Genomic DNA, 72,089 nt, shown 5'->3' with positions numbered 1-72,089 from the left:
TGTATGTGTATTGTTATTATTATATACATTTTTTAAAATTGAATATTAAAGCATACAATCTACTTGCAGTGAAGAAGCTCAACATTTACATTACATTCAGTCATCTAACAGACTCCCATCCAGAGTGACCCACAGAAGCAATCAGGGTCAACGCCCTAAAGCCTTGCTCAAGGGCACGTCGACAGATCTCCCACAAGGTCAAAAACGGGGACCCTAACCAGCGACCTATCAGCCACCAGCCCTCCAAGATCCCCCACAACAGTTCCCCTCGAGCTGCCCTCCCGTCCATCCGAGTCCCCCCCCGCCCGAGAATAAAATAATTCCATTCCTCAACCCCAAGCCCCCCCCAAGCCCCAATACACCAACAATGAACAAAATGAACATAAGAGAAAAAAGAGAAAGGATAACAGAAAACAACAATGCAAAAAACAAAAGAGATCAAGGAAAACAAAAATCATTACAGCAAGGCCAAATGAATACATTTGATTGCATGAATGGCACTATTTTCATGTGTGTATCCGTTTATGTGCACGTGTGTGTGTTTGAATGCGAGTGTGTGTATATGCATATGTACACACATACAAACAGCTTTGCAGGATCAGTCTCAGGCAAACAGGCATTAGATGTAACAACGTTGCCCCTCAGTGTCATTCAAACATGCTTTTTGGGGGGTCTTTATCTTTGAATTACACATCAATTTGCAAGCCAGCATAATGTGACTTGCAGGCCTGATGTGGCCTGTAAACCAAGAGTTTCCTAACACCACTGTGTAAGAGTAAACCTAGGCCGTCAAAGACCTTAGGATATGCTTTATGTATTGCAGTCCATAGCATCCATCTAGATACTCACTTGGTGAAAGCCACAGGCCTTTAAAAGGAAAAAAGTCAATAACCATGTGTAACTACAATTCAATCGAAATGAAAAGGCACCCTGGGAAATATGCAAATATGGCCTTACACCATGCAGTGTTAAAACACTTCTGGTTTCTGATGAAACCATGCCTAAACTCTTTGGCCTGAGTGCCAAGTTTGGAGGAAACCTGGCACCATCCCTGCAGTGAAGCGTGGTGGTGGCAGTATCATGCTGTGGGGATGTTTTTCAGCGGTAGGGACTGGGAGACGAGTCAAGATTGAGGAAAAGATGAACGAAGCAAAGTACAGAGAGTTCCTTGATGAAAACCTGCTCCAGAGTTCTCAGGACCGCTTGGGGTTTGCCAAAAGGCACCTAAGACTCTCAGACCATGAGAAACAAGATTCTCTAGTCTGATGAAACCAAGACTGAACTCTTTGGCCTGAATACCAAGTGTCATGTCTGGTAGGAAACCTAGCACCATCCCTACGGTGAAGCATGGTGGCTCAGTATCATTCTGAGGGGATGTTCAGACTGGGGCGAAGGTTCACCTTCCAATAGGACAATGACCTTAAGCACACAGCCAAGATAACACAGGAGTGGCTTCGGGACAAGTCTCTGAATGTCCTGTGGCCGAGCCAGAGCCTGGACTTGAACCCGATTGAACATCTCTGGGGAGACCTGAAAATATCTGTGCAGCGACACTCCCCTTCCTACCTGACAGGACTTGACAGGATCTGCAGAGAAGAATGGGAGAAACTCCCCAAGTACAGGTGTGCCAAGCTTGTATTGTCATACCCAAGAAGACTCGAGACTGTAATCGCTGCCAAAGGTGCTTCAACAAAGTACTGAGTAAAGGGTCTGAATACTTACGTAAATGTGTAAGGGCGTTCGTCTGTAGGAGGAAGAGAAGCGGACCAAAGCGCAGCGTGGTGGTTATTCATATTTTAATAAATCACTACACAAACTAACGAAAACAAGAAAAGTGAGAACGCAAAACAGTCCTATCCTGTGACGACAAACACAGTGACAGGAACAATCACCCACAAACACAGTGAAACCCAGGCTACCTAAGTATGATTCTCAATCAGAGACAACTAATGACACCTGCCTCTGATTGAGAACCATACTAGGCCGAAAACATAGAAATGCCCCAAAACATAGAAAAACAAACATAGACTGCCCACCCAACTCACGCCCTGACCATACTAAATAAATACAAAACAACAGAAATCGAGGTCAGAACATGACAGTACCCCCCCCCCCCCAAAGGTGCGGACTCCGGCCGCAAAACCTTGACCTATAGGGGAGGGTCTGGGTGGGCGTCTGTCCGCGGTGGCGGCTCTGGCGCGGGACGCGGACCCCACTTCACCATTGTCTTAGTCCGCCTTATTGTCCGCCTCCCTGGCTTACTCACCATGGCCACCCCTCTCAATGACCCCACTGGACAGAGGGGCTGCTCGGGACAGAGGGGCAGCTCGGGACAGAGGTGAAGCAGCTGCTCGGGACAGAGGGGCAACTGCTCGGGACAGAGGGGCGATAGCAGCTCGGGACAGAGGGGCGATAGCAGCTCGGGACAGAGGGGCGGCGGCTGCTCGGGACAGAGGGGCGGCGGCAGCTCGGGACAGAGGGGCGGCGGCAGCTCGGGACAGAGGGGCGGCGGCAGCTCGGGACAGAGGGGCGGCGGCAGCTCGGGACAGGGCGGCGGCAGCTCGGGACAGAGGGGCGGCAGCTCGGGACAGAGGGGCGGCAGCTCGGGACAGAGGGACAGCTGCTCGGGACAGAGGGACAGCTGCTCGGGACAGAGGGACAGCTGCTCGGGACAGAGCGACAGCTGCTCGGGACAGAGGGGCGACAGCTCGGGACAGAGGGGCGGCAGCTGCTCGGGACAGAGGGGCAGCTGCTCGGGACAGAGGGGCAGCTGCTCGGGACAGAGGGGCAGCTGCTCGGGACAGAGGGACAGCTGCTCGGGACAGAGGGACAGCTGCTCGGGACAGAGGGACAGCTGCTCGGGACAGAGGGACAGCTGCTCGGGACAGAGGGACAGCTGCTCGGGACAGAGGGACAGCTGCTCGGGACAGAGGGACAGCTGCTCGGGACAGAGGGACAGCTGCTCGGGACAGAGGGGCGGCAGCAGCTTGGGACAGAGGGGCGACAGCTGCTCTGGACAGAGGGGCAGCTGCTCTGGCTTACTGGCGGCCCCTGGCTGACTGGCGGCACTGGCGGCCCCTGGCTTACTGGCGGCCCCTGGCTTACTGGCGGCACTGGCGGCCCCTGGCTGACTGGCGGCACTGGCGGCCCCTGGCTGACTGGCGGCACTGGCGGCCCCTGGCTGACTGGCGGCACTGGCGGCCCCTGGCTGACGGGCGGCACTGGCGGCCCCTGGCTGACGGGCGGCACTGGCGGCCCCTGGCTGACGGGCGGCACTGGCGGCCCCTGGCTGACGGGCGGCACTGGCGGCCCCTGGCTGACGGGCGGCACTGGCGGCCCCTGGCTGACGGGCGGCACTGGCGGCCCCTGGCAGACGGGCGGCACTGGCGGCCCCTGGCAGACGGGCGGCACTGGCGGCCCCTGGCAGACGGGCGGCACTGGCGGCTCCTGGCAGACGGGCGGCACTGGCGGCTCCTGGCAGACGGGCGGCACTGGCGGCTCCTGGCAGACGGGCGGCACTGGCGGCTCCTGGCAGACGGGCAGCGCTGGGCAGACGGGCAGCACTGGCGGCGCTGGGCAGACGGGCAGCACTGGCGGCGCTGGGCAGACGGGCAGCACTGGCGGCGCTGGGCAGACGGGCAGCACTGGCGGCGCTGGGCAGACGGGCAGCACTGGCGGCGCTGGGCAGACGGGCAGCACTGGCGGCGCTGGGCAGACGGGCAGCACTGGCGGCGCTGGGCAGACGGGCGGCGCTGGGCAGACGGGCGGCACTGGCGGCGCTGGGCAGACGGGCGGCACTGGCGGCGCTGGGCAGACAGGCGGCACTGGCGGCGCTGGGCAGACAGGCGGCACTGGCGGCGCTGGGCAGACAGGCGGCACTGGCGGCGCTGGGCAGACAGGCGGCACTGGCGGTGCTGGAGAGGAGGAAGGCTCTGGAACCGCCGGACTGACGGGCGGCACTGGCGGCGCTGGGCAGACGGGCGACGTTGGCGGCGCTGGGCTGACGAGCGGCACTGGCGGCGCTGGAGAGGAGGAAGGCTCTGGAAGCGCCGGACTGAGTAGCTCTCGTAGCGCCGAACAGGCGGGAGACTCCGGCAGCGCTGGAGAGGAGGAAGGCTCTGGTAGCGCCGGAGAGGCGGGAGACTCCGGCAGCGCTGGAGAGGAGAGAGCCCCTGCAAGGATGGGCCGGAGAGACAGCCTGGTACGGGGAGCTGCCACCGGAGGGCTGGTGCGTGGAGGTGGTGACGGATAGACCGGGCCGTGCAGGCGCACTGGAGCTCTTGAGCACCGAGCCTGCCCAACCTTACCCGGTTGAATGGTCCCGGTCGCCCTGCCAGTGCGGCGAGGTGGAATAGCCCGCACTGGGCTATGCAGGCGAACCGGGGACACCGTGCGCAAGGCAGGTGCCATGTAAGCCGGCCCAAGGAGACGCACTGGAGACCAGATGCGTAGAGCCGGCTTCATGGCACTTGGCTCGATGCCCACTCTAGCCCGGCCGATACGCGGAGCTGGAATGTACCGCACCGGGCTGTGCACCCGCACTGGGGACACCGTGCGCTCCACAGCATAACACGGTGCCTGCCCGGTCTCTCTAGCCCCCCGGTAACCACAGGAAGTTGGCTCAGGTCTCCTACCTGGCGTAGCCATACTCCCTGTTAGCCCCCCCCCCAAGAAATTGTTGGGGCTGACTCCCGGGCTTCCTTGCCAACCGTGTTCCCTCATATCGCCGGCTCCTCTCTCCGGCTGCCTCTGCTCTCCTCGCTGCCTCCACCTGTTCCCATGGAAGGCGATCCTTTCCCGCCAGGATCTCCTCCCATGTGTAGCAACCCTTGCCGTCCAACACATCATCCCAAGTCCATTCCTCCTTGTGCCGCTGTTGCCCGTTACCACGCCGCTTGGTCCTGTTGCGGTGGGTGATTATGTAAGGGCGTTCGTCTGTAGGAGGAAGAGAAGCGGACCAAAGCGCAGCGTGGTGGTTATTCATATTTTAATAAATCACTACACATGAACAAACTAACGAAAACAAGAAAAGTGAGAACGCAAACCAGTCCTATCCTGTGACGACAAACACAGTGACAGGAACAATCACCCACAAACACAGTGAAACCCAGGCTACCTAAGTATGATTCTCAATCAGAGACAACTAATGACACCTGCCTCTGATTGAGAACCATACTAGGCCGAAAACATAGAAATGCCCCAAAAACAAACATAGACTGCCCACCCAACTCACGCCCTGACCATACTAAATAAATACAAAACAACAGAAATCGAGGTCAGAACGTGACAAAATGTGATTCTTACGTTTTTTAAACCTCTTTTTGCTTTGTCATTATAGGGTATTGTGCATAGATTGATTAGAAGAAAAAAAATATATTTAATCCGTTTTAGAATAAGGCTGTAACGTAACAAAATGTGGAAAAGTCAAGGGGTCTCAATACTTTCCAAATACACTGTATTACCATAAGTATAATACCATAAGTATTTATAGATTCCTACTACCAGTCCCATTATATGTTTAAACCTACCCAAACCACTCCAGTACTCCTGCACATTGAATAAGGCATTGACCTGTATCATTATTTAATAGTTTATTACATTTTCTGTTATTATCTATATTATTATTATTAATACTGCATTGTTGGGAAAGAGCTCGAGGTAATAATTTCATTGTACTGATTTACACCTGGTGTATTCTGTACACGTGGCCAATAAACTTTGAAACTAGACAGATAATCTCATTATTTTGGATGGAAATACGATTGGCATGTGATTACATCTGCGTTATGAAACAAATAAAGGGATAATCTGTGCGTGTCACTGTCAGATTATTTGTATTATTAACAGCTCCACCACCTCCACACCAGGAGACAGAGATGTATTTTACCTGTCCCTGGGAAATGGCTTATTGATACAGAAAATGCCAGAAGTCACTGCTCCAAAAGCTCCTGCTAAAGCCAATGACATTTGACATCACTGCTTATTTTTTTTAAAATTATTTTTGTAAGAAAGGACACCATCCCTGAACAGGGGAAAGGGTTAGAGGAGTTCTGCTGTAAAGGAGGAGTGCACTAAAGGCAGAGAGAGGAGAGAGAGGTAGACAGATAGCCTGGCTTTATTAATAGGTAAAGCCAGGCGTTTGGTGAACAAGACGATATTGGCTATGGTAGCAACAGTGCTTCTTGCTTCTTAATGGTTTTACAATGCAGATGTAACCACATCTTATTTACATTCAAAATAATGAACGATCGATCTCGTATGTGTAGTTTCAAAGCTTATTGACGACGTGTACAGGATACACCAGGTGTAAAACAGAACAATGAAACTCTTACTCTCGAGAGCTCTTTCCCAACAATGCAGAGATAGTTGAATGATGTATTGGAAATAGAAATCAAAACTGAATGGTGTTCAGAGATAGATGGGAGGGTTTGAGTGGAACTGAAGAATGGGACTAAAAACAAACAAAAGATAACTATGGTGTCTGTAAAATGTACAGTGCCTTTCGGAAAGTATTCAGATCCCTTGACTTTTTCCACATTTTGTTAAGTTACAGCCTTATTTTAAAATGTATATAATGCATTTCTTCCTCATCAATCTAAACACAGTACCCCATAATGACAAAGCAAAAACTGCTTTTTTAGAAATGTTTAGAAATGTATTAAAATCAAACACAAGAATTCAGACCCTTTACTCAGTACTTTGTTGAAGCAAAATTCAGAGTATGACATTTAGAGACTCGTCCCGAAGCCACTCCTACATTGTCTTGGCTCTGTGCTTAGGGACATTGTCCTTTTGGATGGTGAACCTTCGGCGCAGTCTGAGGTCCTGAGTGCTCTGGTGCAGGTTTTCATCAAGGATCTCGCAATACCATTTGCTCCATTTATCTTTCCTTCGATCCTGATTAGTCTCCCAGTCCCTGCCACTGAAAAACATCCCCTCAGCATGATGCCGCCACCACCACGCTTCACCATATGGATGGTGCCAGGTTTCCTCCACACGTGACACTTGGCATTCAGGCCAAAGAGTTCAGTCTTGGTTTCATCAGACCCGAGAATCTTGTTTCTCATGGTCTGAGAGTCTTTAGGTGCCTTTTGGCAAAAAACCAAGTGGGCTGCCATGTATCTTTTACTGAGGAGTGGCTTCCGTCTGGACGCTCTACCATTAAGGCCTGATTGGTGGAGTGCTTCAGAGATAGTTGTCCTTCTGGAAGTTTCTCCCATCTCCACAGAGGAACTGTGGAGCTCTGTCAAAGTGACCATCGGGTTCTTGGTCACCTCTTTGACCAAGGCCCTTTTCCCCCGATTGCTCAGTTTGTCTGGGCGGCCAGCTCTAAGAAGAGGCTTGGTGGTTCCAAACTTCTGCCATTAAAGAATGATGTAGACCACTGTGTTCTTGAGGACCTTCAATGCTGCAGACATTTATTGGTACCCTTCCTCAGATCTGTGCGTCGACACAATCCTGTCTCGGAGCTCTACAGACAATTCCTTCGACCTCATGGCTTTGTTTTCGCTCTAACATGAACTGTCAACTGTGGGACCTTAAATAAACAGGTGTGTGCCTTTCCAAATCATGTCCAATCAATTGAATTTACCACAGGTGGACTCCAAAAAATTTGAAGCAACATCTCAAGGATGATCAATGGAAACAGGATGTACCTGAGCTCAATTTCGAGTCTCATAGTAAAGGGTCTGAATACTTTTTTTTTTTAATACATTGGCAAAAAATGTCTACAAAACCTGTTTTTACTTTTTCATTATGGGGTATTGTGTTTAGATTGATGTTTATTTTTTCGCATATAATCCATTTTAGAATAAGGCTGTATCGTAACAAAATGTGGAAAAAGTCAGTGGGTGTGAATACTTTCCGAATGCACTGTATATAGTATGTATATGCTGGAAGTAGAAGCCTAAGCGTTGTTGTCCATTAATTTACTCTAATTGGGGAGGGGTGGTAGGGTTAGGGGAAAATAATAAAGTAGAATATATATTAAAATATATATGTTTTATATATTCACCCCAAAAATATATGGGGGATTGGAAATGATGCAGACAATTACATTGATGGAAGCTACAATCTATCTGCAATATTATAGCTGATCTACCCCCTAAAAAAACACACTGGAGTGGTGAAGGTAGGTCTATACATATAAAGGGACTGGTAGTAGAAATATATAAATACTCATGTTGTTATATTAATGTTAATATATACATGTAACCTGGAGTCATAGTGACTAGTAGCAAGATAAATAGATAGATATTAATGGTTATGTCAATCAATAATCACTGAACAGCAGATGTCACGCCCTGACCATAGAGAGCCCTTGGTTCTCTATGGTGTTTAGGTCAGAGCGTGACTAGTGTGTGTTCTAGTCTTTTTATTTCTATGTTGGTGCTCTTAGTATGGTTCCCAGTTAGAGGCAGCTGATGTTCGTTGTCTCTAATTGGGGATCATACTTCAGGGTTCCCTGTTCCCACCTGCTTTGTGGGATATTGTTTTGTGTATGTGGACGTAGCACCACGGATGTCACGTTTCGTTGTTTTGTTTATTGGTTTGTTTAAAAGTTTCACTTTATTAAAATATGTGGAACTCAACACATGCTGCACCTTGGTCCGTCTTTCCTCACGAACGTGACAGAATATCCCACCAAACAAGGACCAAGCAGCGTGCAATGGTGGGAAAAGTGAGTTGGACCTGGGAAGAGATCATGGGAGGACATGAGACCCTTCCTTGGCGGGAGTCGCAGAGGACGCAGGAAGGACAGCGACGACGCTGGGGACCGCGGCCACAGAAACCCCAAGATTTTGGGGGGGGGGCACGAGGGGTGGTCGACTGAGCAAGGGGGAGTGCCAGAGTCCGCCTGGGAGTCGATGGAACAGTGTGAGGAAGGATCCAGGAGAATAGGGTTAGCTAGGAGTATGCGGCAACGCAGGCATTTGGAGGAGCGTGTCATCAGTCCGGTGAAACCTGCGCTGGCTTCACGCATCTGGACTCCAGTGCGCCTCCCCAGTCTGTTACGTCCTGTGCCAGATTCCCACACTCATCCCAAAGAGCCAAGACCGTCAGGGAGGCAATGGAGAAGTTGGGGGAGAGAGAGAGAGATGAGAGAGATGTTGGTCAGGTATGTTCTGCACAACATTAGACCTGAAGATCCTGTCAGCAGTCTGGTATGTCCTGTGCCGGCTCCACGCACCAGGCCTCCAGTGCGCCTCCCCAGCCCTGTACATCCTGTGCCAGCTCCACGCAATAGGCCTCCAGTGCACCTCTAAAGCCCGGAACCTCCAGCGACGGTTCACAGTCCGGAGCTTCCAGCGACGGTCAACGGTCCGGAGCTTCCAGCGACGGTCAACGGTCCGGAGCCTCCAGCGACGGTCAACGGTCCGGAGCCTCCAGCGACGGTCAACGGTCCGGAGCTTCCAGCGACGGTCAACGGTCCGGAGCTTCCAGCGACGGTCAACGGTCCGGAGCTTCCAGTGACGGTCAACGGTCCGGAGCCTCCAGCGGCGGTCAACGGTCCGGAGCCTCCAGCGGCGGTCAACGGTCCGGAGCCTCCAGCGGCGGTCAACGGTCCGGAGCCTCCAGCGACGGTCAACGGTCCGGAGAGTCCAGGCACGGTGTCCAGTCCCGCAGTCCCAGTCTCTGCACCGGTGCCCAGTCCAGGTACAATGTCCAGTCCGCTCCAAGGCCGGAGCCTTCCTCTGCGCCGGTGCCCAATCCAGGCACGGCATCCAGTACTGCTACAAGGCCGGAGCCTTCCTCTGTGCCGATGCTCAGGCACGGCGTTCAGCCCGGCACCATGGCCGGATTCGGGGTCTGGTCGGGGGCTACGACCCGCACCGGAGCCGACACCAACACTAGGCCCCCCCCCCACTTGCATTTCTGTACTGTGAAGTAACAAGGACGAGATCTTAGGGGGCTAACTCTGTACAATAAGAACAGTCTCATATATCAAGTCTCAACTTGTGATCGATTCCATACATCTGTTGTTTGCCATGAACATTTAGGAGGATGTACTTTAATGATGAGCAAATATATTTCTGAAAGCATGACACAATTCATCCCAGAAATCCCACAAACTGAAATGTTACCGCATCCATGTGTTGGCGGTTAGAATATGCATGTACTGTATCGTTGCTGGGCTGTTAATAAACTAATAAATGTTATGCACCAGTGTTTCTCTACCCCCAGTCTGTTGGATGCTGCTAGCCAGCCAGTCTATCAGCTATTTAGCTGGCATTTATTTAATACAATTTCAAGAGCCAGTCTTGACTCATAGAAAAACGCTCAGTGGCAGTTCCTAGTCCATAAAGTATTAAAAAACCCAGGGCCGGATTAATAAATCATAGGCCTTGGGGCTTTTTTATATTTTTTATATGCAATTTGATGAAAAGAAAGATAAAGACCCTTTATAATAAAGCCATAATAACATTTGTTACAGTATGTGGCATGTGCTACAGTTGAGCAGAGGCATTTTAAGGATTTCCACACACAGGGAACATTCGTTAGCAGAGTCAGAATTTTTATTAAAAAAATGTTTTGGAATTTCATTCAATTCTACATTTACACAATGAAAGAAGACATTAGCTGACTCTTTTTTTAAAGTGTTGGGGGAAACGCTTTTTATTAAAAGTGTCTGTATCTCCGGCAGTTCGTTTGGGTCACTCACAGGCTTTGATGAAAGGAAATGCCCTTTACCCTCTCTAAAGAATTACCATGAAAACCTTTAGCACACCTGTGGGCAGTAGAATCTGCAGTCAAGAAAACCTTTTTCTAGGCCCTTTACCCCGATACATGGTTATAGGTTTGGTTGATCACGCCTCTAATACGGGCAGCTTAGATAAAAACCCATTTATTTTTCAACACTTCAATGCAGAGTATGTAGCTCTCTGTCAGGACGGACGTCAGGTCCCTGCTAAGGCTTTCCAACCACAATTTAATAACAACATATCTGTGCGAGAATTTTACAATCTATTCCTGGTTACAGGGCAGCATCTAAAAGAGCTCTCTTTACCTATTGACAGAAATGATTTTGCAGAGGGTTACACATTGAATGCTTTCAATTTATCACCTGATGATGACACCTCAGGAAATCTGTCGGTGGTGTCCCAAGGTAACCTCAGGCTGGAAATGCGTTTCCGTACACCTTTAGCCTGTACAGTTAGCATGATTGTTTATGCATGCTCTGATTCAATCTTGGAAGTGAATGCCCGAAGACAGGTCTTAGTGGATAATTATTAAGGATCATTGAGCAAAGACATGAATACCCAAGAGTTGGAAGGCCAATTTTGTGAAGTGTTGGCTTGTGATGAATTACCTATTGAGAAATGGCCGGAGCGGCCAGCCATGTTTATTGTCAATACCCATCCTAAACACATGCCGGGGGAACATTGGCTAGCTGTGACATTAGAAGACGAAGGAGGAAGAAAAATCTCAACTTTTTTTTATTCCTACGGCTTTCCCCCCCGATTTTTCACATTTCCCCAAATCTATTAAAGAGTTTTTGACCAAAAACGGATCAAATATATACTACAACATCAAACAAGTGCAAGATAACCTTTCCACTACATGTGGTCAACACTGTGTATTCTACCTATGCCAAAGAGCCCGGGGAGTTTCTTTTGAAGATGTTATGTATCTTTATAATGATGATTTAAGAAGTAATCATAACGTTATAGCTTGTTTTGTTTGAAAGAAAAAAAAATCAAATGTGTCCTTTAAGACCATGTAATCAAGGCGTATGCTCACGTCAAATGTTTAAAGAATGCCACAAATGTTAAACTGCTTATTTTTTCAAATAAAATGTACTGAATTTAATCATGGTCAGTCAAAAGTCTAACCACCCTGAGAGATCGGGATTAGGAAAAGGTCCGGAGACGTTCGGGGGGGTAACTGAGTTATCATCATCCCTTTCATAGAGGGGCGGGGTTGTTGGGGCATCTTTAAGGGTGATTTATCTCATTGAAGGTTTTTGTTTTAAAGCTTGAATCTGTTGATGAAGCTTATAGTTGGGTACCCCCGAGAGGGGAATGTTGAGGATTGCCAGGGCCTTAAGAAACTGACGCCACGTCTTCCGTCATCAGCAACCTTGTGGGCAGCCGTGGTACTTTTAAGCAAGTCAAGCATATGTGAACCCTTGACAACAGCGCCCTGAAGGATAAACTCTCCTTTGTCATTCCAAGTAGCGGTACACTTTGAGTCTTTTATCTTGTTCATAATGTATCTAAAAAAAAAAACTGTTATGTGCCGGAACATGTGTTAACATGTCATGCATAACTTTATCTTCAACAGGCATTTGATCTTCAGACGGTAAGATCGCAGGTACAGGCATTACAGGGGCTTGGCTCTCGCTAGGCTCATCATCTTTTAAAGGGTCAGGTATGGAAACCGTTAAATGGTTGGTCTCTCTCTCACCTTGTTTTACCAAGGCCAAATACCTTTGCAAGAGGTTTGTGTATTTATGAACCTTATCATAGGGGTTCAATCCTTTTTGGTTCAAAATATCCTTCATGGTCGTATCCAAATCATTTCCCGCTGTTTGTCTGATATTTTCAGGACCCTGCATTTGTTTTTTTAAGTCTATCCAACTCTTGTTGACGCACCAAGTACATTTTATTGGCCATCACACTCTGTGTTCAACCCCCATGTCTGGCAGCAATTAGGCTGGTGATGAATGGCATGGCTATACTTAGTAAAGGTAGAAGAAAACCCCCAGACTGTTGTATGCTATGTCTTTTCTTTTGAAGACTGGCCCTTTTATTGGCAAAGAGTTTGATAGCGGTCTTTTGTGTCTTTAATTTTTTTAATTGGGTTAGGGTGAGTGGAATGCGTCCTTTGAGAAGATTCAAAGCAATCTCACATAGGGATAATATGAGATCTGAAGAACAGTGACCCAAAATGGCCTTCCTTTCTTTAGCTGTAGCCCCAACTAGGCTTCTCAAGAGGGGCAGGTTTCTTTTTAAACGCAGAGACATAGCGGTTACTTTTTAGGAATGTACGCAGCCGGCCACTCCCATGGGAACAGATTGGTTCGTAGCCACAGGTGTTCTGGAGTATTTGCTTTTAAATCCACGATTAAATAAGAAAATGGCGCTTTGGTAGCGTCCTCATAGCTCTCCATAAAGTAGGATTTCCTTCCCGGGTACATCTGCTGAGCTAGAGTGTTAATTTGTAGTTTGCCTCTAGGGTTTTTGAACAAAACCACGTAATTGGCGTTCAAACTAATGGTACGCCTATTTTTACCTTGGTGAAACACATTCTGCACCAAGTAAAGCACGGACAGGTTTCTATGATGAGTATATTGAGTTAAAGCTTGTGCAATTTTGAGATGTTCGCTACCTGCAAATAGCATATCGTCCAAAACCAGCAGATTGTTTTTATGAGGAGGGAGAAGTTCATCATCAGACAGGGATTCAGGTATTCCTTCAACAAACTTGATTTTTATTGTCTTCAACAATTCATCATACAGAGGTTGATAACATGAATAACACCACACAATATTGTCAGGCTTTTGAGAACACATGTTCAGAATTCTCTAAAATACTTTTTACAAAACAAGTTTTACCATAATTGGATGGGCCTGCGATTAAGGCCGAAAATGGTAGTTGCAACCGGGGGTCAAAACCTTCTACAGCAGTCATTATATCTTAAACTTTAAGACACACTGGGTGGGGCGTGTAGCATAAGTCAGTAGCCAAAGGGCGATGTGGTCCCATCAGGTAAAAGCAGTCTCTTGTCATAAACTACCCTGATTAATTTAGTAAGTGGGGCATTCCTTAGGTGGAAGCCCTTTTTATCCCAAACAATTTTTTTGTAGGAGCTCAAAATCTCCAAGTCACTATTCCGGTCATTATGAACCCCTCGACCAAGCGTGTGATTGATTCCAAGTTTACACGCTAGGCATTTCCATAGTTTTGAGTTACGCCTTTGGCTTTCAACACCACGTGATTGTCTTTAGTCCTAAAAGCATAGCTGTGCCACCAGAGACTCTGGGTTTGCGCCCAGGCTCTGTCGCAGCCGGCCGCGACCGAGAGGTCCGTGGGGCGACGCACAATTGGCCTAGCGTCGTCCGGGTTAGGGAGGGTTTGGCCGGTAGGGATATCCTTGTCTCATCGCGCACCAGCGACTCCTGTGGCGGGCCGAGCACAGTGCACGCTAACCAGGTCGCCAGGTGCACGGTGTTTCCTCCGACACATTGGTGTGGCTGGCTTCCGGGTTGGATGCGCGCTGTGTTAAGAAGCAGTGCGGCTTGGTTGGGTTGTGTTTTGGAGGACGCATGGCTTTCGACCTTCGTCTCTCCCGAGCCCGTACGGGATTGTAGCGATGAGACAAGATAGTAACTACTAACAATTGGATACCACAAAATTGGGGAGAAAAGGGGGTAAAATGAAAAAATCTATAGATTTTTTAAAAAGCATGGCTTTTGGGACCACAGGAGGACCATTCTGTGATATGGTCACCATCTTCGAGTTCACTCGTTAAACCACCCAGGTAGTTGTTAAGTGGGGGGATCCAATCACCCTGTTTGTTTACATAGACCACAGAGTCTGTGTCATGGTAAAGAACCCGCCTCTGAAGCTGCTCCATGAGGGTGTACAGTTCAAGTCTGCCATAGGCCGTGGTAAATGCTACAAGAAACACATTTACATTACCAGTGGGTAGAACCCACTTCTTGTTACGCCTCCATTGCACCAGGGCAATGTCTTGACTCACGAATGAAAAATGTGAAATTTTGTATTGGTCCGAAAAAACAAATTCCAAACATTCTTCGGGGTATTTAATGATCGACGTTGTTAGCATATTGCATCTCTGCGAAAGCTTGCCCCAAAGCGAGTTCAATTACAATTTTGACACATTTATTTTGGTTTTGTTGACCTCTATTCTAACAGGGTCAAAAAGTATGCCTTCTCTGCCATGATAGTCTTGAAGCCATTTGCTTGCAGCTCAAAAAGGTCTTGATGTACTCTTTTTAAAAAGAGTGTCTGATTTCCTGGAAAAGTTCCACACTTCAAAGATTTTGGTCACACGATACCCCATCTCTAGAGCCTTAGAGAATTCAACTGTGACCCATACACCTGTCAGGGCTCTTTCTTGATCTGAGTGATCACAAGGGTTTTCCTGGTTGTTGTTTTCACTGCAGGTGCGACAAAGGGGAAAGAAAAGTTTTCCTTGAGGTCCCTTGTAAGGCAACACTGGTATAAACAATCCCCTAGGAGGGTAGACAGTTGTTTTGATCAGACCAAAATAGTTTTGGGGTAAGTCAAAGTCGCGGTGAATAATTTCAGGATGCCCCATAGGATAGCATGAGGAACTCATTACATGAGGATAAAGGGATGTAAAATCTACATATCCTATTGTCTCGTCGGGTTGCGCTACATACCTCAATGTCAAAGCATTGGTACGGCCTCCATACAAGGCCTGTCGTGGTTCCAAGGGTTCTGGTGTGTCAAAGCTGGAAAGGAAGGCTCGAACATGAAGATCAGACTTTTTGAGTGCAATCCATTCATGCTCCCACATCACATTCACTTTTAACCCGTAAGCAGCCTGTAAAGAATCCAATTTGTCTTGACACTCTCGGTACATTTCCCCAAAAGTATTTTGGGTTAGGACACACATGGCCTGGGGCACAAAGCAAGATTTACAACCGTGGAAGAAACAACCATTGTACTCAAACACGGTCTCAACACCGTCAATCGGTGTGTATCCATCTACATGATAAGACCCAAACGCCTTCTCACCCCTATTCAAAGCATGTTGACTAAAAATGTCTTCATCCTGGGCCAAGTACTCCAACCATGGAATGGACCCACTAGAGTATGACTTGAATTGGCATCAGTAGTTGTCAGGCGAGGGGATAGCTATAGATGCTGTAGGTAGAAAGTGTGTACGATAGGTTTTCATGCACGCCGATGCAATAGTTGTACAACTCCAGGAGTCAATGCCTGCATCTTTGATTACCTCTTCTCTGAATCTGAGGCATCCTTCACGAAGTATAACCACATCATTGTCACAGTATGATTCCATCTCTTTATGGAAATCAAATGTGCTATGTCTTACTGTCTCGTACCACGTCATGAATCTCTTTCGCTCTTTGGGAGACATTTGATCACACCTGTACATTTCGGGGCTGGGATAAGATCCGATATAATGTAGAATCTCCTCAGTTGTGAAGAAGTGGGGAAACCAGCCTTTCACAGAGTTTTCAAAACCCAAGGCCTTTGAGCCAATCTCATGAGTAAAGAAACTTAAACTGTCAATGTCTCTCTGGTTGAAGGCGGGGTATACAAAACACAAGATTTTACTACCTTGAGCTATGACACTGGGTGCAACGCCTTGCTGTATTCAGAAGAAGGTAGGAGTCATAGGCTCTAGAATTGTGCACTATAAACGTGAAGTTTCTGTACTGGGGTTTTCTAAAGTGTTTTAGAAAGAGCAGTGCACAATTGGGCCCCTCTGCCGACCACTTATCACCCTTGAAAGTCATGGTAGATACAAAAATAGGCAAATTAACCCCTGATTTCTGATTTGTCTCAAAATCATAGAACACATATTTCTCTGAATGTTCATCTTCAGCCACACACATGAGGTTTAGGGCTGTCTATTTTAAGGTTGTAATTGCAATGGCATTTTGGACATTTCTTGTTAATGTCACAACTGCTTACAGATTTACAGGCCTTGGGGTGCCATGTTTCAATTTTGTGTTTTTCGTAACAGTAGGCAGAACGACATGTGCGGTGACAATTCGCACAGGGTGTCAGGTTTAAGGGCTGCATCGGACAATTTTCATCCAGACATACTGAACAGTTATAACAGCACGAGTGCCGCCCCCCGCCCTCCCTTTCGGGTGTAGCTGGTATGGCTGGATGGACACACATATGGTGCGCCTAAAAACGATGTGATGTTAGTAATAGCATAATAGTGGCCGTTTTGCACATAAAAGTACAGAATCTGAGGATGAGGTTGTGGGTTGTTTTGGAATTTCTAGAGAGCTGCATTAGCTCTACTGTGGTACAAAACCACAATCTTGATGTTCAGAAAGTTTTCAAATTTGACTATGTCCGAGAAAGCCACCGCATCCTGCATACCTAGACCCACGGCCGTTTGGAGCTCTCTAGCCTTGTGTAACACCGCTAGATCAGTACATCCAGGATTGAGTAAATGTGCTAGGCCTATTGCAAAGGATAGCTTCTTACCTGGATTGTGAACGTTTATGAGATATGCCCTTTTGTTGCTTATGATTTCTGATTGCATTAGGCTATCTAGTTTCCTTCTCTGACCCCCGCCACCCAGGGGTTGACGTTATATTTGCACTACAAGCTCGAGGGTCCTATCGGCTATGATGGATAAATTTGATTGAACAAGTTGTTCCAGCAGGGCTATAAATTGTTAAAGATCTACTTTGCCATTGGGTAAAATAAGAGAGCCTGCATAACGCTGTATATCTCCACAAATTTCCAACTGTAAGACATCACGAGGTTCGCCATAATCTCTTGCCCTGTCTAACAGTTCGTTCAGAGTATCATCACATAAAACACAGCATAGTCAAGATTCTGATTCACCCATGTGAAATTGAAAAATTGTTGAATCTCTGTATTGCAGAATTTATTTCGGTACACAACCCGAACACTTCTATCAATACCATCTCCCTCCTGATTTATTAGACAATTTTCCAATTCCTCAAAAACATTGTATTGTGTTTCAGACTCTTCGGACATGGGCGTTAATGGCGGAGTTTGTGGGGGGTCCAGTGTAGAAGATCTTATGCTCTCATTCATCTGGTTAATTAACGATATGAAGGCTTCAGGAATCTGGGATAACAGTTTTTCATCGGTAGTCCCTGACTCATTCATACGAATAATTATTTCTATGAGTTCGGGCAGTATCTTGGATAACAGGGTTTCAACTGTCTCAATTATGCCTGTTGGCTCAGCCATTTGGATAATTAATGATGTGTGTTCTTGTGGTATTCTGGAAGGATACATGTTACATATATGTTTTTAGCGCCTGTATTTGCGTTTTTTAATCGGATTGCTGTTAAAACAAACGTGGCATTGTTCTATGCCAGAAGGATAGATCCTGACTGTATTGTCGTTCGAGTAAAGCCCCCATTCGTTTGTGGAGCAAAACCTTTCGGGATTTTAGAGCCCTGGAAAAGGCTGTGAAAAACCTAGCTTGTTCTATTTCAGGTTCGGATGTTTCCACCAAAGAATTGGTGGAATCAAGAAGGTTGGCCGCCTCCCATAATAACAGGTCGTCTACCTCTGAAATGTCATGAAATCCTCCGGTTTTCATGAAATGTCGGTGAAATCCTCCGGTTTCAATGTTTTACTGTGACTGTCCGGTGAGCCAAAATCCTCCGCGTGCTCTAAGTGTGTGAGGTCTTCTGTGCCGTTATACGCCGGGGAGGAGTAAAAATAATACATACATAATAGGTTATTAAACATAAAATATGTTAGATAAAAAATGGCAAATACATTTCAGGTATAATACTATATACAGTGGGGCAAAAAAGTATTTAGTCAGCCACCAATTGTGCAAGTTCTCCCACTTAAAAAGATGAGAGAGGCCTGTAATTTTCATCATAGGTACACTTCAACTATGACAGACAAAATGAGAAGAATAAAATCCAGAAAATCACATTGTAGGATTTCTAATGAATTTATTTGCAAATTATGGTGGAAAATAAGTATTTGGTCTATAACAAACAAGCAAGATTTCTGGCTCTCACAGACCTGTAACTTCTTCTTTAAGAGGCTCCTCTGTCCTCCACTCGTTACCTGTATTAATGGCACCTGTTTGAACTTGTTATCAGTATAAAAGACACCTGTTCACAACCTCAAACAGTCACACTCCAAACTCCACTATGGCCAAGACCAAAGAGCTGTCAAAGGACACCAGAAACAAAATTGTAGACCTGCACCAGGCTGGGAAGACTGAATCTGCAATAGGTAAGCAGCTTGGTTTGAAGAAATCAACTGTGGAAGCAAATATTAGGACATGGAAGACATACAAGACCACTGATAATCTCCCTCGATCTGGGGCAAGATCTCACCCCGTGGGGTCAAAATTATCACAAGAACGGTGAGCAAAAATCCCAGAACCACACGGGGGGACCTAGTGAATGACCTGCAGAGAGCTGGGACCAAAGTAACAAAGCCTACCATCAGTAACACACTACGCCGCCAGGGACTCAAATCCTGCAGTACCAGACGTGTCCCCCTGCTTAAGCCAGTACATGTCCAGGCCCATCTGAAGTTTGCTAGAGAGCATTTGGATGATCCAGAAGAAGATTGGGAGAATGTCATATGGTCAGATGAAACCAAAATATAACTTTTTGGTAAAAACTCAACTCGTCGTGTTTGGAGGACAAAGAATGCTGAGTTGCATCCAAAGAACACCATACCTACTGTGAAGCATGGGGGTGGAAACATCATGCTTTGGGGATGTTTTTCTGCAAAGGGACCAGGACGACTGATCCGTGTAAAGGAAAGAATGAATGGGGCCATGTATCGTGAGATTTTGAGTGAAAACCTCCTTCCATCAGCAATAAAACATGCTGGGTCTTTCAGCATGACAATGATCCCAAACACACCGCCCAGGCAACGAAGGAGTGGCTTCGTAAGAAGCATTTCAAGGTCCTGGAGTGGCCTAGCCAGTCTCCAGATCTCAACCCCATAGAAAATGTTTGGAGGGAGTTGAAAGTCCGTGTTGCCCAGCAACAGCCCCAAAACATCACTGCTCTAGAGGAGATCTGCATGGAGGAATGGGCCAAAATACCAGCAACAGTGTGTGAACCTTGTGAAGACTTACAGAAAACGTTTGACCTCTGTCATTGCCAACAAAGGGTATATAACAAAGTATTGAGATAACAAAAGTTTATTGACCAAATACTTATTTTCCACCATAATTTGCAAATAAATTCATTAAAAATCCTACAATGTGATTTTCTGGAATGTTTTTTCTCATTTTGTCTGTCATAGTTGAAGTGTACCATGATAAATTACAGGCCTCTCATCTTTCTAAGTGGGAGAACTTGCACAGTTGGTGGCTGACTAAATACTTTTTTGCCCCATTGTATGGGGCTTTGGTGACAAAACAGATGGCACTGTGATAGACTACATCCAGTTTGCTGAGTAGAGTGTTGGAGGCTATTTTGTAAATGACATCGCCGAAGTCAAGGATCATTAGGATAGTCAGTTTTACGAGGGTATGTTTGGCAGCATGAGTGAAGGAGGCTTTGTTGCAAAATAGGAAGCCGATTCTAGATTTAATTTTGGATTATAGATGCTTAACGTGAGTCTGGAAGGAGAGTTTACAGTCTAACCAGACACCTAGGTATTTGTAGTTGTCCACTTAGTTTTACTCGCATTTAAAAGCAGGTGGAGGCCACGGAAGGAGTGTTTGGCATTGAAGCTCATTTGGAGGTTTGTTATCGCAGTGTCCAAAGAAGGGCCAGATGTATACAGAATGGTGTCGTCTGCGTAGAGGTGGATCAGAGTCACCAGCAGCAAGAGCGACATCACTGATATATACAGAGAAAAGAGTCGGCCCGAGAATTTAACCCTGTGGCACCCCCATAGAGACTGCCAGAGGTTAGGACAACAGGCCCTCCTTGACACACTGAACTCTGAGAAGTAGTTGGTGAACCAGGCGAGGCAGTCATTTGAGAAGCCAAGGCTAATGGCTCTGCCAATAAGAATACGGTGATTGACAGAGTCGAAAGCCTTGGCCAGGTCGATGAAGAAGGCTGCACAGTACTATCTTTGTTCGATTTATCGACCGTTTGGGTCTAGAGTGTCTCCCCCTTTGAAGAGGGGGATGACCGTGGCAGCTTTCCAATCTTTGGGGATCTTAGACGATATGAAAGAGGTTGAATAGGCTAGTAATAGGGGTTGCAACAAATTTGGTGGATAATTTTAGAAAGAGAGGGTCCAGATTGTCTAGCTGATTTGCAGGGATCCAGATTTTGCAGCTCTTTCAGAACATCAACTGTCTGGATTTGGGTGAAGGAGAAGTGTGGGGGGGGGGCAAGCAGCTGCAGGGGGCGCTGAGATGTTGGCTGAGGTAGGGGCAGCCAGTTGGAGAGCATGGCCAGCCGTAGAAAAATGCTTTTAGAAATGATTGATTATCGTAGATTTATCAGTGGTGACAGTGTTTCCTATCCTCAGTGCAGTGGGCAGCTGGAAGGTGCTCTTATTCTCCATGGATTTGACAGTGTCCCAAAACTTTTTGGAATTAGTGCTACAGGATGCAAATTTCTGTTGAAAAAGCTAGCCTTAGCTTTCCAAACTGACAGAGTATATTGGTTCCTGACTTCCCTGAAAAGTTGCATATCGCGAGGGCTATTCGATGCTAATGCACAACGCCACAGGATGTTAGTCAAGGGCAGTCAAGTCTTAGGTGAACCAAGGGCTATATCTGTTCTTAGTTCTACATTTTTTGAATGGGGCAAGCTTATTTAAGATGGTGAGAAAAGCACTTTTAAAGAGCAACCAGGCATCTTCTACTGACGGAATGAGGTCAATATCCTTCCAGGACAGCCGGGTCGGGTTGATTAGAAAGGCCTGCTCGCTGAAGTGTTTTAGGGAGCGTTTGACAGTGATGAGGGGTGGTCGTTTGACCGCGGACCCATTACGCACACAGGCAATGAGGCAGTGATCGCTGAGATCCTAGTTGAAGACAGCAGAGGTGTATTTAGAGGGCAAGATGACGATAAAAGCCTCATACATTAATAATAGTAAAATGGTGACCTATCCTTGACATCTATTCTAGAATCTGGCGGAAGTGTATCCAGCTGAACATGGAACTGACTGAGCGGACCAGTCCTTCATCTCCCTCCTGCAGGCAGTGAGAGTGGGCAGGTTCGCTGAGCAGTGGCAGCCATTTTGGAATGGATGTACTGGGACTATTCAATGGGTGCATCTCAATAGTCTAAAGCGGCTTCCTCTCTAATGCTTGTTCTCTTAATGAAATGAGGGTTGGGTGAAAGAGGAGCTGTCACCTATCCAGTTATTTTTACAAAAGGCGACTAAGAAAGAGACAAAGCCACTTTATAGACAGTTGAAATGCATCCACTGTGCAACAACTGATATCCATGGTCTTTCATGATAAAATGCCAGTTCCACTGTACCAAGTGGAGTTTCTGAACTAATTAGAAAATTGACTTTTCTATCTGTTGGAATGCAATCGTAATCATGCAATAAGCTACATATTTATTAAAAGTAATGGTATTGTCAATGTCCATCATTAAATGCCACAGAGTCACAGAGGAGGTCACTGCCATGCTGATGGAGAGCACCTATCACAAGATCGAGCTGGACGATATCCTGGTAACCAGGCTGTGCACTCACAAGGTTGACGTGGAGATGACTAATGACAAGAAGCTCCAGCAGCTGTCAGGTTTGGCATTTTTTCTTTAGTTTTAATCATTGTTGTGACTGTTATCCCCACAGTTCTTAAGTTTTTGTGTGAGACAAACCAGTGCCTTGAGGCAGGTGACGATTGGCCAGTACTGTGTGTCACAAGCTTGAGTCATTTGTTGACTGATGTTGTTGACTTCCTGACAACCATAGGACCTTGAGGGTCTCAGTTACAAATGTGCTTTGGGGTGCTAACCCAATAAGCAGGCCATTCCAGGAAGTCATGTTCCAACCCACTTGACTTCCTGTTGGCATTTCCTTTGTTAGACCCCCTACACACAGCTTGTAGAAAAGAAAAAAAATTCACCAATGAATTGCAACCTCGATCAAACATACCCCATGATTAAGCTGGCAAGAACCAATGAAAGGAATTATTTTGTTTTTGCTGCCTTGTGTGTGAGCCTTATGCTACCCTTGACACTGGGGACAACCTGTGGTGAGCCTTTGTCACCAGCCACAATGAGTTCAATCTCTGTGTGACATGCTGGTTTTTAGGGTCATGGCTTCAAATTGAGAATGGGGAGAGGATAATTGAAAGTAGGGTTGCCACCTAAAAAAACATCAGGTGTTAAAAAAGAAAGAATCTGCCCTGATTGCTCAAAACAGAATCTAAATGTGCTCCTTTGTGGGGTAACCGACTGAACATGTTCTTAGTCTGTTTGTTTGTGTCTCCCCCCAAAAATGTAACTGTTTGTTGCCGTTTGCTGTCATTATACCACTTTACCGTGTGCTGGTGAAGACCAAGAGTCCAGTCAGCAGGCTATTGCAGCTCAAAGTGGGCGCTCAGGTCACTGCATGGAGACTACTCCTTTAGTGATCACAACCTACATAAGAGTGAATGCATCTCTAAACTGTTGTGCTAGCTTGATTTAATAATTGTCAAGTAAATATAAATGTTCCATTGTAGGCTCACTGACTTGGCTGCTTTGTATCCCCAGGTCATGCTCACAAAGAACCCGGACTTCCAAAGGGGCCTGGTCAACGGGGCTCGAGCAGTCGTAGTGGACTTTCAGCCTGGGAAATAATAGATTTAATACCGATTGGGACTATGGTGGAAATTTCACACATGGGCCATTTATTCAAATAAAAATAAAATACATCCTTCCCTGCACTTCTTTGAGATAATCAGTGATCTGATACGACTGATTTGGTTCAAGCTATGCAGTGTACCCCCTGCTTTGTCCCGTACAATTGTGTTGGATCCTTGATAACTCAAAGGGAGAAAGGAAGGATGCATCCTAAAAACATTCAAACAGAGACATGCGCCCTCTCTCTCTCTCAATGGTGACGGACCTAGGGCTGTGCATGAGTCATACCTTTGATCACATTTCGAAAACTCTATCATCTCCCCTTGGCTTTGATGAATCGCCCCTGCCAAACTAATGTTACTATGTTGGTAAAGGCAATATCTCTGAAACTCCAGCTAACCTTGCTCATCACCATATTGCTTTTATATATCCACTCAAGGCCGAGTTATTAAAAATAAAGGTGACATACTTCTGGATGAAATGGAATCCAGCTAGCCTCAGAAGATGGATGTCCATTTAGCGATTCTCATTAGAAATTCTCATTCACCCCACGTCTTGCCAGTAAACCACCAGACAGCCCCGGTTACTTATCAGCTGTGTTTGACCCTGTATGTTATTAGTCAGCCCACCACCGACTCTGCAGCTCCCCTCCTGCCCCAAGAACTGGCTCTCATTGCTCTGAAATGTGTCCGTATGATTGGCTAGACAGATGAGCCAAGCCCTCTGGGTAATTGAGTTCATTGGTCACCATCAGTGTCATCCATGTTTTCTTTCCCTCCCCTCGACTCCGAGGGCGGTGTTGAAACAGACGCAGAGTGATGTCACAAGATCATAACCTTGTGATAATTACAGCCTATATTCGCATTGAAGATATATCGCTTAAAGCTACACATCTCGATTTGGTACTCATGTGACTCATCCTCTCTGCAGCTATCCAAACAAAGCTGGTTTTCACTACACTTCAGGATGACTCATATCACGTGTATCAAATAGGTCTTCCTCTCTGTATGGCAGTTTTCCACCACATTCTCAGGGTATATCTATGCGTCTCTGTATTTTGGGCATGTATCTTACCCACTCTGTGCGTTTGTTTTGTCAGGGCAAGACGCTGGACTGTGTGGAGATCTCCCTGGCAAGGGTCTTTGAGAGAGGCCAGGCCTACCTGGTTCTGTCTCAAGCCAGGAGTCTGGAGGACCTAAGGGTCATGGACTTTAATCCCCTTGTGGTCCGAGCCGACCCCGGCGTGCTGTTCTTCTACAGGAAGCGGAGGAAAGAGTGATTACTGCTACAGGTAAGCGTTTCTGGCTGTGTGTATAACATTTCCATTAAATACATTGGTCTGTGAAAATTTCATACAGAAAAAACAACGAGGAACCAGAATGCGTTAAGACTTGGCTACATGGTCAAACTATACTGAACAAAAATATAAACGCAACATGTAAAGTGTTGGTCCCATATTTAATGGGCTGAAATAAAAGATCCCAAAAATGTTCCATATGCACAAAAAGCTTATCTCTACAATTCTGTGCACAAATTTGTTTACATCCCTGTTAGTGAGCATTTATTCTTTGTCAAGATAATCCATCCACCTGACAAGTGTGGCATATCAAGAAGCTGATTAAATAGCATGATCGTTACACAGCCGCACCTTGTGCTGGGGACAATAAAAGGTCACTCTAAAATGTGCAGTTTTTGTCAAACACAAAAAGATGTCTCAAGTTTGGGGGAGCATGCAATTGGCATGCTGACTGCATGAATGTCGGCAGATAATTTTATGTTAATTTCTCTACCAGAAGCCGCCTCCAAAGTAATTTTAGAGAATTTGGCAGTACATCCAACCGGCTTCACAACCGCAGACCACGTGTAACCATGCTAGCCCAGGACCTCCACATCTGGCTTCTTCACCTGCGGGATCGTCTGAGACCAGACAGCTGATGAAACTGAGGAGTCTTTTTGTCTGTAATAAAGCCCTTTTGTGGAGGAAAACTAATTATGATTGACTGGGCCTGGCTCCCCGGTGGATGGGCCTATGCCCACCCATGGCTGTGCCCCTGCCCAGTCATGTGAAATCCATAAATTAGGGCCTAATGAATTTATTTCAATTGACTGATTTCCATATATGAACTGTAACTCAGTAAAATATTTGAATGTTGCGTTTATGTATTTGTTCAATATACAAACCTTTGAAGCAATGGGAAAAGTCCAAGTAGTTTCTCACATCTTCCTTTGTGTATTTTTTGCACCTCATACAAAATCTGAGGTGACCTTTACTGTTATCCTACTGTGTACTGCCACCCTGTGTTAGAAAAGGTTCATTGATGTCCATAAATCCAGCCTAGTTTAATCACCCGTTTGAGGGTTGGTCAGGTCCGGCATTAATGATGTGTGTCATGTCCAAGCTTCCACTACTCTGTGTCCAAAGCAAAAGGCTCAGATCTCTTTCTCTCTGCAGGCCTCGGTGGATAAGTTTGTGGGCAGAAATAACTATGAGAACTATTGGTAAGGAGAAAATCCTCAACACCACACACATGATTCTGTTGGTATCCACACCACTTGATTTTAACATTTCATTTGTTTATGGTTTTATGTCTTTCAAGTGATGGTCTCTATTTTTTACAACCGTATACATCAAGGACCTGCACTGCCAGCAACTGTTTCTGTGACTGTTACTGTTTTGTTTATTATGACTTTGACCATGTGTGAACTTCTGAAATGATTAAGCAAATAAAAGTTGACCTACTTGGTGTACATTAAAAAAATGACTTATTAACCACTCTTGACAGCATATTGGACATTTCTACCAGTTTCAATTCAAGGTTTTGCTTAATATTTGGCCTATATTGTAAGGTCATAAACCAAAAGGAATGGACGTTGGCAGTTTTAGAAGCATATAGTTCAAAGTACAGTACCAGTCAAACGTTTGGACACACCTACTCATTCCATTTTTAATTTTATTTTATTTTTTACTATTTTCTACATTGTAGAATAATAGTGAAGACATCAAAACTATGAAGTAACACATATGGAATCATGTAGTAACCAAAAAATAATTAAACAAATCTAAATATATTTGAGAATCTTCAAAGTAGCCACCTTTTGCCTTGATGTAAGCTTTGCACACTCTTGGCATTCTCTCAACCAGCTTCATGAAATGACCTGAATTCATTTAAATTAACAGTTCATTTGTGGAATTTCTTTCCTTCTTAATGTGTTTGAGCCAATCAGTTGTGTTGTGACAAGGTAGGGGTGGTATATAGAAGATAGCCCTATTTGGTAACAGACACATCTCAACATTAACTGTTCAGAGGAGACTCCACAAATCAGGCCTTCATGGTCAAATTGCTGCAAAGAAACCCCTACTAATGGACACCAATAAGAAGAGACTTGCATGAGCCAAGAAATATGAGCAATGGACATTCGATCAGTGTAAATCTGTCCTTTGGTCTGATGAATCCAAATTTGAGTTTTTGGTTACAACGCCATGACTTTGTGAGACACAGCATAGGTGAACGGATGATCTCCGCCTGTGTGGTTCCCACCGTGAAGGATGGAGGAGGATGTGTGATGGTGCTTTGCTGGGGACACTGTCAGGGATTTATTTAGAATTCAGGGCACACATAACCAGCATGGAAACCACAGCATTCTGCAGCGATACTCCATCCCATCTGGTTTGTACTTAGTGGGACTATCATTTGTTTTTCAACAGGACAATGACCCATAACACACTTCCAGTGTGTGTAAGTGCCATTTGACATGGTCTGGAATGAGTTGGACAGCAGAGTAAAGGAAAAGCAGCCAGCAAGTGCTCAGCATATGTGGGAACTCATGAAGCTGGTGGAGAGAATGCCAAGAGCGTGCAAAGCTGCCATCAAGGCAATGGAGAATAAAATATATATTGATTTGTTTAACACTTTGCTTACTACATGTTATTTCATAGTTGATGTCTTCAGTACTATTCTACAATGTAGAAAATATATATTTTTTAATAAATCAGAACCTTGGATTGAATAGGTGTGTCCAAACTTTTAACAGCGCCTAAGTGTCCATTCATTGGGTATATGGAAAATGGATACAATCCTATGACTTTGGGGCTCCTTGACGGCTACAGTACTTAGTGTAGTAACCAACTGAGGCTAATCATTCATGTAAGGGTCTCCTGGAGTCAAAGCAAGTACTGAATAGCCTATGTTCTCTGACTCAACATCCATAAACTAGATACATGGTCTGAACTGTAATGCAAAGACTGGAAGAAGTAGATGGACACAGGGTCTGCAGTGCTTAGAATTTTAACACAGTCCCACTGCAGAGTGGTTAGTCACCTGGCCAGTCTTCATTCACTGGCCACAAAGAGAGCAGATAGGTTTTCAACCATCACCAATACAAGCAGCAGGTCAGCCATATACAGTCAAATGCACATATTGAATGTCTAATGGCTCAGCTTTTATTTCATTCATCACATTCCCAGTGGGTCAGAAGTTTACATACACTGAATCAGTATTTGGTAGCATTGCCTTTAAATTGTTTAATCTGGGTCAAACATTTTGGGTAGCCTTCCACAATGTTGGGTGAATTTTGGCCCATTCCTCCTGACAGAGCTGGTGAAACTGAGTCAGGTTGGTAGGCCTCCTTGCTCCCACGCGCATTTTCAGTTCTGCCCACAAATGTTCTATATGATTGAAGTCAGGGCTTTGTGATGGCCACTCCAATACCTTGACTTTGTTGTCCATTTTGCCACAACTTTGGAAGTATGCTTGGGGCCATTGTCCATTTGGAAGACCCATTTGCGACCAAGCTTTAACTTCCTGACTGATGTCTTGAGATGTTGCTTCAATATATCCACAGTTTTCCTTCCTCATGACCTCATTTATTTTGTGAAATGCACCAGTCCCTCCTACAGCTAAACACCCCCACAACATGATGCTGCCACCCCCGTGCTTCACGGTTGGGATAGTGTTCTTCGGCTTGCAAGCCTCCCCCTTTTTCCTCCAAACATAACGATGGTCATTATGGCCAAACAGTTCTATTTTTGTTTCATCAGACCAGAGGACATTTCTCCAAAAAGTACGATCTTTGTCCCTATGTGCAGTTGCAAACCGTAGTCTGGCTTTTTTTAATGGCGGTTTTGGAGCAGTGGCTTCTTCCTTGCTGAGTGGCCTTTCAGGTTATGTCGATATAGGACTTGTTTTACTGTGGATATAGATACTTTTGTACCCGTTTCCTCCAGCATCTTAACAAGGTCCTTTACTGTTGTTCTGGGATTGATTTGCACTTTTCGCACCAAAGTACGTTCATCTCCAGGAGACAGAAAGCGTCTCCTTCCTGAGCGGTATGACGGCTGCGTGGTCCCATGGTGTTTATACTTGCGTACCATTGTTTGTACAGATGAACGTGGTACCTTCAGGCCTTTGGAAATTGCTCCCAAGGATGAACCAGACTTGTGGAGGTCTATAATATTTTCTATGAGGTCTTGGCTGATTTCTTTTGATTTTCCCATAATGTCAAGCAAAGAGGCATTGAGTTTGAAGGTAGGCCTTGAAATACAATTGACTCAAATGATGTCAATTAGCCTATCAGAAGCTTCTAAAGCCATGACATCATTTTCTGGAATTTTCCAAGCTGTTTAAAGGCACAGTCAACTTAGTGTATGTAAACTTCTGACCTACTGGAATTGTGATACAGTGAATTATAAGTTAAATAATCTGTCTGTAAACAATTGTTGGAAAAATGACTTGTGTCACGCACAAAGTTGATCTCCTAACCAACTTGCCAAAACTATTTGTTTGTTAACAAGCAATATGTGGAGTGGTTGAAAAACAAGTTTTAATAACTCCAACCTAAGTGTATGTAAACTTCCGACTTCAACTGTAAGTATTCAAATAATTTGCTATGAGACTCGAAATTGAGCTCAGGCGCATCCTGTTTCCATTGATCAACCTTGAGATGTTTCTACAACTTGATTGGAGTTAAATTGATTGGGCATGATTTGGAAAGGCACACACCTGTCTATATAAAGGTCCCACAGTTGACAGTCTATGTCAGAGCAAAAACCAAGCCATCAGGTCGAATGAATTGTCCCTAGAGCTCCGATACAGGATTGTGTTGAGGCACAGATCTGTGGATAGGTATCAAAACATTTCTGCCACATTAAAGGTCCCAATAAACACAGTGGCCTACATCATTCTTCAATGGAAGAAGTTTGGAACCACCAAGACTCATCCTAGACCTGGTCGGCAGGCCAAACTGAGCAAACAGGGGGGAAGGGCCTTGGTCAGGGTGGTGACCAAGAACCCGACGGTCACTCTGACAGAGCTCCAGATTTCCTCTGGAGATGGGAGAACCTTCCAGAAGGACAACCATCTCTGCAGCACTCCACCAATCAGGCCTTTATAGTGGAGTGGCCCGACAGAAGCCATTCCTCAGTAAAAGGCACACGACAACCCACTTGGACTTTGCCAAAAGGCATCTAAAGGACTCTCAGACAATGAGAAACAAGATTTTCTGGTCTGATTAAACCAGGATTGAACTTCTTGGCCTGAATGTCAAGTGTCGCATTTGGAGGAAACCTGGCACCGTCCCTATGGTGAAGCATGCTGGTGGCAGCATCATGCTGTGGAAATGTTTTTCAGTGGCAAGGAATAGGAAACTAGTCCGGAGTGAAGGAAAGATAAACGGAGCAAAGTCCAGAGCGATCCTTGATGATAACCTGCTCTAGAGAGCTCAGGACCTCAGACTGGGGAGAAGGTTCACCTTCCAACTGGACAATGACCCTAATCATACAGCCAAGACTACGCAGGAGTGGCTTCAGGACAAGTCTCTGAATGTCCTTGAGTGGCCCAGCCAGAGCTGGAGAGACCTGAAAATAGCTATGCAGCGACGCTCCCAATCCAACTTGACAGAGCTTGAGAGGATCTGCAGAGAAGAATGGGAGAAACTCCACAAATACAGGTGTGCCAGACTTGTAGCGTCATACCCAAGAAGACTTGATGCTGTAATCACTGCCAAAGGTGCTTCAACAATGTACCAGGTAAAGGGTCTAAATGTAAATAGGATATTTCAGTTTTTCCTTTTTAAAACTTACTAACATTTCTAAAAAGCCTGTTTTTGCTTTGTTATTATGGGGTATGGGTCAAGTGGTCTGAATGCTTTCCAAATGCACTGTAGATAAATGAAATAAAATAAACAGCTATCACATTCACTTTACATATATTCTTCATGCAATAGCGTGCGCACACAGGTTGTGCCTCATGAATACACTTAGTGGTCCCGTGCATGTAGGAAGTTCCTCTGTGCATTCCTCCTCAGTGTGATCGTGAGCCCACTCAGGCTGCGCAAGCCTCCAGCCTCTTCCTTTAGTGGGCGCAGTGGTCCGTTGCCTCACATTTTGTCCGTATTGTGTCTCAGGGATCCTGGGAGGGACAAACTACTGCAGACGACCAGCATCCAAAACACTACTTCTCAATGTTTAACAAAAGTGTGAGAGTTAAGTCTAAAAATGAATTAAACAGTTCTTGAAAAAAAATGTATTCATATGGAAATATATATTCAACAGTTACCATGTCTTCCTCCTCTGCTTGTTCCTCCTGTTCAGTGACAATGTTAGTCGGATGCAGCATACACCTTAACTGTAAAAATGTGACATTTGACTCGATACATAGGAAGTCAATATGAGTTTGGGAAATCAGAGACAAAAATGATCTATTGTAAACTTTATTAGGTTATGGGTTCAATAGCAATTAGCTACTCTTTTTTGATAATGATGATCAGATGATAGTTAAGCAACTAGATTTTTTCAAATAATCTACTTCTAAAACTAGTTTTCATTCCATGTTTCATACCTAGGTGCAGTGGTGATTTTAGCATGTAAATCTTGGTGGGCAAACTCCCCTTAAATGTTATGCATGCCATCAATATCACTACACAACAACACTAAACAATACATTAATTGGACTATACCAGTGACAAAAGGTGCACACAAACTGTTAGAGCCTACATAAAGCTGTCCCAACAACAGATTCCCAACACCTTACCACTGCTACACCTGGTCATCAGCAGAGCCTTGTCTGGCAACGAAACAGTTAATTCAGATTCATTTACTGCCTTTAAAAAAAACAAATTGCTGATATGGCTTACTTGCACAATTGTGGTTTCTACTGACAATTGAGATGTACAAACTATGGCATAAGAGAGCGGATAAGAGGCAATCCGTAATTTCGATTAAGACATGAGCGAGCTATGACGGATGTAGTCAATATAACTTTGTTCAGCACTTTTGAGATATACAGCGACTGAACAGTAATTACAGTATTCTCCCTGTACACCAAGTCAGACCGTAGGATAAAAAAGGGGGCATATAAGCAGACAATGAAAGCGCTTACAATATTCCAATATAAGCTAATAGGCTACATGTGTACCACCAAGTCAGAACAATAGGCTAAATTATGAGGGGGAAAAGGGACCAAATTATTAGGGTGAGGCACAGCTTACATTTACGATTACTTTCTTAGCTACAGTATACATATCTCCCTGGCATATTACATCCTTTATGCAGCAGCATTTAATACATTTTTGGACTCATGTTGTGCTGTGCTCACTTGAACAGGAAGGTGGCGTGGCAGTCCTTCGTGGCACATTTTGTCATCAACGTCTGGCATTCTCTGGCTCACTATTTTGCTAATGAGCTGCGTAATGCTAATTTCACTCTTGACACATTGCTAGGATTAGCAGAGAAAACATTGAAATATGAAGATTGATATTGTACAATACCTCATCAGGCTCCCCATACATTATCATTTTGGAAAACCATGATTTTAGACAATACTGGTTGAAGGAAAATGACCTTGCTAACAAGATTTGAATCTGGAGGAGATGTTAGGTCACACGCAGGAAATAGCGTAGCTATAGAGTTCACTGGACGAATGCATCCATTTTCTCTAGATGGCAGTCCAACAATCTCCATATGATTGGTATGGGATCGTCCCATCTGATGGGGGAAACACCTCGATACCGAAGTTACTTTAATAGCAGGTTAGGATAATTAACGTAGCAGGTTATGTGACTTCGGTTGAGGTTAGCAAAAAGGTATGAGTTAGGGTTTGCGAAAATGCATTCAAAATCTGCTACGAAAAGCACTTTCTATCGAAGTGGTGTGAAGAGTGTGTCCTTTAGGGGGAACCTTTTCTGTCAGATGGAAAGACGGACGGGAAAGGGTGTCGTACACCAACATGGCGGCGCTCATGGACACGAGAATATTGCTTCGAAAAATTAAAGATTTACGGTGCCTGACACCCCGACGGAATCGCGTGAAAGCCAAATGGGTACGTACGACGTAGTTAGCTAACAATAATTGGAACAATCGACAACCAGTCGTTGACTAAAGTTGGCGGTTAGCTAACGCTCGAAAACCCTTATCAGCGTTTAGCTTCGACCAGGCCAAGGTTGGCTGCGTGTGAACTTCATTTCCGATTCTTTGTTTTAACGTTTAGAAACGTTAATCATCGCTTGATAAACATGCTGATATGCCCCATATCTTTCATATCCGAAAAAAATCATCTTTAAAATTAAAAGATATGTACTGTTGCAGTTTTGCACAGATCAATGAGCTGCGTGTGCCTCCAGTTTTTAAACTACACTTCCTCCACCGTTATAGTTTTACGCATATGTTCAGAGCCAGCTTAAATGCAAAATTGTGTAACTGTTCCTTACACGCCAGAATGTTGACTTAATTACTTTTAAACTCTCTCTACCGGTTGTCTGCGGTTTGTCCTTCTGCTGCTCGAAAATTGAAACTATCCAAACTATCCATTAACCTGACTTTCAGTACACTAGTCTAACGTCATATATCGATTTGTACTTCTGTTTATTTATTTTCAATTCTGTTGCAATTTACACGTGACAAACACAAGCTACTGGTGGCTGAAAACACAATCATCACGGGATGAACGAGTGACAAATTTCCAGCAAAGGGTGGTCCATTTTAAAAATCATTCCTTCCTCCCTTGCCCTGGATGTGTGTACTCATCAGACGTCATCATTGTCCACTTAATTTGAGGAGATAGGGGGGGAGATAGTCTTTTTAAGTGTTTGGACTAGAGGTCGACCGATTATGATTTTTCAACGCCAATACCGATTATTGGAGGACCAAAAAAACAGATACCGATTAATCTGCCGATTTTAAAATAAATACATTTTTATTTTTTTTAATTTTTTAATAATGACAATTACAACAATACTGAATGAACACTTATTTTAACTTAATATAATACATCAATAAAATCAATTTAGCCTCAAATAAATAATGAAACATGTTCAATTTGGTTTAAATAATGCAAAAACAAAGTGTTGGAGAAGAAAGTAAAAGTGCAATATGTGCCATGTAAGAAAGCTAACATTTAAGTTCCTTGCTCAGAACATGAGAACATATGAAAACTGGTGGTTCCTTTTAACATGAGTCTTCAATATTCCCAGGTAATAAGTTTTAGGTTGTAGTTATTATAGGAATTATAGGACTATTTCCCTCTATACCATTTGTATTTCATTAACCTTTGACTATTGGATGTTCTTATAGGCACTTTAGTATTGCCAGTGTAACAGTATAGCTTCCGTCCCTCTCCTCGCTCCTCCCTGGGCTCGAACCAGAAACACAACGACAACAGCCACCCTCGAAGCAGCGTTACCCATGCAGAGCAAGGGAAACAACCACAGGCTCAGAGCGAGTGACGTTTGAAATGCTATTAGCACGCGCTAACTAGCCAGCCATTTCACTTCGGTTACATTAGCATCATCTCGGGAGTTGATAGGCTTGAAGTCATAAACAGCGCAATGCTTGATTCACAACGAAGAGCTGCTGACAAAACGCACAAAAGTGCTGTTTGAATTAATGTTTACGCGCCTGCTTCTGCCTACCACTGCTCAGTCAGATACTTAAATACTTGTATGCTTGTATGCTCAGTCAGATTATACAGGACAAGCTAGATAATATCTAGTAATAATCATCAACCATGTGTAGTTAACTAGTGATTATGATTGATTGTTTTTTATAAGATAAGTTTAATGCTAGCGAGCAACTTACCTTGGCTTACTGTATTTGTGTAACAGGCAGTCTCCTTGTGGAGTGCAACAAGAGGCAGGTTGCTATTGCGTTGGACTAGTTAACTGTAAGGTTGCAAGATTGGATCCCCCGAGCTGACAAGGTGAAAATCTGTCGTTCTGCCCCTGGAGGAGGCAGTTAACCCACTGTTCCTAAGCCGTCATTGAAAATAAGAATGTGTTCTTAACTGACTTGCCTAGTTAAATAACGATTAAATAAAGGTTTAAAAAAATATATATTTCCAAAAAGAAATAGGCAAAATCGGTGTCCAAAAATACAGATTGTTATGAAAACTTGAAATCGGCCCTAATTAATCGGTCATTCCGATAAATCGGTCGACCTCTAGTTTGGACCTTAACCTATGTCTTCCATCTGTTTTACGCAAACAAGCGCTGTAACATGGCGATATGACGGTGTGGGAACACTTACACTATAAAAAGTTTGTAGTAATTTATCCTTTGTTTTTTGAAAATGATTCCTTACTGATATGAAAGATGCATTTCTTAACCCTACCTCAAGCGATGCGTTTTAACGTTCAGAGTGAGCGTGGGGGCTCTTAACAAAACTCCCCCAGCCAGAAGATGCTAATTGTAGCTGGTGTTTGAATGGGTTAGCAGCTAGCTAACTCTTGACTGGCAACAGCAAGCAGTAACTGAAGATATGCAGGTGAAATTTAGATGAAAACAACGAAAGTACCTAGCTATTATTAACCTTCTCAAAATGTAGGTCTGCTGCAGCAGGTGCATTTCTTCATCTCACAAATGACTGCACCTATGTTTAGGGGAGTGCTAATTGCTGAAGACCCCAGTAAACCTCTTCAGATTCGATTGCTTGCGCACATGCAGGACTTTAGCTACAGATTAACGTAAACTCACCCCATTCCGTAAAAAAGTGTGCAACCACAGCATTCAAACAAGGCTACAAAGAAAACTAATGGGACTGTGTTGACTTCAAAATCGGGGGTGTGAACTAGGTTTCTATTCAAGCGTTGATCGACATGGTAATGGTTCTAAAGCATTGGAGAAAAGTTGAAAAAACGGGACCTCCGTTACATCGTGACGTGTCATGTCGTAACGTACAGCACGCATAAAGCGACTTTCTGTCTTACAATCTCTCTCCACCAGGTGTAGCACTTTAAAAACAAGAAATGGACAGTGACGGGGGTAAGGGGGGATACCTAGTCATTTTTTGCGTCGTCACTGTAAGCGATCATGACTCTCAAAAGACAATGTTTACCTCTGAAGATCACTTTAGCACCGCCCTAAAAACCCGATTTAAATTCGACACAAACCTTCAAATAGTTATGTAATGACACATTATATAAACTCTTTATAGTGTTTTATTTAAATTTTAGAGGCGATAAGGTGATAAATTGGACAGATCGAGTGAAAAAAGGCAGTTTTCCCACACAACATCTCTCCTTCTCACTATCACACAATAGTTTAGCTTCCCCACCTGCCATTTTTAAAAAGACCCGACGGAGCTCATTGCCTTGTTGAATTATGCAGAAACGGGCATCATGAAGGTCTCGTCATTTATTTTGTTGGAAAGGGGAGAAATTGTGCTTTACAATGGTATTAACATTACAGTTGATCTGGAAGTATTACGTTTTTGGGGGCGATAAAATAAGGTCAATTGTATGGACCACGGCGATGTATTAAAGTGAGTGAGTTTACGTTATCTGGCGTACAATGAGATTTCACCAAATATTTATTACTGGGCGTTACAGGAAAGCCCCACACAAACCGCCAACATAGATTTGAACTAACCTGTTCTTGGCGATACTTTCTTCGTTCTTGATTCAGTAAAAAGTATCTTGGAAATGTTAGTTTCCAGTTCATCAAACCAAGTTGTATTTCTACAGCACATTTCAGACATGGAATGTAACACAATGTGCTTCACTGGGGGGTGAAAACCTATGAAAATAAAAACAATTATTTACTACACAAACATAAGCGGGTTAAAAACAAAATAACAAAAATGGAATGACTAAAAAACACAAAGGAAAAGCAAAGTTTAAAAGATGTTTTAAGATCTCCTTTAAATATGTCCACACTTGTGGGACGCCTCAGGTTCTCTGGCAGGCTATTCCAGAGGCTGGGGGCATAACTAAAGGCTGCCTCTCTATGTCTCTTGGTCCTAGCCTTTTTATTTATTTGTTAACCTTTATTTAACTAGGCAAGTCAGTTAAGAACAAATTCTTATTTACAATGGCTGCCTACCCCGGCCAAACCCTAACACGGACGATGCTGGGCCTATTGTGCGCCGCCCTTTGGGACTGCCAATCACAGCTGGTTGGGATTCAGCCTGGAATCGAATTGAACCATTGGGGTGCACAATCGTGGATTATTTTAAAAACTAATAGAAGAATCTTAAAACTCACAGGCAGCTGGTGCAGAGACCTTAAAACGGGTGTAATTTGTGCTCTCCATCTGGTCTTGGTCAGTACCCGTGCTGCAGCATTCTGTATGTTTTGCAGTTGACCAATGGCTTCCTTAGTTAGACCAGACAGGAGAGCATTACAGTAGTCAAGCATGCTTGTAATAAAAGCATGGATGAGTTTCTCTGTATCAGCCTGAGATTGCCACGGTGCGGCCGTTTCTATGTTCCTCAGGGGGTAAAAATATATTTAGTTTACATTCCTAATGTGTGGTTTAAAATTGAGTTCAGGATCTAAAATAACAGGTTTTAACCTGATGTTTTATCTTTATTGCCCGCAAATAAAAATGTGCGGCCAGGTTCTCTCTGTGCTTTGGTTCTAATTAGGGATACACTAGTTCTAACTAGGGATACACTTACTGTGTGGTCTTATTCTCTCCCTTTTCACAATAGAAGCCTGAAACAACTTTCTAAAGACTGTTGACATCTAGTGGAAGCCTTAGGGAGTGCAATCTGGCCCCATTTACACTGGATATTGGATAGGCAATCACATGAAAAACTACAATCCTCAGATTTCCCACTTCCTGGTTGGATTTTTCAGTTATACTCACATACATCATTCAAACAGTTTTAGAAACCTCAGTGTTTTCTATCCAAAATAATATGCATATCCTAGCTTCTGGGCCTGAGTAACAGGCAGTTTACTCTGGGCACGCTTTTCATCCGGACGTGAAAATACTGCCCCCTAGCCCAAAGAGGTTAACGCCCCGATGTGCAAAAACGATGTAAAAAATGACGGGCATACCTATATAAGGTAGGTAAATGACGGCAAGTAAAATTTTGCAATATACGTGCAACACAGCATTCTTAAACTAGCCCATGTCTGCCGTGTGGATCAATTAGTCATTTGAAAGTGTAGCAAAATGTCAGCGAGACAACTCAAAGGCTAAATCCATTAAAGCCAAGAAAATGGAATTCATTGCCCTTGACAATAAACCGTTCTCTGTGGGAGATGTTGGCTTTCGCCAACTGGTTGTGCACCAGTACACACTACGAAGTGTGCTATTTAAAAAAAAGATGTTTCCCTACTGGAGTTACACAGTATTGGCGTCACTGCTATTAGCTTCACAACATGCATACTATGGAACGCCGTTTGGGTCTGCGTGTCAGAGACAGTAGCACTGTCAAAGCTGTACAAAAAAAGTCTGCAAACACCGGCCACAAACGGTGTGTTTACAATACCGCGTTGGTAATAAAGCATTATTTGTTCGACCGCAACTTCTGGGTTAGCTAGCTTTAGCTTGGTACCTAGCTAGCACCAATACAACCAGCCTGAAAACAATGACCAGTGGAACCTGCAGTCATTTTCATTATTCTTAGCAATGATTTAGGAATCCTTGTGAGAAAGTTTTTAGCTAGGTTGCCACTTGTTGTTCACCTATTGAAATTTAACTTCAGTTAATGAAAATAAATAGCTAGTCAGCAACTTAACTCTGTTGCCCAAAGCTAAAGTTATAAGCAGCCAGCTAGCTTCATCTGGCTAGTGAGGTTCGACCGCACCGGGTTATGTGTTTTGAAGCTAGCCACAGTAAGGATTAGGCACAATAGTGGAATTTGCGCTTTGCCTTCAAAATAAAATTGTCATTGACAGTAATGCAAATTAATACAAATATTAGAATTATGCTATACTTTTATTTTAAAGGCTAATCCTTATTGTGGCTAGCTTTACATAGATGGGTCCGACCACCAACTGTCTTATAAATTAGGGTTATTTTAGATGATGGCACCTAGCTATATAGTTAGCTAGCTAACTATAGCTACTGAAACAGATGTTGTGTTATTTGACACATCAAATAGTGCTATTTGACGTATCTTTTTTGACATGCAAAGATCCAAACGGCGTTCCATAGAAATCCTGGTTGAGAATGAAAATACTGAACAAATGAACGAAGCAGCACAGCAAGTAAGTGAAAGAAATAGGTTTTGATTAGGTTTTACTGGTAATGGGGACATGTAAATACCAACAAAATAACTTTTTAGTGTGTGTAACCTTTATTTAACTAGACAAGTCAGTTAAGAACAAATTCTTTTTTACAATGACGGACAACGCTGAGCCAATTGTGCGCCGCACTATGGGACTCCCAATCACTGCCGGATGTGATACAGCCTGGATTCTAACCAGAGACTGTAGTGATGCCTCTTGCACTGAGATGCAATGCCTTAGACTGCTGTGTGTGTGTGCTAACTATTTAACTGTACTAGAATGCTTAAAAGGCCGCTAAAATTGTATATATCGGTTATCGGTATCTTTCTTTTGTTTTGGCAAGGAAAATATTGAGTATCGGCCAAAAATGTAATACCGGTGCGTCACTAGTTCTAACAATGCGTACCTCAGTTTTGTCTCGATTTAGCTTGAGGAAGTTGAGCCATCCAATTATTTTAAATCATTAATACAGTCTAATAATTTATCCGTGGAGCAAAAATCCTCTGGTGACACAAAGGGAAAGTTGTGTATTGTCTGCGTAGCAGTGAAAATCAATGCTGTGCTTTCTGACAACGCTGCCAAGGGGTAACCAAAAAACAAACGCAACATGCCCTTTTTTCTTACGTGGCCCTTTTCAACTTTACTGGAGCTATGGAATCAATGGTTGTCTTTTAATTTGCTATTCAAGTTATCAACTAAATCATCACAAGGAAAGCAGACTAGGTTTTGGAGTATTGTTCATAAACTCAATCAAATCTGTAGCAACTTCAGAGGTAAGATAGCATTTCTTAATGCATTCATTATTACCCTGTGCTATGGGCATCAAGGTAGTAAAAAATGCACAGTGGTGATCAGATAAAGCAACATCAACAATAGAGGATATGTCAATAGAAAGCCCCTTGGTAATAACCAGGTCCAGAGTATGGCTGCAGTTATGGATGGGCCCAGTAACATGTTGAATAAAGTCTATAGAGCTCAAAAGATTCATAAATTCAATGGCCTTAGAGTCAGTCACTTGGTCAACATGAATATTAAAATCACCCAACACAATGATTTTATCATAGTTCTCAAGGACAGTAGACAATAGTTCAGATAGATCAATAAAAAAAGTGGGGCAGTGCTTTGGTGGCGTATGCAGGGTTTGTCCAGCGCTGGTGGCTGACATTTAAACAGTATAGCATGATGCTCAAAAGACCCAAAGTCGCCAAATTCAATGTCCTTAGAGCTGAGAAAATTTTCTGATAGAGTATGATTTTTTTGTTCAACAAGGCAAGTCGGTTAAGAAAAAGTTCTTATTTACAATGACGGCCTACGCTGGGCCAATTGTGCGCCAATCATGGCCAGTTGTGATACAGTCTCGATTCGAACCAGGGTGTCTGTAGATGCAGTGCCTTAGACCACTGCACCACTGAAGCTGAAGACTCACATCTCCCTGACTATCTTTCAGCACCAGCTGTCAGAGCAGCTTACAGATCACTGCACCTGTACATAGCCCATCTGTAAACAGCCCATCTATCTATCTACCTACCTCATCCCCATACTGGTATTTATTTATTTATTTTGCTCCTTTGCACCCCAGTATCTCTACCTGCACATTCATCTTCTGCCAATCTACCATTCCAGTGTTTAATTGCTATATTGTAATTACTTTACCACCATGGCCTATTTATTTCCTTAACTTACCTCATTTGCACTCACTGTATATAGACTTTTTTGTTTTATTTTGTTCTACTGTATTATTGACTGTATGTTTTGTTTATTCCATGTGTAACTCTGTTGTTGTATGTGTCGAATTGCTACGCTTTATCTTGGCCAGGTCGCAGTTGCAAATGAGAACTTGTTCTCAACTAGCCTACCTGGTTAAATAAAGGTGAAATAAGTAAAACTCAGGAGCCCTATGAAAAGTTGGAGTCCAGCGCGGCACCACAGTCTGAAGACAACCACATTTCAATGAGAAACATGCAATCAACTTTGCGCTCAGTAATGAAGTCATTCACGAGAAAGAGGATCTAGTAAAACTACACAATTTTACGGCCTACCCTGGCCGACACTGGGCCAATTATGCGCCGCCCTATGGCACTCCCAATTACGGCCGGATGTGATGCAGCCTGGATTCAAACCAGGTACTGCAGTGACACCTCTTGCACTAAGATGCAGTGCCTTAGACCACTGCGCCACTCAGGAACCCAATCTATCAGAATGGTAGATGACAGTTTGAATAAATTCGCTAGAAGGCGGAGTTAAAGGAACATAAGGTTACTAACAATAACCATAGTGCCATTTCTATAGGAGTTGATGTTGTTTCCAAGTCCTCTGTTGCTTATTCTGACAGGGAGAACTGGAGAATTACCAGAACCGGTCTGTCAGTCTAAAATAGTTTGCAATGTTGCTGGAAATAATCCTGGAACCACTGCGGCTAGGGTGAATCCCATCTCTTTTAAAAAGAGCTGGTTGCTCCCACAGCAAATCAAAGTTGTCACAAAAAGAGACTCCTGTCATTGCAAAGTTTCTTTGGTTACTTGTTTAGGACAAAGAGTCGGCTGAAACATTCTGAACCCTTCTGGTAGCATGGGAGGGGGCCAGAGAAAAGTATTCCCTTCCCTGTGCTAGCGAGGGTCTTTAAAAAACAAATGTAGTCCTACCTCAGATCACCTAAAATGAAGGTTGTTAAAACCTACGTAAGTGACAGTGTCAATATTGGAGTATTTGGCCAGAACCGGGATCCTGGGTCACCATCAAGCTGCCCACAATGGTGGTCATGATGGAATCTGATGGGGAAATGACCTTGGTGCTGTGGGTGCCTGCTGGCTATTGGTATACACCCAGGATCCGTGCTGACTCCTGGGGCTGGTAGGTCTGTCTCAGGCAGGGCAAAGCAGTTTGATAGATGGATTGGATCTTCTCGAATAGATGGGTGCCCAGACTGCCTTCGTGATCTCCTACGCCTTGCGAGTGTCCAGTCTCCCGTGGGCCCCAGAGTTGAGCTTCACATCTGTCCGTTTGATTGGGACGGGTCACCACTGCCCGACTCAGACAGCTTTCTTTGTAGGAGGCATTTCAAACTGAGAAAGCAGGTTTTCCTATTCTCGCAGCCGAGCTAACAGCCGGAGGATCTCTAAGCTAAGATGCTTGATGATGAGATGGTTTCCAATATCGTTATAGCAGCTTTGGTTTTTATCTGTGTTTCTCTGTGACGCTTCCAGCTAATAATGTGCTGAAGTGCTTGGCCCACCTTGCTTCCTCCCTCGTAGACTTATCCCTAATTAGGAATGAGTGGGCAGGTGAAATCCATGTGGTGGAGGAGCCCTAGTGATCACGTGTCCAACCATGTCTAATCAATGATTACTTTAAGGGATGGATAAAGGAAGGATGCACTTAACCTTTTTTGGTTGCCAGCCACCATAAAATAAAAATATGCACCGGTTGTTAGACAATGGCACAAGACGAGCGCAATTTTTCTAAATTCTTCCAAATACTCTTTCAACAGGCTGGCTCTCAGCCCAAGTACCCTGCCACAAACCTGGCCCTACAGAACTTTGATGCCACCTACAGCTTACAGCTGGGAGAGCAGTGGCCCTCTGTCCGCGTCAGCATGCTATGTGAGCCGAAGTACGGGGCCCTGGTAAACAATTTCTCCACCACAGAAGGGGTCATTGCAGACCTGCAGTCCCAGGGATGTAGAGACTTTGTCTGCCAACCAGTTGGTGTAGGAGCTCTGGAGAGACTGCAGGCGCCTGGATTTCCTCTCCACGATAACCCTTCAACCCTCGAGTCTGTTGGTGTCAGTCAAGATGTGGCTCCTCCTCGCCTCCGCACCAATATCAAGTGCTTTGTTTTCCCCGGGGGAGATATCTCCAGATTCAAGCCTTCTAGGTGAGATTTGCGTCGCTTCTTTTACAGACACATGAGAAGAAAAGGATGAAATCTGGGCTTCAGTCTGTTTCATCAGCACAATTTACTGTAGCTACATATCTCCTATATTGTGATATTGTTTGATTGCCAAGTTGTATGATTTAAAAATTCCCATTCTCCTCCTAGACCCGACTTGTATGGGATGCTTGGGTACTACCTCATGGATGCGGCGTCCATTTTGCCTGCCCTGGCCCTGGATGTCCAGGAAGGACACTCTGTGCTGGACGTCTGTGCCGCCCCAGGGGGAAAGACCCTGGCCCTGCTCCAGACACAGGCCATCCGTAAGACGGTCTAGCAGATATGATGCATACACATTGTTGAAGTTCTATCTAATTCACAGACTGGTAAAGCTTATTTATTTTTTTATTTTTTTACAGTTCTCTTTAAGTTTGCATTGATCTGGTATTTATTTGTAATGACATGTGTTTTTCAGGATTTCTGTGTGTCAATGACATCTCAGTGTCTCGTACCTACCGCCTCCAGCGGGTCCTCAACAGCTACGTACCGAAAGAGCTGTTGACAGAAGAAAGAATGCGCATTACTTCCTTTGACGGCAGGAAATGGGGAGAAATCGAAAGGGACACCTTTGACAGAGTAAGTACTGAGATTATTTCACATTACTTGGTTTAATAAAAAATTCAGAATGTAAGTACTGAGATTATTTGACCAACATTTGTTGCTTTTATAAAATATTTTAAAATGTAAGACATTATTGGGCCTTTCCATTAAAAGGACCCATAAACTATGATGTATACATTTGGGAAATTAAGCTATATATACATTTTAAACTATTTTCTATCCTAAATATTAGGAATAATCTAAGGCTTTGATTTCTGGGCAAATAGATGGAAATGGGGTCTTGGAAAACATCTACCAGAAAAGTTCTGAAAAGGTTTAAAACACTGTAATGTTGGAGTAAAGACCCCTGCCAACTAATATCAACACTTATATTTACACTGAACAAAAATATAAACACAACATGTAAAGTGTTGATTCCGTGTTTAATGAGCTGAAATTAAAGATACCAGAAATTTTACCTATGCGCAAAAAGCTTATTTCTGTAAATGTTTTTTCGCAAAAAAATGTACACCCCTGTTAGTGAGCATTTCTCTTTTGCCAAGATAATCTATCCACCTGACAGGTGTGGCATATCAAGAAGCTGATGAAACGGCGTGATCATTGCACAGGTTTGTCTTGTGCTGGGGAGAATAAAAGGCCACTCTAAAATGTGAAGATTTGTCACACAACACAATGCCACAGAGGGAGAGGGAAAGTGCAATTGGCATGCTGTCTGAAAGAATGTCCACCGGAGCTGTTGCCAGATAATTTTGTTAATTTATCTACCATAATCCCCCTCCGTCGATTTAGAGCATTTTGCAGTACGTCCAACCCGGCCTCACAACCGCAGACCACGTGTCACCACGGCAGGACCTCCACACCTGGCTTCTTCACCGGCGGGATCGTCTGAGTGGGCAAATGCTCACCTTTGATGGCCACTGGCACACTGGAGAAGTGTGATCTTCATGGATGAATCCCGGTTTCAACTGATCTAGGCAGATGGCAGACAGCTTGTATGGCGTCATGTGGGCGAGCGATTTGCTAATGTCAAGGTTGTGAACAGAATGGATTTATGCTATGGGCAGGCATAAGCTACTGACAAAAAAACACAATTGCATTTTATCTATGGCAATTTGAATGCACAGAGATACCGTAGATGAGATCCTGAGGCCCATTATCGTGCCGTTCATCCACCGCCATCACCTCATGTTTCAGCATGATAATGCACCGCCCCATGTTGCAAGGATCTGTACACAATTCCTGGAAGTTGAAAATGACCTGCATACTCGCCAGACATGTCACCCATTGAGCATGTTTGGGATTCTCTGGATCGACGTGTACGTGTTTCAGTTCACGCCAATATCCAGTAACTTCACACAGTCATTGAAGGGGTGTGGGACAACATTCCACAGCCCACAATCAACAGCCTGATCAACTTTATGTGAAGGAGATGTGTCCCGCTGCATGAGGCAAATGGTGGTCACACCACATACAAACTTTTACAAATGAAATAAAAATGATGTGACTAACAGATTTTTGTTCAGTGTAGTTTCGGAGAAATGATTTGCCTTGTAAGTTAAAGAAACATTACCCTGTGCCATGAAATTCTTTAAGATATTTTCTCATTTCTCTTCCTCGTGATATTGAAAGTTCACAGAAGTAACACATAAAGGTAGACCTACCAATTAGTTCATGTTTTTACTGATATCAATTTGGTTTGATTTATTAAGTGATTAAAACTCAATTATGTTACCACATTGTTAAAAGACTTTCTGAAAAATCACTCATGGAATTACTGCAATTGAATTGACTACAATGGGAAATGATAGTAGTCACAAACCAGTTGTGTAACCTGCTACAGTTCTCCCTTCCACTGGCATACTGTTATGTTCAGCTCATAACTTTTCTTTTTCTCATATGGTGGTCAAAGCAAGTGAAAATAGTCTTGACTATCTCTCTCACACATACGCATGAGCCCCTTCTCTTTCCATCTACTGTAACCAGCATTTTTACCCACTGCACACTGGACGTTGAAATTTGGTCAAGGCGGCCTGGCCTTGATTGCAACTTCCATAGACGTGTTTTTTTTTTGTGTGTTTTTTTACTGTCCGGGCTGGCCTTAATTTGACCCAAACATAGACGTCCATGGTTGGTTCAGATTGGGTCCACCCAATCTGAACCAATCTTTTTTTTTTTATTTAGTATAATAATTGTCAGCAAACATGACTTTGGATGTCCAGGAAGGACACTCTGTGCTGGACGTCTGTACCGCCAAGACCCTGGCCCTGCTCTAGCAGATATGATTAGAGGTTGACCGATTAATAGGAATGGCCGATTAATTAGGGCCGATTTAAAGTTTTCATAACAATTGGAAATCTGTATTTTTGAGCGCGGATTTTGTTGTTTTTTTACATTTAAATTTATTTATTATTTTTACACCTTTATTTAACTAGGCAAGTCACTTAAGAACACGCTCTTATTTTCAATGACGGCCTAGGAACAGTGGGTTAACTTCCTTGTTCAGGGGCAGAACGACAGATTTTTACCTTGTCCGCTCAGGGATTCAATCTTGCAACCTTATGGTTAACTAGTCCAGCGCTCTAATCACCTGATTACATTGCACTCCACGAGGAGCCTGCCTGTTACGCAAATGCAGAAGAAGCCAAGCTAAGTTGCTAGCTAGCATTAAACTTCTCTTATAAAAACAATCAATCAATCATAATCACTAGTTAACTACACATGGTTGATGATATTACGAGTTTATCTAGCGTGTCCTGCGTTGCATATAATCGATGCAACGCTGGGGGATGATTTAACAAAAGCGTATTTGTGAAAAAAGCACAATCGTTGGACGACTGTACCTAACCATAAACACCAATGCCTTTCCTAAAATCAATACATAGAAGTATATATTTTTAAACCTGCATATTTAGCTAAAAGAAATCCAGGTTAGCAGGCAATATTAACCAGGTGAAATTGTCACTTCTCTTGCGTTCATTGCATGCAGAGTTAGGGTATATGCAACAGTTTGGGCAGCCTGGCTCATTGCGAACTAATTTGCCAGAATATTATGTAATTATGACATAACATTGAAGGCTGTACAATGTAACAGCAATATTTAGACTTAAGGTTGCCACCCATTAGATAAAATACTGAATGGTTCCGTATTTCACTGAAATAATAAAGGTTTTGTTTTCGAAATGATAGTTTCCGGATTCGACCATATTAATGACCAAAGGCTCGTATTTTTGTGTGTTATTATGTTATAATTAAGTCTATGATTTGATATTTGATAGAGCAGTCTGACTGAGCGATGATAGGCAGCAGCAGGCTCGAAAGCATTCATTCAAAGAGCACTTTCGTGCGTTTTGCCAGCAGCTCTTCGCAAGCACAGCGCTGTTTATGACTTCAAGCCTATCAGCCTAATGGCTGGTGTAACCAATGTGAAATGGCTAGCCAGTTAGCGGGGTGCGTGCTAATAGCGTTTCAATCGGTGATGTCACTCGCTCTGAGACTTGGAGTAGTTGTTCCCCAAGGGCCTCTGCTTTTGTGGAGCGATAGGTAACGCTGCTTTGAGTGTGGCTGTTGTTGATGTGTTCCTGGTTCGAGCCCAGGTAGGGGCGAGGAGAGGGACGGAAGCTTTTACACTGGCAATACTAAAGTGCCTATAAGTACATCCAATAGTCAAAGGTTAATGAAATACAAATGGTATAGAGAGAAATAGTCCTATAAATATTATATTAACTACAACCTAAAACCTCTTACCTTGAATATTGAAGTCTCATGTTAAAAGGAACCACCAACTTTCATATGTTCTCATGTTCTGAGCAGGGTACTTAAACGTTAGCTTTTTTACATGGCACATATTGCACTTTTACTTTCTTCTCCAACACTTGTTTTTGCATTATTTAAACCAAATTGAACATGTTTCATTATTTATTTGAGGCTAAATTGATTTTTATTTATGTATTATACTAAGTTAAAATAAGTGTTCATTCAGTATTGTTGTAATTGTCATTATTACAGATACATTTTTTGATAATCGGCCGATTAATCGGTATCGGCTTTTTTGGTCCTCCAATAATCGGTATCGGCTTTTTTGGTCCTCCAATAATCGGTATCGGCGTTGACAAATCATAATCGGTCGACCTCTAGATATGATGCACACACCACCCGAGATCAAGTTAAATAAACAAACATACATGGTTCAAAATATATCAAAGCAACACATCACAAAGTGTTTCAGCTGCAAGAAGCTTTGGTTCAAAGTGTCTTCTTAGCTCCATGAATGCGAGCGGTAGAATGCTCCATATAAATTGCAACCCCCAAAAAATTGGGGTCCGTTGACAGGAAGACCAAGAGTTACCTCTGCTGCAGAGGATACGTTCATTGGTTAATTGCACAACAGATTGGAGCCCATATAAATGCTTCAGAGTTCAAGTAACAGACACATCTCAACATCAACTGTTCAGACGAGACTGCATGAATCAGGCCTTCATGGTTGAATTGCTGCAAAGAAACCACTACTAAAGGACACCAATAAGAAGAAGAGACTTGCTTGGGCCAAGAAACACGAACAATGGATATTAGACTGGTGGAAATCGGTTATTTTGGTCTGATGAGTCCAAATTTGAGATTTTTGGTTACAGCTGCCGTGTCTTTGTGACGCAGAGTAGGTGAACGGATTATCTCCGCATGTGTGGTTCCCACCATGACGCATAGAGAAGAAGGTGTGGGGTTGCTTTGCTGGTGACAATGTCAGTGATTTATTTAGAATTCAAGGAACACTTAACCAGCATGGCTTCCACAGCATTCTGCAGTGATATGCCATCCCATCTGGTTTTCAATTAGTAGGACTATCATTTGTTTTTCAACAGGACAATGACCCAACACACCTCCAGACTGTGTAAGGGATAATTGACCAAGGAGAGTGATGGAGTGCTGAATCAGATGGCCTCCACAATCACCCGACCTCAGCGCAATTTACATGGTTTGGGATAAGTTGGACCGCAGAGTGAAGGAATAGCGGTCAACAAGTGCTCAGCATATATGGGAACTCCTTCAAAACTGTTGGACAAGCATTTCTCATTAAGCTGGTTGAGAAAATGCCAAGAGTGTGCAAAGCTGTTTTCAAGGCAAAGGGTGGCTACTTTGAAGAATCTAAAATATATTTTGATTTAACACTTTTTTGGTTACCACATGATACCAGATGTGTTATTTCATAGTTTTGATGTCTTGACAATTATTCTACAATGTAGACAATAGTAAAAAAAAAACAACAAAAAAACATTGAATGAGTAGATGTGTCCAAACTTGATTGGTACTGTGTATATGTACACAAGTATGTGGACACCCCTTCAAATTTGTGATTTCTGAATATAGGATATCTCAATACTTTGAATGTATGCAAAAGTTATTGAGATTTTTTAAATAGTATTTGAACCCAGGTATGCAGTACACTTCTGTACTGTACAGTAGAGTTCAGTAAAGTACACAGTAGAGCACACTAGAGTTGAGTACGCTATAATGTACTGAACTCTGTGCTGTACTTTTGATGTCCAAATTTGTGAAACATTGACATCTATGATTGGTTCAGATTTTGTCCAGACCAACAAATGTGGTCTTGTTGGCGGTGGACCTCATTGAAATAATAGCCAGTGTGTTGAATATTACCCAAATATGCAAAGGAGGATATTGCATATTTCTGCCTTTTTGTGTACCTATTTAGCATACATCACCATGAAGAGAATGACATTCGTATCCATAATTATGTATTTCTGTGTAGTACAGATCAGGGACACATGATGAAATTCTGTTACCGCAATTCTGTTACTGGGTGTTGATCCACTTCACTTACTGTAGTTCCAGTCAAGGTGTCATGTCATAGCGGACACCCCATTCTTTCTGCAGAGATCGTTGAATTTGATTTCGGAGCTGATATTTAAGAGTTTAAGGGAAAAAATCGGGAGTCTCCGTTACTATGGAATTGCCCCACTGCTATTAGCTTATCCCAATTCTACAGGGCTCTTAGGTTTGTTAGACTGATGTCCTTTTTCTCTCCAGGTCCTTGTTGATGTTCCCTGCACCACAGACAGACACTCTGTCATGGAGGATGAGAACAACATTTTCAAAAGGGCCAGGACAAAGGAGAGACAGAGGCTGCCCCAGCTGCAGACAGAACTCCTCCTGTAAGTGTTCAGTAACTTATCATGTTACTGTGAAAGCAATAAAATCACATAAAATAAATATATATATATATATATATATAATATATTTTAAGTTAGTATATCGTAATTCTTTGATTGTGTCTATTCATTGCATCTATGTATGGGTAGTTTTGTATCTTGGCGGTCCTATTTTGATCATACGATATCTGATAATAATTTCAGTTAATATCTCTCCCTGTTCCTCTTCCACCAGTGCTGGTATTGAGGCGGTTCGTCCGGGGGGACAGGTGCTCTACTCCACCTGCTCCCTGTCCCAGCTGCAGAACGAGTATGTGGTGGAGCGGGCCATGCACCTGGCCCGGGAGGAACACGGCATCAGCCTACAAGTAGTCGACCTTCGACCCATCACACGCCTCTTTAAGGAAACTTTCCACTTCGCCCCCGACCCCCACTTGGGACAGCTGGTCCTTCCTCACCTCACCGCTAACTTTGGGCCCATCTACATGTGCAAGCTACAGAGGTTAAGCTAGAACTGATGGACATGAATTGAATTCCCTTCAATACAACTTTATTTATCCCTTCAGGGGCAACCTGATTTAATCGGTCATAACATCTGACTTTCCGTATTTATGTATTCATGTGAAGCACTGCAAATAAATACATTGATTAATGGACTAAACAAATGTATAACTGTTTCAACATTCAATTTTCAGTGGACTTATACATTTTTATGCAGTGCTGCTTTTGGCCTCTAGTTGGCAGTATTAGACAGTTATATAAGTCGGTGCTCTCATTGTATCAAAATAAGAGGGGTCGAAATTACTGGACCCATGAGGATCAACTCAACCTTCACTCAAAATATTGCTCTGTCCCACTGTTGTTATAGATAGAATGGTTGAAAAGAAGAAAGCTTATTTGGTTCTAGAGCAATCAATTAGATTTTATGAAGCCCTTTTTACATCAGCAGTTGTCACAAAGTGCTATACAAGAAACCCAACCTTAAACCTTAAAAGAGAAAGCAATGCCGTTGCGGAAGCACAGGCCTCCGAACTCTGTTCCCAGAGAGCTACCATCCTGTAGGTTCTCTCCAACCGCAGTTTTAACTAACCTGATTAATTTTATCAACCAGCTGATTATTACAATCAGGTGTGCTAGGTAAGGGTTTGACCGAACACCTACAGGAACAGGGTTGGAGAGCCCTGTTCTAGGTCATTATGCCCAATCACTGAGGTTGAACAAATAAACCAATCCCAGCCACTGAGGTAGAACAAAAAAAACAATTAAAGTCTGTTCGATGTGGTCCCATAGTGACCTTTACAATTTTATCATATCGTTTAAACTTTATTATTTATTTTTTTACATTTAATACCATCATGGACATTTTCATTCAGATTCTAAACATTTTCATAACGAACACTCAAATATTCATTGGCTCTGAGAATCTCTAGGCCTGTTACAACGTTTGAATTCTCTCAATTTCCTATTTGATGTCACTTAAATGCAGCCTGCAATGTCTTTCTTATATCTAACGTGAATGCAAAGGTATAGTACCTCCTCACATCACACCGCCGATGACCTTCTCTGTTGTTGCATTGGCCGGGCAATGTAGCATGAACGAGGTGTGCGCACGGCTAACGAGCGAGCGCCGCCGAGTGTCATCGACTTCCCGCTGCCATTAAGCGGCTCGCGAGTGGCGCCACCGAGGGAGAGGAGAGGCTGTTTGCTCGGCGGCTCCCAGATGAACATTAAGGACGCAAGAGCGATGCCAAAATGGGATCTCTCACCTCCTTTTCCCCTTCGCCTTTTTATTCCACAGATGAGTGCAGATAATTTCACTGGCCGATTGTGAGTGATTACTGTATTACCGCGGTAACAGAGGATGTATCGGCGAATGCAAAGGGAATTAATGAGACATAAAAACTATTTCTGTATTGACTGCTTCCGTCGGCGGCCCAGGACGCCGCCCCCGCATCTTGTGATTACCTAAACGTATTGTAAATATGTGTTTCCTATGGGTTTTTACATAAATTTACATGTTTTAACACTCAGGGGATGAAAGACTATTAGGGATGAGTTACTCCTCTCTTCTCCCCCCTTCTCTTTCTACTGGGCCGTTCATTATTGAATTAGCCAATGGTGTTCCTTTGCTGTAGGCCTATGTGTCGAGAGAGGTAGACTACATCAGTGGTTCCCAACGCTGGTCCTCCAGTACCCCCTAACAGATCACATTTTTATCGTAGCCCTGGACAAGCACACATTCATTCAACTTGTCAACTAATCATCAAGCCCTCAATGAGTTGAATGAGGTGTGTTTGGCCAGGGATACAATGTAAATGTGTACTGTTAGGGGGTACTGGAGGACCAGGGTTGGGAAACACTGGTCTATATCATGAGGTTTCTGTGTGTGTGTTTCTGTTTATGAGAGAGGGGTAGTGAGTGAGAGAGACCGAGGGGAAGATTTAGAGTAAAACCAAGATAAGTGAATGAGTGTTGGGAGTTTTGTGTCCACAGAAGACAGCATATGATGTGGTATGATATCAGCACACAATGTAATAACAGTTTGGGGTGAACGATTGCGGTTTAGAGTGGAGCAGAAACCTTTGGGATATAGGCCTGGTTAATCAGCTATGTAGTTTATATAACCCTCAGAATGGACGTCAGGGCAACCCCCCCCCCCCCCCCCCCAAAAAAAAAAACCCGTTATGATTGGCCTTGGTCGCAGGATCACATATGTGTTCATGTAGATGCTTCTGCTGGGTGTCTAGGCCCACAGGCGAGGATCAGACGTCCGGCCCTGTCCGCTGTGAGTGAGAGAATCTCACCAGAGGGTGAGAGTCTTTGTTCCAGATGCACCGTGGATAGTGGGCCCAGCAGGAAACCAACACGCCACAGCTCTCAAACACTACTCATGGCCTCCCCTTCGCACTACTTTGTCATTCCACTTTTTTCAAAAAGCTTTATTAGGTATCAACTGACTTGACTGATCTCTCGCAGGCTCTACGGTAAATGTTGGATGAATTGCCAAAACTATCCCAACACTTGCCTTCTCTTGCCTCAAGCAGGTATCTTCCCAACACGACCTTGTCTTTTTATTGTCGTCGAAAAAAGCTGTCACGTTATTAACTGACGATACAAATTTGTACACTACGGTAGGCAACGCAAGGATTCGATGGAAAATCAGAGCAATATCAAAATGATTGTGTAGTGCGTGATACTTTTGGGAGTATCTGATGTGCAAGTGTTCCTGCCTGATAGCATCTCAGGGACAGGCGATGCACTGCGTCCACTGGCCTTGGCCAGGCCACTAGAAAAGAGGGGTGTTTCTCTCTCTAAAAGGATTAGCCTGGGACGAGATTGCAGGGAGAGTGTTTAAAAAAAATGTTTTAAAAGGGGGCAAGAATAGAAAGGGAGATCAAGTGGAACTAAAGAAGCGTGTCCCGGGCTGCAGAGTTCAACCACCTGTTGTCCTCTTCTGGCCATCACTCTTTCTCTTTGTCCTCTGTTTCTAGATCTTGTCTCTTCCCCCCTCTCTTCTCTTTATCGGGAACTTTCTCCTCAACAAACATGTGGAAAGGCGATGCATTTATTCTGAGCACGGTCTTGCTTGAAAGATTCATAGTACAAGGATGGGTAGTCTTCAAACTTCTAATGCTTCAATGTTTGAAAGCCTGTTGAACATCAGAGTTGTGTGTGTGTGTGTGTGTGTGTGTGTCACTAAGCTCCCGGTGGTTTCCAGGAGCACTTTGATGTGTATCTGGGCAATGCGCTATTAGAGGGATTTCCCTGGGTTGACAGCTCAGAGAATATGTGGCTAAATTGCGATGCCAGCGGGCTAAAAGAATGCTGGAAACAGGATTAGGATCATATTCTGGCAGAGCCTGTCACCTCAATGGGCCTGGGTTTCTTACGTTCGCACTTTTCATTCTCTGCGTGGTTAAAACCTTTAAGAGAACCACAGAGGCGGGTGAGAAAAAAACTGATTGAATACACTGGGATTTTTGTGCAGGAGGGCTCGCTGCCGTGGTCGTGTCAGAAAAATTAAAGGGCCAGGGTGCATTTTTCTTCTCGAAAATAACGTTTCTGGCAAACATCCTTTTTTTCTGAAGGAATCAGCAATCTTTAAGTTCAGCTGCATCAACAGTATTCCCACTATCGGCTACTTGTTAAATTATTCTTGGACATTGTCGGGCCCTTAAATGTTTCAGCTTTGATATCAACAGCTTAAATTATTTCCTTCAGTAGCAAAGAAAGCAATGTGTAGCTATTTGGTAAATATGTAAGTATACAAATCAAATGTTATTTGTCACATGCTTTGCAAACAATAGGTGTGGACATACTTACGGGCCCTTACCAACAATAAAGAGAGAATGAAAATAGAGAAATATTAGAGAAGTAATAATAATAAAAGTAATATTAAATACACAATGAGTAACGAGAACTTGCACGTGAGGTACCATTACCAAGTCGATGTGCAGAGGTACGAGGTAATTGATAGAGGTACTTTTGGTCATGTAGTGTATGTGGACACCTGCTCATCGAACATCTCATTCCAAAATCATGGGCGTTGATATGGAGTTGGTCCCCCTTTGCTGCTATAACAGCCTCCACTCTTCTGGGAAGGCTTTCCACCAGATGTTGTAACATTGCTGTGGGTACTTTCTTCCATTCAGCCACAAGAGCATTATGTTGGGCGATTAGGCCTGGCTCGCAGTTGGCATCCCAAAGATGTTCGATGGTGTTGAGGTCAGGGCTCTGTGCAGGCCGGTCAAGTTCTTCCACACCGATCTCTACAAACCATTTGTGTATGGACCTTGCTTTGTAAAGAAAGGGCCTTCCCAAAACTGGAAGCACAGAATTGTCTAGAATGTCATTGTATGCTGTAGCATTAAGATCTAGAAGGGCAGAAATTTGACAAACTGACTTGTTGGAAAGGTGGCATCCTATGACGGTGGCACGTTGAAAGTCACCTTCAGTAAGGCCATTCTACTGCCAATGTCTGCCTATGGACATTGCATGGCTATGAGCTCAATTTTATTTTGAGACCTGTCAGCAACGGGTGTGACTGAAATAGCCAAATCCACTCATTTTGAAGGGGTGTCCACATACACACACACACACACACACAAGCATGTATAGTGCATGTACATATAACTAGGAATGAAGTGACCGTTGATAAACAGTAGCAGCAGCGTGTGTGATGAGTCCAAAAATGGTCAATGCAGATAGTCTGTGAAGCTACAGTATCTATTTAACTATTTTGCAGTTTTATGGCTTGGGCGTAGAAGCTGTTCAGAGTCCTCTTGGTTCCAGACTTGGTGCATCGATACCGCTTGCCGTGTGGTAGCAGAGAGAACAGTTTGTCTTGGGTGGCTGGAGTCTTTTGACAATTATTCGGGCCTTCCTCTGACACCGCCTGGTCTAGAGGTCCTGGATGGCCGGGAGCTCGGCCCCAGTGATGTACTTGGCCCTAAGCACTACCCACTGTAATGCCCTGCAGTCGGATGCCAAGCAGTTGCCATGACAAGCGGTGATGCAGCCAGTCAAAATGCGCTCGTTGGTGCAGCTGTCAAAAAAAATGTATTTTCAGCCTCCTGAGGTGGAAGAGGTGTTGTCATGCCCTCTTCACAACTGTGTTGGTGTGTATGGATCATGATAGATCCTTAGTGATGTGGACCAGGACTGTAAAATAAAGCAGAACCCAAATACTCACTCCAAACAGGCAGTATGTACGCACTTGTCCTGTTTGAACCAGCTCTGCATGATGGTCAACTTTATGTTTTGTGATTTGACCCTCCTTTAGGACCACAGATACGAAATGAAAAAGACCTCGGAACAGCATTTTGACTGGATAAGAGTCCTGTTTGTGTTACTGATGATGAGAGGAGATCTCAACTCAATGATCCAGTGTGCTATGGTATAGAGGTTTATTCCACCTAGATACATTTTTAGATTGATGTCCAGGGATATTGTTGGGATTGGGAGGTAGGCTATTTGGGCAATGTGCAGACTTTCCTCTCGATGTTATAGAGAAGAGCCCCTTATCCTGCATCAAGGGCTGAACATTTGACCCTACGGCATTTCAATCTACACCACATCAATCCCCGTTGGGCCCTCAGGCACCGGTGTGTGTATGTGTGTGTCCAAGCATTTCTGTGTTTGGGGCTGTGATAAAGACCACTTACTAGTGTTTGCCGGTTTAAAATCCCAGGGGTGAAATTGCTAACCCGAATAACAAGGACATTCTGCTTTACGTATCTAGAACCATGTCAGTGTTGTAGCATGGATGCCCTTGGAATAGAGCACAAACGATGTAATAAAACACAGCAAGGTTGAGGTTAGGTGTTACGTTCGCAATGCTAATCTGTGTTGTCGTCCCACGTGTCCCCTTTAAAGGTAGTGTTCGTCTGTAACAACAGAGAAGTACACCGTTGCGCAGTAGGTGATACCTCCTGTGTACATTTTTTTGTTGTTGTATTAACACCAGGAGGGAGGATTTATCTAACGAGGCCAAATCAATTAGCAGTTGAACAATGTCACAGCCCAGGCTCTCGGCATTACAGTTTAGTAGGCAAAGCAAGGCAAAGCAGAGAACGGGGTGGTGGGGAGGATGGCAGTGATCCTAACCTAGAACTCTACCAGAGGCTAGACTGTGTGTGTGTCGTGTATTGTTTGTGTGTGTGGGGGGGGGGGGGGTGTCTTATGCATTTTGACAAACCACGCTGTTTAAGATACAATAGCAGCATAATCACCGCCCCGGGCCGTCATTCTTCAGGATAATGGGCTGCTTATTCATCGGGGATGGCTTATGCCCCCACGTGTTTTTTATTTCTTCCAGATTACCTTGTCTCTCTCTCTCTCTGTGTAATTTTGCCATTCTCCCGTGTATATATATTTTCTGTCTTTTTCTCTTGTTATCCGTCACCCTTGTTTCCCACATTCTCTCTCGTCCTCTAAATGTTTATTTCCCTTCCACACTGCACTCTGTCTTGCCCTATTGCAATATTAATATTAGCCTGTCTTTGACCGTTTCTCTGCCCCCCTGAACTTTATTGTTCAATCCCATGTGCCATTCTTGCTGTATTACAAACTCAACGTTGTAGTGGCAACTATATGTCGTTTATGATCAAAAGTAGAATGAGAAGACTGTTTGCTAATCGTTAGCTGTGGCTAGCTTTGTCATAGGCGAACCAAAACACGTTGAAGGAAGCCTTGTGTATAAAGATCTCCAAGAATTGCTTTATTTTAGGGTTTATTTTGCAACATCACTGTTCGAACCTACATTGTTAAGATAAAAAATAATAATGCCTATGTATTACTCTCTCCGTCATTTTAAATCTACCACTGGACCAATTAGCATGACAGAGACAGCTGGAGAGAAACAGTATAACTTTTAAATATCACAGCCACAATGGAACTCAACTGGAGGAGACACACAGACGACCAGGCGGTATACCTTCGGTAGTCCAGGGAAGAGACGGTAAGGAAATGGCGGGAGCCCATTGATTACAATGTTACAACTGACAACTACAGGAATCCCCAACTCGGGACGGTTTATGATACATTTACAACATGAGAACCTTTACATTTGCCTTACTAGTAAACATTAATAGATAAACTTCTTCTTCTTAATTTACATATTGAAATCATTTACATTGTCAGAGTGGATGGACTTGATGGGATCTCAGCACAGAGAGAACCACAGACACATAATTGAAAGACTGGCCACTCCTCCAAGCGCTTAAAGAGTAACTTCCTGGTACAATAGGAAGTTCTGTATACTACTCCCCCAGCCCTGAAGGACCCCCTATTCAGTTTGTGTAGGGATGTTGTTACCAAGTTACATCAGAAGGGGTCGATGGCGAAAATAGGTGTTAACATGAAATATGCAGGTTCATTTCTCCAGGTGTGTATCTGCTTGTGTGGTATCGTCTTCTTTCGGGGGTGCAGCAGGACACACTGAGTTGAGACACATCGTTTGCTTACCTTTGTGGACGTTTTTTTTTGTTCAGAGCTTTGGATATAAGGGACTCATAAATGGTATACATGTTTGTAATTGCATATGCTTCCCTCCCCTCTGCCCAGAGCAAAATGTAATTAAAAGCGTTGCACATTTAGTCACTGAAATCATTTTCTCATTACCAAGCCAGTCTCCATACAAAGTAGTTTAATACTGGCCATTAAGCTGGTAAATTAGTCACTTCTAATTAAGCAATTGAGGAGAACATGGCTTGAGTTTATATTTATGTATGTGCTTGCCTTTTTTAGAATGTGCTATGTACATACAAGGCCTAATTGAATTGTTAATGGTCCCACGGTACAAGTAGTCTCTCAATGGCACCAAATGCCGGCACAGATTTATTTTTCCCCTTGAAGACTCAAATTCCCTTAAAAGTGCCTCTATTCTGTAAACATTACGTAGCAAAGTATTTTTTTCACCAAGTGCAACACTAGACAGGTAAATAGTCCTAAAGGAAGTGTATTCGCTCAGCTGTGGAGACCCTATGTATAGCCTGGTCGTTCACAATGTCAGGTTTAGAGTCCATTTCCCGTTTCAATGGTGTATTTCCATACAGGATTTGCCTCAGTGTTTTACCCAAAAGGCTCAGACTTTCCTGTTTCCACCTACGTGGACCGGCACCCGTGTCTCACTGGGCCATGGCTCCGGCAGACCTGCTCTCACTTGGGACCACTGTTTTGATTATGCAGAGGTTGTTGATTCTGCGCTTAAAAAGTCCTCACTGTCAGCCCTAGCTACAGAAACACAATTTCCCGACTATAGCATAAGGGTGTACACACTAGTGTAACACTGGTGTTACAGTCAAAAAGCAGCATAAGAGTAAAGACAACCTAAACTCATCAGGTGTTGTTGGTCAAATAAGGATTTTTTTTTTAATGCGTTGCTTTGTTGTGTTTCAATCTGCTGTGTGGGGAGCCCAGAAATTAGGCAACTGTTAAAGCAAGAAGCAGGAGAGAACTCGGTCCAGGGTGAGATAATGTAATTTTGTTTTTCTAAACTCTGGCTACCAATGTCCCGAAACCCTCTTGGTATGGTTCCTATAGGGCTACGGAGGTTACAGACATAGGATGGGTGGGATGTAGTCTTGATACCCCGGCTAGGCCGCACTCAGATCCTCTGGCTCAGTTAGGCAGAGTGTCCAGTCCCAGGGAGGCTGCGTGCTGCTTGGCCCGCATCCGGAGGTTCTCGATGCTGGTGGTCTTGCTGTTGTGGCTGGGGAGGCCTCCAGAGGCCTGGAGCAGGGGACTGTTCCACACCTGCTGGGCCGCGTGGTGGGACAGGGACTGGTAGTATGACTGGCAGGGCAGGGAACCTAGAGGTGCCGAGGACATGTTGACGTTCATGCCCAGGTAGGGCAGGGAGGAGGGGGTACCCATGTCGAAGGAAGGGTAGTGCACCATGTTGTTGGTGGCAGCCATGTGCTGGCGGAACTGCTCCTGCAGGCGGAAGAGGCTGAGCGGGGAGGAGGAGTACGAGTGGCTCTGGGAGATGCCACCACCGACACCAATGGACGAGGGCGTCACAGACGGAGAGACCATGGGGGATTCTGAGTAAAGGAGAAAACGGATAATAGTCAAGAACATTAAAGATGTCCTCCAGGGATTTTTTATTGAACTTTTCCAGTTGAAAAGTGATATCACAATTATAAATGCAGTAAAGCAGGGGTCTTCTACCTTTTCTTTCCCAGAGACCCCCACCAGACAAACCAGAGACCCCCATCATGTAGGAAAACATGTTTTTTCCCACATATCTTGTCTCATCATCCAGTGAATGATAATGGAAAGGACAAATACTCAACATTTTAAAATGAATAGATTTGGTAGTAACTCCAAACTATGGCTGTGACAATTATGGAATTTGGGTTAATGATTGATTTATATGCAAATGGCAACAGTTATTGACATAATTGCCATTTTTTTATAATGCATCTTTGACAGACATATCTAATGAATACAACACAGCTTTGGTGACACCCCCTTTTCAAAAATGAATGGTTTTGTCCACTTAACTTTTGGAAATAAAGTTTATCCCCCTAACTGTGCCATTCTGCTTGTAAAATTCTTAACTTTAAACACTTCATGTAAAAATGTAAAACTGCTATTGGGTAAACTATATCTACTTGAATATGAAGTTGAATCCCCCCTTCTAAAATGTATGCATTATGACGATTATTATACGATAATTGTGCTAGCCCAACTCCAAACACTTGTTCGCTAATAGCAGCTCTTTTTTTTTGCTGGTTTATTTGTTTGTTTTTTGTTTATGTGGATCCCCAGTAGCTTTTGCAGAAGCAGCAGCAACTCTTCCTGGGGTACACAAAAAAAAACACCAAACATGACAAGTAACACAACACTGATACAGGACAGTCATACACATTTTAAATGACGATATACAAACAATATAACCAATTTTTTTTTACAAACAATACAACTAAAAAATACTGTGAATACGCTTCATAACAAGCACAATGTGTTGGCAAAAATGTATGTCCAAGTCAGGAAACCTTTCCAGCAGCCAGTGTCACTTGCCACAACTGATTCTCACAGGTGCTTTTTCAACGCCTATGTCAGATACTCTAGTGAGTGTAATTAGCTCCAATGAGTGTAATTTGCTCAATATTTGAGAAACAAAGTTGACATCATTCGAAAGATGATATTCCCCTCTTTTCTACTGTAGGTATATTTCAAAATTGGTTTTGTCTGTTGTTGCTAGCGATATTCATAAAAACATTGAAACGAAAATGTAAGTGGCACTTTTTTTTACATATTTTTGCGGACTCCCTGTAGGTACCTCAGTGGACCCCCCCCACACACACACAAAAGGGCAAAATAGTGTTGTTGTTTTTAGACACAACTGCAAACTTCAAGGAGCAGGGAATTCAAGGAGTTGGTCCGATGGTGACATTGTAATGTAATCGACCTCCCCCCTTGCTTGAGAAGCAATAGTGAACAAAAGAGGAAAGCCCCCCCCCACTTGTGCCATTTCTTGAGGTTACCTGGACCACTTATTGAGATATGCCTTTTGTTAAGTAAATCAGGTGTTAAATCGGGTGAAAAGGAGACTGGCGTAGGACTTTAAACTAAGTTTCTCTGGCAGGCAGGGATGCAGACCTATGTATAACTTACTAAGAACCAGCAAAGCTGCCGTGCCTCCTCTTAATTTTCCACTATGACTGAAATGAACTGAAGTTGTACGACAATGTAAGCATTTCATATGTTTACTCTTAATTGACTATCCTGAAGGATACCTCTAAATTTGATTTACTTTGTCTGATTTCTAATGCCCCCCCCCCCAGTGAAGCTATGTATATTAGATGCACAAGTGCCAGTCATAATTTAAGACCTTGTCCTTACCAGGTTTGGGACTGAGCCGCTTGCAGGGTGGAGAGACATTGCCTGGCGTCATCGCCCTCTCACTCTTGAGTTCCTCCCTCTGTGGCTTAGACTCCTCCTCCTTATCAGTGGCGTTGTCCTCAGTGGCCGACTCGCAACCTGACTGTTCTGCCGAGGTCACATTTAACTCCATGCTAATTTCTGACACCAACGGACAGGGCGGACCCTCAACCGCCAAGGAGGAAGAGGAGGAGGATGGGGGGAGCTGGTTCTCTGGAGTGATGGTGGTGGGAGAATCCTCCTTGTCACCTCCCTCTCCGTTGGCCTCCTTCTGTTTCTGGAGCTGCTCCTTCTGCAGGCTGCGCTGTTTCTTGCGGAACTTGGCCCTGCGGTTCTTGAACCACACCTGTTTTTAAAATGTGCCAGGTTGGGAGACGGTTAGAAGCATGCTCCCTGGTAATTATAAAAAGGTGCTTGAGAAAGGTGTGTTCTGTGTGTATGTGTGTTTTACTATTTGTCTTTTGAGAACTTGTATAAAAATACAAATAAATTAAATTACCTAAGTAATTTTTCTGGCATTTTTTGCCCAATGTTAAAGATGCTTCAGGATTTATGATTGATCAGATACAATTAATAAATATTTCCTATATATACCAATAGTATTGTGTATTTCAGACTATGGTACTTTGTATTCTGAATTTTGGACCCCCTTTTTGCTATCATTCTTTTTTTACATCTGTTATTAGACAGAAAATGCAAATACATTGTTGAATGATTATGAACATGGTCTTTTGCCTGCTAATGCCTGCAATGCAGTGAAGAAAACGATATGACAACAATAAGGTCTAATGTATCTGGCCCCTCTAACAGTACAACTGGCCCCAGCTACAACTGACCCCCCCCCCCCCCCCTACCCGTTGAAATGGTCTTGAACCGCCACTGACCTGCACGCGGGCCTCGGGGAGGTTAGTGCACATGGCAAGGCGCTCGCGCATCACCACGTCGGGGTAGTGGGTCTTCTGGAAAGTCTTCTCCAAGGCCTCAAGCTGCTGCGCGGTGAACGCGGTGCGGCTTCGGCGCTGTTTGCGATGCTGGGACCCGTAGCGAGCCTCGAGGATGATGTCTTGAAATGTGCAGCCGTTGGAAGAGAAGGGACACGGCAAGTTTAATTAATTGGATAGGGGAAAGTTATAATGAATTGAAAGGTGTGTGTGTGTGTGTGTGTGTGTGTGTGTGTGTGTGTGTGTGTGTGTGTGTGTGTGTGTGTGTGTGTGAGTGTGTAAAAGTATGTTTGTTGGACTCAATTACCAGCAAGTCTCTCAGCTAGGGTGAGCGCGTGCACTGAAGGTCGGTAGTCTGGCGCGTGCTGCGCCTGTTGCGCGGCCTGCTGGTGCAGGTTGTACATGGCGCTCAGGGAGTTCATCGCGTGGAGAGAGTAGCCGTTCACTCCATAGTGCTGCATGATGTCCACTACCTGTGGTAACACACATACATAAATCATGTTAATATTTGCTTGCATGTTTTTATTTGTTTATCTCTAATGACTGATGTCCGGGCTGTTCATATGCTATTTTATGTATGAGTTAACCTACCCATTTTGGATACGCGCGTAATGAACGGTCTAAATCCACTGTTGGATAAAATGATCTGACTCTTTATGATGGGGCGGCAGGGTAGCCTAGTGGTTAGAGCGTTGGACTAGTAACCGGAAGGTTGCGAGTTCAAACCCCCGAGCTGACAAGGTACAAATCTGTCGTTCTGCCCCTGAACAGGCAGTTAACCCACTGTTCCCAGGCCGTCATTGAAAATAAGAATTTGTTCTTAACTGACTTGCCTGGTTAAATAAAGGTAAAATAAAAATAAAATGATATTTTCGATACTGTGTGTAGTTAGGGCCTAGAGTAGACAGTGGGGCACGTTCAATTTATGCATACAGTATTTCATAATTTGATCACCTTGTGAAAAGTTGCAGACCTTTCGTGTTATCTGGTTGGTTGATCCTTGATAAACCATGGCTTAATTTGTTCATGTTAAAATGTGAATGTCGTTTGGCGCTTGTAATATACTAGGCCCAATCATCTTGTATGTCCCTTGAAAGTGTATCTCCTTGGTGGTCATTTGTATCCGATACACATACATTTCCTTTCGCCACAGATGTTAATATCTGGACGTTATCCATTAACATCCAATTATTGCTTGGTTCAAGCCATTAATTATACAAAATTATTTTAATTGGGGTAATTATCACTCGTTCACTTAATGGAGCGTGACGGATGCCTTATAAATTAATTAAATCACTTCATTTCCCGGTGATCGCAGCAAAAGTGCAAATCCCATTTGAAAGCGCTGCATGCTTTGAGAGATCATTGCGTTGATCAAATGCTTTCGGAATGAAATACAGATGTAGGATCTTCATTTGATCACCCTGTTGCAAGATAACTTTCCTGCAATGCAGGACATCTTAAACATGTAGTGTATTTCAGGTTTAAAAAGGCTTTTAAAGTTTGTAATTTCCACTTTGACATTTCAGACTTGATTTTCCCTTACGAAAAATGTATCCATCCCTAAAAAAATGTCCATGAATTATAATCACATAATAATTCACATTTCCTGTTGCTGCCGGATTATTTTCCTGTTGTAGAAAACTGGCTCAAAGTAAGATCCAGGATCTGTAAAACTATTTGTTCCGGGCGAGGATGGTAACCTGAAAGCACAGAGGACTATATTGAACGGTTATGATAGGCTATTGAAATACCTTCTGTCAATACATTTGCTTTAGAATTATGTCCTTTGGTTAGCCTATGAATTTTAGCAGTCACTCTATTCCATTTTAACTACCATTTGTTGGACAGTTGGTTTATATTAAGTTACCATTAGCCTAATCAAAATACCCATATTCTAGCCTTGAGTTTATTGGACAGAATAACTTAACAACAAGGAATCAAAGCCTTATATATAGGTCTCCGAGGGCAACTGTCTCATCCGCCATTTTTTTTTAGATCCTGCGCGGCTTTAAATGAAACGCTTCAGGACACGATTAGATATGTATTAGTATCGAGATCGTTGACAAGAAGGGATATCTTGGAGGCTCGAGCAGTTATGACTATTGCAGAGAGGTCCAAGAAATGAATATTCCTATGCATGGCAGGCATCTGGGGACTTGGAAGCTAGAGAGAGTTCCTAGTCTTAAATTGCCTCACTATAGTATTTTGACATGCTAGGCCTGGGATGTAGCCTAGAAAGTTTGTTCTTCACCGGTGTCTGTGCTCCTTTAGGCCTATGTTCATTGGCCCACTCAGCATCTGCGATACAGAAAGTTCACCAATTGGTTACAAAATGTTTCTAATATGAATGTTTTGGATGAAGATAAACCCAAAATGTATAAGTCCATGCGTAATTCGCCTGACTGAAAATTGAGGTATTCCAGTCATTCAAAAAGGTTGTCGTTTTCGAAACGTCTATTTCCCATGTTAAAAATCTGACATTTGACATAAGAACATTATACAACATAATTAACTGCCTCAAGTCTTGCCCCAAAGCTAAAGAAGCTGTTATAATTCAAATTAAGTCATGAATTAATTTCATCCACACATAATTAAATGCTGAAAACCGTGATGCTGCACTTTATGCAGTCTGTGATAAGGATCAAATTGATGTATTTAATTGAATATTAAATATAATTGCTAACATGTTTCACAAGTAAGCCTTTATTTGAAGTTAATTCACTTCACAACACTTAATCCAATATTAGTTAATCCGATGATCATGTTAATTTATGATAAAGTAAGACCATAAATTGTAGGCTATAGTTGTAACCTGCGCAACATTGAATAGGCCTGATAAACTATTATTTGTTGCTGTTGTTGTTGTTGTTGTTGTTATTATTATTAATTATGATTATATTTATATTATTACTTTATAATGTTATACCCTAATTATAGTATGAATAATATTGATCATTGTGTTATTACAAAATGTATTTCAATATTTGATTGAAATATAGATCTCCATTGGGCTATGGAAATTGTTTTACTAATTAAATAATTGAAATCAAACACTCCATCCAAATAAATACGAATTTGCCTTTTCCCCGTTGCATTTTGAAACGTTTTTGCAACAACTAATCATTTGAGCAATAATATCAGACATAGCTCCATGAAGCTGGTAACCATTTCGCAGCAGTCTGTGTGTGCAAATGGGAGCTGTGGGTGTGTAAATTATGCCCGCAGTGTCCATTCCCAACCTATTAAGTCACTGCAGTGCCTGATGAATGTGATCACAAGGCAAGAGGGAATAGTTTAATTCGCCTGGACAGAAGGTGCTTCGCTAAACATTTACTTTGCTCCCCAAAGTATTTGAGTTGAATGGGGCCCGCTTTCCTCCTTCCCCTCTCTCGCGGCCTCTTATCCCATCGCCCCGGGGCAACGTTTTGGCTGAGATGTATGGCTTCTCGGCGGGTAAAATATGCATGTTGATCCCCATTTGGCTCCCCGTCTAATGGAAGTGCAAATAGGTTTCGACTGCAAGGCCCTCCATTCATCATCAACAGTGACACGGACGGACGTACAGTGCGGTTCAACAGCTTGCGTGTGTGCGCGCGTGGTGTGCGTGCGTGGAGAGAGAGGAAAACTAGGGATAGGCTTATACTGTAATTTTTACATTCACGCTTTTCATGTGTTTCCTTTTTGATATTGATAATAAGCATTACGCTTTTATGATAGGCCTACCATATTTACCACACAAGCCTGCTTATTCTGTCTAGCTGCCATTGTTGTCTATTCATACGCCTATCCTTGCTCCGGGCTGTATGTTTGAGTGCCACAGGCAGCGCTGCTCATTGCTTCGATTATTAAAACGACATTATGTAAATTGGCATGTACAGTGCAACTCTATGATCTGACTAAATTAGGAAAATGTTTATACTTAAAACCCTTGGGCCCTAGGCGACTCGTGTATGTCAAGCGACAATCTGCCCGTGGGGTAAGACATATTTTGTATTCCAGACTGTCAAAGGCCGCGAGACAAGTGTTTGATTGGCGAATTTCACGTGAGGAGGAGGCGACACGGGTTAACAACAGCCTAAACCAAACTATTATTCGTTAATTTACGATTAAACCAGCATTTAATTGCAATTTCATATTGACACAATTGCATGGGCTTATTCAATCTGAACTGATGGGTGGAAAATAAACTTAGTTTGAATGTTAAGAATTATGAAAGATAATTGAGGCCTACAGTCTTAGAAAAACTATATTCTGCATAGACCAGAACGGGTTATATGCTTGCTTCATATATGGCACCGCTTAAGGTTATATATAGAACCCTATATGTAACCAATGCTGGTTCAGTGAAGAACAACTCCTGGGGTTCTGATCAAAGAACCCTACAAGAGTGTTCTATACAGAACCTTTAGGGGTGCCATATATGAAGCAAGCAATATAACCTATTTTGGCTCTAACCAGAATCTTTTTTTCTAAGTGCACATGATGCTAAATTGTGGCTGTTATGGCTATTTTAAAAAAGCAATATAAGGCCATGAAAGCCTCATGCACAATAAGTTCTTGCCTCATGATTCCTAGCTGGAAATCGCTGAAGTGCTTCCACAAAACACTGTACATCTATCTACATATTAATTTGTTTTGTTTTTTAAGATAAAAAAATTGCAAGTACTCCCATTCACTTTTGCATGACCTCACATTCCATGAAATAGCCTAGCCAATTGCTAGTAAAATTTTTTTTTTTTTAAGTAACTTAGAAATGTTTTGGATAGTTTTACTGCATCAGATTTCAATTCAACAAAAATGTACATGAATCTGTACGAATTCAATACAGTTCTACTTTGTTCCTTCGAGTCTTGCCGGATCTGCACCCAAAGTATAATTACTGTAGCTGTAAATGCTCGCTCGATATTAGCACAACGACGACTTCTTGTAAAACATAATATCGTGCAATTACGATAAGGTATATTGTATGCATAGAGTGTGCACCAATATATTCTTTTTTGTCACCATATTTGTATCAACACTGTTGTTTCCAGCAATGTATGAACAAGTTACAAGTTTGACCCAGTCCTAGAGATGTCCACAAAGTTCCTACCTCTCGCCAACACAGCCGAGTTGTCTTTGGATGTTCTGATGCTGAAGTGTATCCCGGTTCTAAAGTGATTTCTTAGGATTCTTATTATAGCAATGTCTCCTTGCTTATAATGTCCACCTTTCTCGTGCTGTTCATGCGATTTAGGAGGAACGATTGCAAGTCCACAGTTCTGTCTTATGTGAAACGCGCACTCTGCTACTTTCCGCGTGACTGAATCCTCTGCGTCTCGCGCTCAACATAGGAAGCTGCCATCTACCGGGCCACGAGCTGAAGAGGGATTTTAAAGCGTGCTCTGTGAGGTCATGTAAGCTTTCTAGTGGTCCTTGAAGCTGTCAATCAAAGAAAGAGACGATTTCTCCCCCACTAGTAGCAGGCGCTTGGCCAATGACCCTATACTATTCGAAATCATAAACTTTAGAATATAATGTCTGCAGATTCCCATATGTCAGTCTACTTGTGTTTTTTTTTGCATTTGTGTTTGAATTGATAAACATTCAGTAAATGTATGGACTAAGAAGAATACCAACTCCTTTTAATTCTGGAAAACAAGTGTACAAAATAAGTAGGCCTATATAAGATGTTTGTAATAATGAATATTCTATTTCATATTTTTCTTGCCTTTGAGGGAGTTTTGATATCAGTGAATACGTAAATTGTTTTCATATTGTGTAGCCCTTAATTGGGAGATGGAGGACATATCCAGAATTAAAACGCGGTTAAACTATATTTAAACATAAATAAAATAAGATTGAATACTTATTTTCTAATATTTTAAATACTTGTATAAAAATGAATGGTATTGATTTATAAATGGAAAATGTTGCATTTTTTTTATTTCAATGTGGTAGCCAACAAAGTTTTCTTTCTCCCAATGACCAGTGACAGACATTCTTGTTGCAGTTTAATACATTTAAAAAAATCCATATTTACATTTTATTTTTAGTAAGACATTTCAGAATGAGTTATTTTTTTGCAATTAAATGTTTACTTCTCAGAATACTTTGACATTAGTGATGTGCATGGATGCAAGTCTTTGCGTTTTGGCGAACCGAATACCTTATAGGTGGGTTTTTATTTGCTTTTCGGCTTTCCTCATGCAATTGGAGTAGAGAGCGTGGTGGAAAGACTTTGGAGAGATCGCTAATAGATGCCAGGCTAGTGCCTTTACAATCTCTCCCGGCCTTGAAGGATTTGGGCTAGGATAGGGAAGACAAGACGCCATTCCAGCCTCCAAAAACCCCTGTCTTAAAATGACTGCGGGTAAGAGGATTAAAACAATAATGCCCTTCTCTTCTTGAAAGGTTTTTAGAGAAGATTTCTTCTCGCAGAGCAAAACCGTTTAGGTGGGAATTAAGGGCAGCGCAAAGTAGCCTTTTAATGTAAAGCTTGCATATTTTGTAAAATATTATTGGGGAAAGAGGGCAGCGTGAAACTCCCTAACCGGAGTTTTATCCCAGGCCATGTTTCTCGTCCACAGATATTTGAATTGCAAACAAAAGATCATATGGAATGAAGAATATTGCATTTTCACCCCCTATATCACAAATGCCCCCGTTTTAAGTATGTATGACACTCAAATGCATGAATACGTTTGCACTTTGAATGTGTAGACTGTTCTGAAATTCAAGTTGTTACATTTTGAAGGAGAAACTTTCTTTGGGAAACGTACACTTATGTCCAAGTGTGTGTGTGTGTTTGTGTGTGTGTGAAAAAGAGAGAGAGAGTTGGTGTTTTACAGATACCCAAAGATGTGTAGAAATTACGCACGTATTACGCACAGATTTCACTTTAAATAATGTTATAAAGTTAATTCCAATTCTATTCGAAAGCGGGCCTACTGCTTGTCAATATCTGCAGTCTGAAGCTAAACCACAAGAAATATGATTTTGCATGGGATGAATCCTAATCCTTCGTTTTTTGTATACAAAAGTTGGAGAAACTGGATCCATTATGGTGCACTGTTGTGCAATAAACAGGATTACGATTTTCCAAGAAAATAGGGTTAAGGTAGTTTTAAGTTTTTACACACTAGATAATATAGTGCTACATATTGTCTAGATTTCAATTTGGTGGTATACGTATCATTTTTCTCCTTGTAGTCCATATGCACAAGTTGCACGCTTAGAAGTTGGTCCTAATCTTTGATTTAAATTAGGCTATGTTTGGGTTGAATTATGACAAGATTTTGACTGTATACTTCGTTCTCTTCAGAACTATTCACTTCGTTAACAAAATGATGTAGCCTATACTTGGTTAAATGAGCGTGATTGAAATGAATGTCATTTCAATGAATGTCATTTCAACGTTATAATAACATTAATATTATGTGCCTAATAATAACCACCACAATAGTAATGTTATGATTATTATGATTATGATTATGTAATTATATTTTATTTTATCAAACGTGTTTGCATATGCAGATATTATACCGTCCATGCATAGACTATTCCGTTTATGGTAGACTATAGTAATTTCAACAGTAAAACGTTTTGCTATACTGTTTCTCTGCCCCGCAACCAAACTCGTGTCCCTCTCCGGTTTCCATCACCTTCGTCTATCACTCGGTTTCTTCTTGAGGTCTGAGAAAGAAAGAGGATTAACTTGTGAACCAATGGAAATAAGAACTTAAACGGGAGGTAAATCTAGGCAATGTCTCTTTGTGAGGACCGTTTCTAAAGCAATTAAAGCGAGAAAGAGTTCTTCTCAGCGCCTCTTCTCCAAAGCTGCTTTGCGCTGGGCTTAGCGCGACTACTGTCCAGCGCATCTGAAAGGTTTAAAGGCCCGAGTGTCACAAGAGCTTCCCATTAAGAATACCTCTCGAGCCCTGCCAAGTGTCCTCACCTTTCCGATGTATAACCCCACGGTCCTGGGACTGGAGCTACTCCAAGGTTTAGCCTGGGTTTTTGGTGGCATGTCACGCGTTATTTTAGCTCTCATTTTTGATGTGATTTGCCTTTAGGCCTATTCGTCTAGTAATAATTCCCTATGGCCTATTCATTGATCTCTATATTATGTGTTTTGACAATTGAAAGCATATAGAAGTTCATTTTGAAATAACCTAGGTTAGGATGGCAGCCTATAAAAAAACATTGATAATGGCGCGTGGGAACTTAATTCGTCTATTTGATGACTGGCCTCAATTTTATTTACATAAAAATGAAAATAGACTACTTTTTAGATTTGGGAGAAAAACAGAAGAGGGAAACATGTCTCACTTCCATTGAATACTGTTCGCTAATAGCTAATTAATGGTCCTAATGATGTTTCTGCAACTTCATGAATACATTAGGTCTGCAATCCAGCCAGCTTTAGCCTCCGCAGCTCCATTCAAGGGTATTTCAGCATCTGTTCATCCCAGGGCAATTAATCATTTTGATGTGTAGTTTAAAATCGACTTCTTTCAGGAGACCTTTTTTTGACAAGAATAACAAAGCAATTTGCCAGGAGCCATCTCTTAGACACGTTATTAGCTTAAACCCGTTTTTTACTCCCGTATTTTCCAAATTAGATACCTGCTTTAAAGGGACAGTGACACTTTTTTGGTTTATTGTCAACGCCACGCCTCCGAATCCTCCTTTATTCGTGACAAGATCTCAGGATCTCCTCAACAAATCCCCCCTCTAAAAGTTTTCAACCTGTCAGTTCTCTCTAAAAGCTGTATAATTCCCCCTCTTTCTCTCTCCTCACCCTCCCCACTTTTCTCCCTTGTCTCTCTATCCTTCTCACCTCTTTTGCTACCCTTTCTGTTCTTTCAATTTGTACCTTTTACCCCATTCTTTTTCTCATTTTGTTTTGCACTCTCATCTTTTTTCTCTCATTTTTTTCTCTAACCCTCTTTCTCTTTCCATCTCCCTTCTCTACTTCTTCCTCTCCCTCTCTCTCACCCCCTTTTCTCTTTCGTTCCCTTCTCCTCCTCTCTCTCTCTATCTCTCTCTCTTCTATTTCCCTCATCCTCTCTTTTTTCTCTTTCTCTATTCTCGCCCTTTCTCCCTCTCTCTCTCTCTGGCCCGGATCCCTCAGCACAAGGGGCCCCATTGTATAGTCCTAATCCAGAGGCAACACAGCTTTAGCGACATGGAGGGATAAAAGGCCCATCAAGCCCACAACTTTATGGGGGCAAATCTCTCCCTAATCCCTCGCTTTATCTAAACAAAGGCCCCTCTGCCTTAATCCACCTTCGCTTCAAAAAATAAAAAAGAAAGGGGGGAAAAAAACTGAGAGGGGTATAAAAAAAAAATCTCACACAACTCTTGGGTTGAACTGGGAGCTCAGACCCAAAGGAGTGAATTTCCTGGAGAAACTAACCATTACTGACAAGCTTTTGTCATCAGTTATAAGATTGCCCCTGGTAACCACAAAAAAGCATTGAGCTTGCATGCTTTCTGTAGTTTACAGTTTGCATTTCTCTTGAGAGATGGTTGCATGTTGCTGAATCAGTTTTTAGAGGCAGTGAGATGAGAATCTGCTCGAAAATGATCAACTTCACTTACAGTCATTCAGGGGGGGGGGGGGCAGTTTTATATTGCTGTTTGTGTCTACACGCTTCAACCATGTGCTCCTATAGGGTTAAGAAAGATGTGTCCAGTATGTACTCACAGCCTGGGTATGTCATTTTGAGTCAACATTATTTCTGATCCAAAGTGTGTGAGGTGTTATGTGTTTGAATTAAATGGGTTCCCGTGCACTGTCATAGCAAAAATGGCATGCCTACAAGTATTAGAACTATTCACTTCAGCGTCACCAAAAGTGTTGGAAATGTCAGCATATCCAGTCAATGTATAACAATGGCTTGTTCGGGTCCTTTCAGCGGCTGTAGCCTTTATAGTCCCAGTTAGTCCTGTAGGATGAGAGGGCTCATTAACGGGGAATGATTGGAGAGCTCAGGGCTCAACCTCATTACTGACTGGGTGATTAGTACTGAATCAGCATCTTATGATGGAAAGGCCAGCAGGGAGGAGAAGTGGTGGTGGTGGGCCACAGGGTGGGGGCACCAGCATCCCCAGAGAGATGACCTATTGATTTGTGGCATTCAATGCAGTGAAATGTAGCCATTTTGAGCACCCACCTGCAGTACTGAGGGTTTATGTTATTGGATTTTTATCGAAACTGTGTGAT

The 72,089-nt window shown here is 43.2% G+C and overlaps 2 protein-coding genes across 3 annotated transcripts; one reads left to right on the top strand and one right to left on the bottom strand.

Annotated features, from left to right (window-relative positions):
- Positions 1 to 32,570: 32,570 nt before the first annotated feature.
- Positions 32,571 to 50,213, top strand: nsun4 (NOP2/Sun RNA methyltransferase 4). Its single transcript, XM_036985657.1, has 6 exons — positions 32,571 to 32,754; positions 42,377 to 42,762; positions 42,928 to 43,082; positions 43,235 to 43,395; positions 49,423 to 49,547; positions 49,780 to 50,213. The coding sequence occupies exons 1-6, from the start codon at positions 32,662 to 32,664 to the stop codon at positions 50,054 to 50,056; spliced, it is 1,197 nt and encodes a 398-aa protein (XP_036841552.1). The 5' UTR covers positions 32,571 to 32,661; the 3' UTR covers positions 50,057 to 50,213.
- Positions 50,214 to 56,762: 6,549 nt separating this feature from the next.
- Positions 56,763 to 67,228, bottom strand: LOC110530108 (diencephalon/mesencephalon homeobox protein 1-A). 2 transcript variants are annotated; one of them, XM_021612924.2, is made up of 5 exons: positions 66,972 to 67,228; positions 62,184 to 62,349; positions 61,820 to 61,998; positions 60,897 to 61,281; positions 56,763 to 59,089 (listed from the first exon to the last, which is right to left on the bottom strand). In XM_021612924.2, exons 2-5 carry the CDS (start codon positions 62,335 to 62,337, stop codon positions 58,665 to 58,667), a joined length of 1,143 nt encoding a protein of 380 aa, XP_021468599.1. In that variant the 5' UTR covers positions 62,338 to 62,349; positions 66,972 to 67,228; the 3' UTR covers positions 56,763 to 58,664. The 2 variants fall into 2 exon arrangements, with proteins under 2 accessions (XP_021468599.1, XP_036841551.1); XM_036985656.1 differs by having other exon boundaries at positions 61,820 to 62,014; positions 62,185 to 62,349.
- Positions 67,229 to 72,089: the final 4,861 nt, after the last annotated feature.

The sequence above is a fragment of the Oncorhynchus mykiss genome, chromosome 8 (genome assembly GCF_013265735.2).
Source record: "Oncorhynchus mykiss isolate Arlee chromosome 8, USDA_OmykA_1.1, whole genome shotgun sequence".
NCBI lineage: Eukaryota > Metazoa > Chordata > Actinopteri > Salmoniformes > Salmonidae > Oncorhynchus > Oncorhynchus mykiss.
The sequence above is the reverse complement of the archived record's forward strand: the minus strand, read 5'-3'. Positions and strand labels throughout refer to the sequence as shown.

Coding starts and splice junctions, on each gene's coding strand:
- LOC110530108 (XM_036985656.1), bottom strand. CDS start 62,337: ATGCAGCACTATGGAGTGAACGGCTACTCTCTCCACGCGATGAACTCC. Junction 61,282..61,819: donor TCCCCGAGGCCCGCGTGCAG/GTCAGTGGCGGT, acceptor TTTTAAAAACAG/GTGTGGTTCAAGAACCGCAG. Junction 59,090..60,896: donor GCGGCTCAGTCCCAAACCTG/GTAAGGACAAGG, acceptor TCCTTTACTCAG/AATCCCCCATGGTCTCTCCG.
- nsun4 (XM_036985657.1), top strand. CDS start 32,662: ATGGCGGCGCTCATGGACACGAGAATATTGCTTCGAAAAATTAAAGAT. Junction 32,755..42,376: donor ATCGCGTGAAAGCCAAATGG/GTACGTACGACG, acceptor CTCTTTCAACAG/GCTGGCTCTCAGCCCAAGTA. Junction 49,548..49,779: donor CTGCAGACAGAACTCCTCCT/GTAAGTGTTCAG, acceptor CTCTTCCACCAG/TGCTGGTATTGAGGCGGTTC.